Here is a 69,054-nt window from a genome sequence, read left to right on the forward strand (position 1 = left end):
CGAGCTCAGCACCCACTTCTACCCCTAGGTCATAGGTCATATACTGCTGGGCCAGAGAGCCCAGATCTGGGAGGTGCCACTAAACGGCATCACTCAGTCCACCAGGTTCCAACGGAGAACCCACAGATGACCCACCTGGACACAAAGGTCCTGATACTGGTCCTCTTTGTGGATCAGCTGCATCAACAGCAGAGCAATCTTCTCCTCTTTGGCTGCCAGCTGATGACAACGCTCCAAACGAATCGCTTCAACAGAGAGAAAATCCTGCAGAGCAATGAGCCGTGTTCATTAGCCAATTAGAATCCTCCTTTTATCACATCTCCTGTTGGAGGTGTTTATTCAATAATGAGCCAGGATTTATAAAAGGAATCAAGTTTACTGAAGGAGAGTCCCGGATGATCTACGGCAGTGGTCCTTATAGTGGGGGGGCTTACACCCTCCTCACGGGGGGGCCGTTAGAGCCCTCCATGTATCAGCTAACCATGTGTGATGCTTTCTTTATATGTGATTAATCTATGTGTGTGTTTATTACCACAAAGTATGTAGAGATACAGAAACTAAGAGTATTTGTATTGTGAGCGAGCATGCATGACTAAAATATAACATGAATTAAGAACAAAGAAGAGAGTCTCAAACCTTTGATTGAGCATGAAAGAAGGACATTGGGCATTACCTCTATCAATTGATTGTGTTCTGAATTCTGACGAGACATCTCCGCCAGGCTCCTCTTCAGATACGCATTCTCCTTCTTCAGGCCGCTGACTATCCCCCCGACCCTGGAGCTGACCTTTCTCCTCAACAGCAGCTTGTAGGCCGAGGACGCCATCGCCGGCAGTCGTTGGACTCTATTGAGAAACTGACACAAAATTGTATTTTTTGGTTATAAAACATATTTGATTTTCTTTTTTTTTTATTCTGAAGACGTCAATGTTCGTTCTATTTTCAGCTGATGTCATCGGCAACTCGTTTCTGGGCCTTCTTCTTAATGAACAGGACCCGCTCTGCTTCTAGTTTAATTTCATTTATCAAAAGACAGGATTAGCTTTAGAAATGAACCTAAGCCGAAAAAAAAATACTAATAATAATTTTAAGACAGTAAGACTGAATACAATTACTCTGTGTCAGGCGGCTGCCAATTGAAAACTCGAATGTAGTCGCGCTAATAAATCCAAAACCAGCTATTGCTAATGGATTAGCTAATGCTAATGGAATCGGCTGGGATCTCACTGTAAGCTAGCTAGCACCGATACATCCAACAGAAACCTTGTTTTATAGTTAGAAGATGCTTCTAACAAAAACACAACATATCAATGAGCGTTTATCAATAAGGTTAAGCTACAAATCAAGATCCCGACCAAGGTTCGATCTAATATCGGCTCGAGGTTAAAGTGCACAAAGATCTCGTGTAGGATTTTAACCTCTAAATAATAATTATTACCGGGATATTTACCTTAAATGCACCAGAGTAATCATTAGTACCGGGATATTTACCTTAAATGCACCAGAGTAATCATTAGTACCGGGATATTTACCTTAAATGCACCAGAGTAATCATTAGTACCGGGATATTTACCTTAAATACACCAGAGTAATCATTAGTACCGGGGTATTTACCTTAAATGCACCAGAGTAATCATTAGTACTGGGGTATTTACCTTAAATACACCAGAGTAATCATTAGTACCGGGGTATTTACCTTAAATGCACCAGAGTAATCATTAGTACCGGGGTATTTACCTTAAATGCACCAGAGTAATCATTAGTACCGGGATATTTACCTTAAATGCACCAGAGTAATCATTAGTACCGGGATATTTACCTTAAATGCACCAGAGTAATCATTAGTACCGGGATATTTACCTTAAATGCACCAGAGTAATCGTTAGTACCGGGATATTTACCTTAAATACACCAGAGTAATCATTAGTACCGGGATATTTACCTTAAATACACCAGAGTAATCGTTAGTACCGGGATATTTACCTTAAATGCACCAGAGTAATCATTAGTACCGGGATATTTACCTTAAATACACCAGAGTAATCATTAGTACCGGGGTATTTACCTTAAATACACCAGAGTAATCATTAGTACCGGGATATTTACCTTAAATGCACCAGAGTAATCGTTAGTACCGGGGTATTTACCTTAAATACACCAGAGTAATCATTAGTACTGGGGTATTTACCTTAAATACACCAGAGTAATCATTAGTACCGGGGTATTTACCTTAAATGCACCAGAGTAATCATTAGTACCGGGGTATTTACCTTAAATGCACCAGAGTAATCATTAGTACTGGGGTATTTACCTTAAATACACCAGAGTAATCATTAGTACCGGGGTATTTACCTTAAATGCACCAGAGTAATCATTAGTACCGGGGTATTTACCTTAAATGCACCAGAGTAATCATTAGTACCGGGATATTTACCTTAAATGCACCAGAGTAATCATTAGTACCGGGATATTTACCTTAAATGCACCAGAGTAATCATTAGTACCGGGATATTTACCTTAAATGCACCAGAGTAATCGTTAGTACCGGGATATTTACCTTAAATACACCAGAGTAATCATTAGTACCGGGATATTTACCTTAAATACACCAGAGTAATCATTAGTACCGGGATATTTACCTTAAATACACCAGAGTAATCATTAGTACCGGGATATTTACCTTAAATGCACCAGAGTAATCGTTAGTACCGGGATATTTACCTTAAATACACCAGAGTAATCATTAGTACCGGGATATTTACCTTAAATACACCAGAGTAATCGTTAGTACCGGGATATTTACCTTAAATGCACCAGAGTAATCATTAGTACCGGGATATTTACCTTAAATACACCAGAGTAATCATTAGTACCGGGGTATTTACCTTAAATACACCAGAGTAATCATTAGTACCGGGATATTTACCTTAAATGCACCAGAGTAATCGTTAGTACCGGGGTATTTACCTTAAATACACCAGAGTAATCATTAGTACCGGGATATTTACCTTAAATGCACCAGAGTAATCGTTAGTACCGGGATATTTACCTTAAATACACCAGAGTAATCATTAGTACCGGGATATTTACCTTAAATACACCAGAGTAATCGTTAGTACCGGGATATTTACCTTAAATGCACCAGAGTAATCGTTAGTACCGGGATATTTACCTTAAATACACCAGAGTAATCATTAGTACCGGGATATTTACCTTAAATACACCAGAGTAATCGTTAGTACCGGGATATTTACCTTAAATGCACCAGAGTAATCATTAGTACCGGGATATTTACCTTAAATACACCAGAGTAATCATTAGTACCGGGATATTTACCTTAAATACACCAGAGTAATCGTTAGTACCGGGATATTTACCTTAAATGCACCAGAGTAATCATTAGTACCGGGATATTTACCTTAAATGCACCAGAGTAATCATTAGTACCGGGATATTTACCTTAAATACACCAGAGTAATCATTAGTACCGGGATATTTACCTTAAATACACCAGAGTAATCGTTAGTACCGGGGTATTTACCTTAAATACACCAGAGTAATCGTTAGTACCGGGATATTTACCTTAAATACACCAGAGTAATCGTTAGTACCGGGGTATTTACCTTAAATACACCAGAGTAATCATTAGTACCGGGATATTTACCTTAAATACACCAGAGTAATCGTTAGTACCGGGGTATTTACCTTAAATACACCAGAGTAATCGTTAGTACCGGGGTATTTACCTGCGCTCTCCGCTATCTCATCAGCTTGGTCGCAACGAAAGCTCCAAATGGAGAACTCTACCTGGAAAAAGAAAAGCGAAGAAGAAATGTCCCTGCGCATGCGCATAAAGGCCCCTAATTTTCAGGCGGGCCGTTTCGAAGTGTGCGCCATCATGGATTTGGCGTCTGCGCTGCGTTTTCTGAAGTTAGATGAGATTCCACAAGGTAAGTACGTAAACGGTATTTTCTATTTAATTGATTGTCAGAGATTAAATTATTTTGCTGTTTCCCCGGTTTCCCCGGTTTTCCAGGTTTTGTCTTGTAACGTAATCTTGAAAATGATCCCAGTCTGGGATCTGATCGGATCTGATCGGATCTGATCGGATCTGATCGTACGACGTCTCCGGATTTCCGTTTTAGTCGGGCGAGAATAAAGATGAGATATCTGTAATGTGACGTTACAAACGTAACGCAGCGTGACCTAAAAATAACCTAAAAATGCACCTTTCAGGGGGGCAGGAACGGAGATAGTCATCACGACTCTCTCCGGATCAACCCCCCCCCCGTCGCACATATTAAGTGTCTTTTTAATTTATGTAATTTATGTAATTTATTGTCATTCGTTGTCATTTTGCATCAGTGGTGTAATTTACTTTAGATTTATTGTTAGTTTGCATCGGCGGTGTAAAATCATTTTATTTTTCTAATGTTACTTTGCATCAATTGAGTTATTGAATATTAGTTTTATTTTTATTTGTATTGTTAAATGTCGATGATTTATGTACGAAGGACTTTCAACGGAAGCAAGAAATGCTTTTTAGAAATGCTCCTCTGAGACAGGATGTTTGACTGTACTTGTACTGTAATACATGCTACTGTGTGACTGTACTTGTACTGTAATACATGCTACTGTGTGACTGTACTTGTACTGTAATACATGCTACTGTGTGACTGTACTTGTACTGTAATACATGCTCCTGTGTGACTGTACTTGTACTGTAATACATGCTACTGTGTGACTGTACTTGTACTGTAGTACATGCTACTGTGTGACTGTACTTGTACTGTAATACATGCTCCTGTGTGACTGTACTTGTACTGTAATACATGCTACTGTGTGACTGTACTTGTACTGTAATACATGCTCCTGTGTGACTGTACTTGTACTGTAATACATGCTACTGTGTGACTGTACTTGTACTGTAATACATGCTCCTGTGTGACTGTACTTGTACTGTAATACATGCTACTGTGTGACTGTACTTGTACTGTAATACATGCTCCTGTGTGACTGTACTTGTACTGTAATACATGCTACTGTGTGACTGTACTTGTACTGTAGTACATGCTCCTGTTTACTGTACTTGTACTGTAATACATGCTCCTGTTTACTGTACTTGTACTGTAATACATGCTACTGTGTGACTGTACTTGTACTGTAATACATGCTACTGTGTGACTGTACTTGTACTGTAATACATGCTACTGTGTGACTGTACTTGTACTGTAATACATGCTACTGTGTGACTGTACTTGTACTGTAATACATGCTACTGTGTGACTGTACTTGTACTGTAATACATGCTCCTGTGTGACTGTACTTGTACTGTAATACATGCTACTGTGTGACTGTACTTGTACTGTAGTACATGCTACTGTGTGACTGTACTTGTACTGTAATACATGCTCCTGTGTGACTGTACTTGTACTGTAATACATGCTACTGTGTGACTGTACTTGTACTGTAATACATGCTCCTGTGTGACTGTACTTGTACTGTAATACATGCTACTGTGTGACTGTACTTGTACTGTAGTACATGCTACTGTAACATGACCATTTTACTGATGGCTTTTCTCATGGAGGAATTAGTGGCAACTAAATGAAGATATTTTTACACGGAGGCAGTTTCAGATATTTAGCAGATTATCAGGCACCTGAAATGGAGTACTCCGAGTTCTCTGAACGGTACCGAGTTCTCTGAACGGGACCGGGTTCTCTGAACGGTACCGAGTTCTCTGAGCGGTACCGGGTTCTCTGAACGGTACCGAGTTCTCTGAGCGGTACCGGGTTCTCTGAGCGGTACCGAGTTCTCTGAACGGTACCGGGTTCTCTGAGCGGTACCGGGTTCTCTGAACGGTACCGAGTTCTCTGAACGGGACCGGGTTCTCTGAAGGGGACCGAGTTCTCTGAGCGGTACCGAGTTCTCTGAACGGTACCGGGTTCTCTGAACGGGACCGGGTTCTCTGAACGGTACCGGGTTCTCTGAGCGGTACCGGGTTCTCTGAACGGTACCGAGTTCTCTGAACGGTACCGAGTTCTCTGAACGGTACCGGGTTCTCTGAACGGGAGTTCTCTGAACGGTACCGGGTTCTCTGAACGGGACCGGGTTCTCTGAACGGTACCGAGTTCTCTGAGCGGTACCGGGTTCTCTGAACGGTACCGAGTTCTCTGAGCGGTACCGGGTTCTCTGAGCGGTACCGAGTTCTCTGAACGGTACCGGGTTCTCTGAGCGGTACCGGGTTCTCTGAACGGTACCGAGTTCTCTGAACGGGACCGGGTTCTCTGAAGGGGACCGAGTTCTCTGAGCGGTACCGAGTTCTCTGAACGGTACCGGGTTCTCTGAACGGGACCGGGTTCTCTGAACGGTACCGGGTTCTCTGAGCGGTACCGGGTTCTCTGAACGGTACCGAGTTCTCTGAACGGTACCGAGTTCTCTGAACGGTACCGGGTTCTCTGAGCGGTACCGGGTTCTCTGAACGGTACCGGGTTCTCTGAGCGGTACCGGGTTCTCTGAACGGTACCGAGTTCTCTGAACGGTACCGGGTTCTCTGAACGGTACCGGGTTCTCTGAACGGGACCGGGTTCTCTGAACGGTACCGGGTTCTCTGAACGGTACCGAGTTCTCTGAGCGGTACCGGGTTCTCTGAACGGTACCGGGTTCTCTGAACAGAACCGTCCTTTGTGGCGTCGCTTCGGCTAACGCTCTGACTCCTTGTGACTTTCAGCTTGGGTTGATGCCGTCTGGGATTTGGAGTTCACGGAGAGGAAACCGCTGGAAGGGACCTTTGAGAATAGACGTTCCCCCGGAAACGAGGCCTTCAGAGCTCTGCACCGGTGCGTGTACGAACACGCTGCAGGCAGCGATGCAGCTTCACAGGTAAAGCGTGCCGTCCTCTGGGTTGAGGTCGTTTATTTCTGATATTATATTACTCCTTCTGGTAGCATCTACATTGATGTTGTGCTTTCCAGGCTTCCTTTGTCCGGTTGGAACGTCCTGGCTCCTTTAGCGGTGGATGATTTATCTAGAACCTGTGTTTCCTTTAGCGGTGGATGATTTATCTAGAACCTGTGTTCTTTGTCCGGTTGGAACGTCCTGGCTCCTTTAGCGGTGGATGATTTATCTAGAACCTGTGTTTCCTTTAGCGGTGGATGATTTATCTAGAACCTGTGTTCTTTGTCCGGTTGGAACGTCCTGGCTCCTTTAGCGGTGGATGATTTATCTAGAACCTGTGTTTCCTTTAGCGGTGGATGATTTATCTAGAACCTGTGTTTCCTCTAGCGGTGGATGATTTATCTAGAACCTGTGTTTCCTCTAGCGGTGGATGATTTATCTAGAACCTGTGTTTCCTTTAGCGGTGGATGATTTATCTAGAACCTGTGTTTCCTTTAGCGGTGGATGATTTATCTAGAACCTGTGTTTCCTTTAGCGGTGGATGATTTATCTAGAACCTGTGTTTCCTCTAGCGGTGGATGATTTATCTAGAACCTGTGTTTCCTTTAGCGGTGGATGATTTATCTAGAACCTGTGTTTCCTTTAGCGGTGGATGATTTATCTAGAACCTGTGTTCTGATGATGCTCTCGTGTTGAACTGCAGAGTATCTGGGCGGCTCTGGGGGAGAACAACGTGTCCCTCAAGTCCTTGGTGGCCGTGCTGTCCTACTTCGTCTTGGGGGCAAAAGCTAAAGGAGCCGACGTCCGACAGAGAATAGCCGGTTTGAATGCTGCCTCGGTGTACCTGCTGCTTCTGGCTGTCCCAGGTGAGAGGAGATGAGAAGAATACACCTGAGCGAGTCCTCACATAGTCTGTCAACCCGGCGTCGTTAAACGGAATGCTGACATCAAGTATCATGCGGTGTTTCACGGTGTGTGTCCTTTAGCTCCGACAAACTACCCTTCCTGAAAAGAACGCTTTAATTTTATAGAGAAAAAGGTATTGTGGGTTTTATCTACAGAATACACAATAAGTTAAGTTACAGATATCATGCTCGTGTCTTTATTATCGTCGGTATCACGGCGTGATGTGCGAGTCCTTTTCTGAAATCTGCTCTGAACCGTGTGCAGTTCTTTTACTCAGATTACTCTCTGCGTGTTTTTGTTGTCTCCAGGGAGCATAGCCAACCGGGTTTTTCATGAGGTTCTATTGGACACATGTGCAGACCTGACGTCTCACTGCTGGCCTCAGGAATCTGGAAAGAAGCGCAAGAAGGACGGTCTGAAGAGTTCTCAGGCTGACGGGAAGCGCTCCAAACAGCGGAAAGACTCTCCAGAGGTAGTCGTGGGTCATCGAAAGCTCGCCGTCAAGAGCTCGCCGTCAAGAGCTCGCCGTCAAGAGCTCGCCGTCAAAAGCTCGCCGTCAAAGGCTCGCCGTCAAGAGCTCGCCGTCAAGAGCTCGCCGTCAAAGGCTCGCCGTCAAGAGCTCGCCGTCAAGAGCTCGCCGTCAAGAGCTCGCCGTCAAGAGCTCGCCGTCAAGAGCTCGCCGTCAAAAGCTCGCCGTCAAAAGCTCGCCGTCAAAAGCTCGCCGTCAGAAGCTCGCCGTCAAAAGCTCGCCGTCAAAAGCTCGCCGTCAAAAGCTCGCCGTCAAGGGCTCGCCGTCAAAAGCTCGCCGTCAAAAGCTCGCCGTCAAAAGCTCGCCGTCAAGAGCTCGCCGTCAAAAGCTCGCCGTCAAAAGCCCGCCGTCAAGAGCTCGCCGTCAAGAGCTCGCCGTCAAAAGCTCGCCGTCAAAAGCTCGCCGTCAAGAGCTCGCCGTCAAGAGCTCGCCGTCGAAAGCTCGCCGTCAAGAGCTCGCCGTCAAGAGCTCGCCGTCAAAAGCTCGCCGTCAAGAGCTCGCCGTCAAGAGCTCGCCGTCGAAAGCTCGCCGTCAAGAGCTCGCCGTCAAGAGCTCGCCGTCGAAAGCTCGCCGTCAAGAGCTCGCCGTCAAGAGCTCGCCGTCAAAAGCTCGCCGTCAAAAGCTCGCCGTCGAAAGCTCGCCGTCGAAAGCTCGCCGTCGAAAGCTCGCCGTCAGGACATTACGCCGCTGACGGCGAGCTTCTATCGCCACCGTCTGTTTGCGTTTAGCGTACTTGAAGTTTTGTGTTCTAGTCCAGATTCTATTCGTCCTCTGGTCTGTGCCCGTCCTGTCCTTGTTTTGAGAGTAGATTTAGCCTCTAGCCGTCGGTAAACGTGATCCTGTCTCGCACCGATGGATGGAGAGATGAGTAGAGCGCGCCCCCACTTGAACTGCCACCTTATTGTGGTTGGGGGGGTTTGAGTGCCCGGATGATCCCAGGGGCATCTGCCTAGGATGCTGGGCAAGCCCCTCCAGGAGGAGACCTCGGGGAAGGCCGAGGACATGCTGGAGACATTACGTCTCTCAGCTGGCCTGGTGAGAGCTGGAGGAGGTGTGTGGAGAGGCAAAGTCAGGAAAGCCCTGCTCGGACCGTTGCCCCCGCGACCCGGCCCCGGGTAAGGGTGGATAGAAGCACAATGCAGAGGGTGTCTTGAAAATGATTGTCTGTTGCTTTCGTCCTCAGATGGAACTAGATGAGGAGGAGGAGGAGGTCCATTTCTCAGACCAGGACGTGATGAAGATTAGAGATGCTGTGGTTCTTTTGGTTCAAAGCCTCCTGAGGCTCCTACAGACGCTGTCGCTAAAAGACAGGCCGCAGACCGCCCGCGACTGCGCCCAGGTCAGGACGATCCCGTCGTGCCGACCACTTCCTGTGCGGGTCGTTGACCTCCTGACCTTTTGTTTCTCTGCAGATCTTCAGTAAGCTGCTGTACTTTGAGCCGGTGTTTGGCGAGCCGGCCTTCGCTGCTGCGCAGTGAGTTGTGTCTCAAAGAACACGGTGAGGATGCGGAGGGGTTGCCCTGACGACGGCTTTGTTTCCGTAGAGACATCACCAAACTGGGGAGTGTTCCTGAGATGGCGTTCCATGGTCTGAAGCTTCTCTGCTCGCCAAAACACGGAGACCAGAAAGAAGTAAGCGCAGGGCCCGGATGCAGCGCTCCTGGTTTACGCTCCCGAGTCGGCCTCAGATGAGACGAATGAGAACATCTGGCTGAGTTCACGTTGAATCCGCCTTTAGCCGTTCGTGTTTCCTTCCCGTCCGCGTCCCACGCCGTAAACGCAGATGTTTCTAATCTGAACCGATGTCTTGTCCAGTCCCTGAGTCGAGTTCTATACCGACTTCTCTATGTGATCCTGATGATGAATAAAGACAACGGGGGGAGGCCAACGCTCCTCGAACCCGGCCAGGCCGTGCTCTCCATCCGTGAGCAGGCCGTCCATTTTGTTTGGTAAGCACCGTTTTCCGTTGGTTCTCAGGTACCCTTGTTTTGGCCTCTTATCGCTGTCCGTGTTTCTCCGACACGCATTCAGTCACCTCATGGATGAGCTGGAGGAGCTGGCTCTGCCCTCCCTGCATGTCCTCCTGCAGCACATCTGCTTCCAGGTGAGTCGTCCAGAAGACGCTCTGATAATCTCTGATGTGGGTGTGTTTTAAGGGAGATGTGTTTCTCTTTTAGTGTGTTTTGGTGTGTTGTGACGTACGGTTTCTGCTTTGGGTGTTCAGATGGTGGAGAGGAGCGACTTTAGGAGCCGTGGGGCCCGGGCTGTAGGTACGCTAACGTCTCGAATGGGAGCTACAGACTACAGCTGCTTCATCAAGTGGCTGTGGAACTTGTCTAGGAGCTCAAAGGTAACTAATTGATCACCTCTTTATTGACCTTGTCTGTTTTATTTGGAAAACGACTGAAAGGTATTCACGGTGTTGAATCTCAAATATGTGTTACCGGTGAAGCGGCACGTCGTTTTGGGACCGTTACCCAGACGTGCGTGGTGTTGTAGCTCCTGATGTGACGAGTCCCGGCGCGGTGGGATGCTGATGGTTGTCGTGGTGACTCGTGCAGATGGTGCACCGGCTGTTCTCCGTAGACGTCGTGATGGTTCTGCTGGAGCAGCCGGAGAGGCGGCTGGAGGAGTGTCTGGATCCTGAGTCGGCGTGCTTCCTGCCACAAAGGTTCCTAACCCAAAACCTGCTGTTTGCTCGATGGATGGACAACTCTCCCACTGTCCAAGGCCACGCCCTGGCCTGCCTGGCCCAGTGTCTGGAGCTGCCTTCCCTCAACGTCACGCGGGCCGTCCACAGCCTCTTTTCTGCCAGTGAGGGAACAAAAAGCACACAACGTACCTGTCTGACCGGAACCTGTGCCGCCGCTCGCTGCTTTCGTTCGTGTGAACGTACGCGTGGAAATGTTGGGCTACGAATGGGACCAGTTTCTTTAGTATGAAGATCAGTGGCGCAGTGGTTAGCGCTGTTGACTCGCAGGTTTGAATCTGACTTGCGTCCTTTCTGGAGGTTTACGTGTTCTCCTCGCGTCTGCGTGGGTTCTCTCCGGGTTCCACGGCTTCCTCACCGCCAAAAGCGTGCAGATTGGTTACGTTACCTGTCCGTAGGTGCGAGTGTGTGCGTGAATGATTGTCTGTCTGTGTGTGTGTGGCCTTGCGATGAACTGGCGGCTTGTCCAGGGTGTGCTGCTGGGACCGGCTCCAGCACGACTTGGTCATGGGCCGAGCGGTTCGGAGAATGAATATTAGATTTTAAGACATTTTGCCAAACAGCCCCACTTTCCTTTGTTCTAGTAAACTGTCTGTTCTCTTTGTTTAGCCGGAACCCAGACGGGGTTGGAGGGTGAGACCACTGAAGGTACCGTGTGGCGCTTTCGTGTCTTCGCTGCCTGTTCCTTCCACGCTGGAGGCCGCTGGTGGCGCGGTGTAGCGTGCTAACGTTACTCGTGCTTTGTGTGTCAGGAACTCTCAGCTCCCGGACGCTGCCGTTCAGGACTGTGGCGATCAGCACCAATGACGGCTCTTGCTGTGCCTGTGAGTCACCCTGACCGCTGCTATGCATTTTGCAAGGTGTGCCGTCGGTATTTGTGTTTGGGTCAAGTTGAAGAGATCTATATGCGTGTATTTTCAATGCAGTTAGAGACAACCTGGCCCTCCTTCTGCGCCGCGTAGGAGACCCAAAAATAAATGTGAGGAGATCAGCTCTGCAGGTAAGGTGTCCGACGGCTGCGTGTGACTAGTGGAAGCTCGGTTTACCAGCGGCTCGGTTTACCAACGGCTCGGTTTACCGACGGCTCGGTTTACCAGCGGCTCGGTTTACCAGCGGCTCGGTTTACCAGCGGCTCGGTTTACCGACGGCTCGGTTTACCAGCGGCTCGGTTTACCAGCGGCTCGGTTTACCAGCGGCTCGGTTTACCGACGGCTCGGTTTACCAACGGCTCGGTTCCCGCCCAAACAAATGCAGCTTGAATCTGCAACCAAACGGATTTTCAGAGTTCGAACCAAAGGCGCGCTAACGAAGGCGGAGTCTACCCGAGTAGGTTCAGTCGGAGTTGACCTGCCGTAGGAGAGACTGTGCCAAAGAAAAGGCAGCAGTAATACTACTACTACTAAATATGCAAATGGCGTCCGTGTCTCGGACCTTGCTGCAGTACGGTGTGCAGATCAACCGTTTGGACTCTTCCTAAAGTCACATGTTTCTGCACTATTTGGTGCTTTTGGGTCGTTACTGAGGGTGAGTGGATCAAGTTCTGGTGAAACTTTGCTGTTACCATGGTAACATGATGCAGCTGCGCTCGTGCCCGCTATGAATTATGATAATTTAGTTTACCTTATTTATTATGGGAAATATACTTTCAGTTTTTGAATTGTGTTGGAGAACCGAGGTTCCGCCGTATTGGTGAATATGGCTCGGTAGCAGATATTATTCACCGTGGCACGGGTGACCTTTGACCCTGCCGTTGTTGTGCAGGCCCTGCTGGGGCTCCTGAAGCATGACGTGCTTCCCGTGACCTGGGAGAACCTGACTGCGCTGTGTGAGCGCTGCAGAGACGCGGCCGTGTCGGTGAAGAAAAAGGCTCTGCAGTGTTTGGGAGAGCTGCTCGCTGTGAGTCTCCGCCAGCGGCTGAACGCTGAAACGGTCCCGTTTAAGGGGTACTTAGAGCGCCCTCCTGTGGCTTTTCCAGGCTAAACCAGAGTGCACTGTGGTGCAGAAGGCCTGGCTGCAGGGTGTGGTGCCCGCGGCCGCAGACTCGGAGAGCTCGGTGCAGGACAAGGCCCTGGAGGCTCTGGACCGGGTGCTGCTTAGTCATATCAAACCGTATTCTGCCAGCCACCCCCTCGATGCCAGTCAGAGGCTGACCTGGGACCTGCTGGGCCTCATCTGCCACGAGTGCCAGAACCTCAGGTTGGAGTGAAAAGAAGTCGTTTCGTCTTGGCTGCTGTTTGGAGCATCCCTGCTGTTAACGGCACGTTTTTACTGTGAATCCCCCCCCCCCCCCCAGCAAATATTTCAGCAGGGCCTTCACCATCTGGTCCAAGCAGAACAAGTTTTCGTCTGAGTTTGTGACCGGCCTCGTGTCCCACATCGATGCGGATCACGCCGCTGGAGCCTGGCTGCTGCTCTCCAAAGTTGCCGCTTCAGCGTCTAAACTGTCTTGCAAAAAGATCCTGGATGCCTGGGACCACATGATCAGGTGAGACGGGCCACAGGTCCGTGTGTTTACACGAGCCGGTGTTACCCAGCCGCTTTGTACGAGATAACTTTACTTATTCTTAGCTCAAAGGACGTGAGCGTGCCGACCTGCTGTCATATCCTGCACGTGGTGGGAGACATCGCTGTCGGTTTGGATGAAGACACGAAGGACAGGATAGTCAGTAAGTGGGCGTGGTGTGTGCTAAGGCTCCAGAGTGGTGGGAGGAGCCATCGTCTAGCCACTCCTTTCTCTGTCTGTCTCAAGGTGAGCTGCTGTCTTGGTTGAAAACGTTCACTTTGTCTCTGGAGGTGATTTCTGCCGCTGTGGGGATTCTTTATCAGCTTGGCAGCAATGAAGACATGAAACAGACCCAGGTTGGACCTTCATGGACTCGGGCACTGGACACTAGACAGAACCGGTTCTAATCTGACGTGTTTCCTGGGTAGTGTTGGATTGGTGCAGAGAAATGCAGGATGCTTGAGACGGTTAGATCCTTGTGTAGATGACTGTTTGTGTGGCTGAGTGAGCCTCGTCGTGCTGATGTGAATAGTTACGCGCTTTTGGATGAAGACTCTTGTTCCAGCCAGCATGTGGTCGTCTTGTTTCCTTCAGGCTTTTCTCAATCGGCACGGTGGCGAGTTGGTGTCGGTCAGTGAGGCTTATTTAGCCGGAATCCTCCTGAGTGAAGGCGGAGCCCAGAACCTAGACGAGGACCTGATGGTGAGAACGAGGCCTTCTTGGCTTTTGCTTCGTGTCGCACCGTCGTCTTTACCGTGGAAAATTAAAGCCTGTTTTCTTTTTTTCTTTTGTTTGCCGTTGCAGAAAGTATCAAACGGAATTAAGAGAATCAGCATGATGTTCTCTCTTCCAGGTGAAACACCTTCACACTCTGGGCGTGGCCTCACTCCAGTGTCCTGCTCGGGTCAGCCGGAGGACGGTGCTCCTGGTGGAATCTGTCTTCACGTCACATTCTGACAAACGTTCAGGTAGGGAGGAGCGTTTACCGTGTTCTTGAATCTTAAATTACGTTTCTTACGTTTCTCGTTCCTGAAACCTGGCCTGGCGTTTGGGAAAGGGGGAAGTGAACGTAGCGTCGTTACCGGCTGTAAAACGGCTTCTGTCCTGATTAATCTTAATGTTTTTCTCCGTTGTGACTCTGCTACTCCCAGAGGAAGTGAAACTGCACTGACCTCTTCTCCATGTTGATCATTGACAGAGAACCAGGAGGGGCTGCCGGCTTCACTTCCCCTCTCCCAGTTCAGAACAATCTCTCTGTCCACCAAAGTCAGAGCTCACGGTGTCATCACTTTAGGTCAGCTGCCCTTTTATGGGCGTGTTTTCCTGGCTCATGCGTGGATGCCGTTTGTTATATGGAGTCTCTTCTACGCTTTGCTCAGGTAAACTGTGTCTGCAACATGAGGATCTGGTTCAGAAGTATCTGCCGGTGTTTGCCAGGGAGCTGGAGGTGGGGTCGGAGGTCGCCGTGCGTAACAACCTGGTGGTCGTCATGTGTGATCTGTGTGTCCGGTACACCAACATGGTGGATCGCTACATCCCCAACGTAGCTGCCTGTTTGCTCGACGACGAAGCCATCATCAGGGAGCAGACCCTCATCATGCTGACCAACCTGGTCCAGGTGGGAACTGTTCTTAAATCTCTACTCTCAGGTAACATTTCTCTTTGAGGACGCCGGATTATTCTCGGGTTTCTTCTGTATCTATATTTACTTGTCTTTTTTTCCAGGAAGAATTTGTGAGATGGAGGGGCTCCCTCTTCTTTTGTTTTGTTGTCGTGCTGGTCGACCCGGTTCCTGCCATTGTCAGGTGAATCACACAAAGGTTCAAATATAGCAGTGAGGACGATCAATCGATCGATCCCGTCTGCGACACGACGCCGACGCCGTGCTGTGGGTCTCGTTTCTGGTCCCATCATGGCTGCTCGTGTTGCAGCACATTCGAGTTGACGCGTTACCTGGTAATTCGTTGTATCCATGACGTAATCTGGTTTCCTCTAGTGTAGACGACCACACAAGGTGAGTCACACCTGGTATTTGATTTAAGAGCACTCGGAGCGCAGACCTCCTCCAAGCAGCTCATTCCCCCCCCTAACTGGATTTACACCGTCCACATGGCGATCTGGGTCATCAAAAGGTTATAAATTGGTCTTGGTATCTTTATTCACCAATCATAAAATATTATTTCTAAAGGTTAAAAAAAAAAATGTAATATGTTCTCCTGACCTCATTCTGGATCCGATCCAGATGACGTTCGGTGGTGAGATAGAGACCCCCCCCCCCACATGACTATCAAATTCCATAAACATCGGTCAATAATCAACCGAGATATTGAACAAATGTTGGAGCTCCATTGACTGATGTTAACGAAAATGTGAAACCGATCCAGAATCCAGGATCTCTTGTGGATCAAGATGTAATCATCTGTTCCTGGTAGCGTTCCAAACACCTCCTTCTGACCCCCGCCTCGCCTGAGGCTATGGACGTGATCAGAGGAGCTCTTCCTCAGTCTGAAGATGACCCTAATGTCGGCACTGACCTCCGTTTCTGGTTTCAGTTTGTGTGAGTACTGCCTCCTCCACCTGCTGCTGAAGAAGAACCCAGAAATGTTCAGCCAACACTTCATCGAGTGCATCTTCTACTTCAACTCCTACAGCAAACACAAATCGTACAACAGATTCCCTCGCAGCGAGAGGTCGGTCTGTGTTCCGGCCGCGCCGCATGCGGAGGGTTAATTACCAAATTCACCCTCTCCTTTTCCATCGCTTTAATCCATGCAGAGAAAAGGTTCGGTTTTCCCTGAAAGGATCTCTGCATCGTGACAAGCGGTTTCACATTTACCGCTTTCTGCTGAAGCATTTTACCGACACCCAGCGCTTCAACGTCACCAACAGGATCAATCAGACCGTTCTGGGTGAGCGAGTTTGTTTGTTTGGGGGGTCACGACCCGGAACCGGAGCGCATCGGAACGGTCCCCTTTCCCGTGTCGTTCCCAGTCGGAAGGGAATCCAGAGAGCGAGGTACGCCTCTGCAGCTTTCCTGAGGAAAGAAGGTTAAGCAAACAGTCGGGGGAGAGGGGGGGGGGAGAGGGGGGGGGAGGGGGGGGGGAGGGAGAGACTCCGTGGCTAGAAATAAAATGGAGCTCTTTACAGCAGCTCTGTCGTCATGGCGACGCAGCTAAGACAAAGAAATCATGCTGACTTGTCGCTTTGTTCTGCCCCAGCATGCTTTGCAGATGAGGAGCTCCCCCTGGATGCTGACGGAGCTGAACTTTTGTCGGAGACTTTCAAAGTCTTGAGTCTGAAGGAGATGAAGCTGAAGGCCATTTCTGCTGCGGGGGAGGAACCCGAGGAAGAGGAGAACATGGCCACCATGGCGAAGGCTGTCCTGCAGGCTGCGCACAAGAAGGTGGTGTCACAGGTGAGGGACGTCGGGGCGCAGGCAGAATCAGCCTGGATCGGCGGGTTGGGGACCGGGGGACCGGTTCAAGTAGACGAGAGATCCGGATTGTGAGGCCCCTTCACCCCCCGCTTCGGCCCCCAGGTCCAAAAGAAGGCCTTCATCGAGAACACGGTCCCCCTCATCATCGGCCTGAAGGCCCTGCTGGAGCAGAGGCGCTCTCCTGTCCTCAGAGACCTCATGGCCTACCTTCATGTGAGTGGGGGGGGGGGGGGGGGGCTACTCGGTGCTGGGGAGCACCGCTCATATCGACGTTCCCATCAGGTGACGATGCAGGACTACCGCAGCGAGGTGAAGGAGTTCTTCTCCGGAGACGAGCAGCTGGCTGCCGAGCTGGAGTTCGCTCTGAAGAAGGCTCAGACGGGGACGGAGGAGCAGGTGGACGGCGACGCCCTGACCGGGGGCACCGGGACCCCCCCTGCACGGGTGAGAATAAAGCGCGTCTGTGGATTGATGAGTCGTTCCATTATAGGCTGGTGTTAAACGGCACAGATGTTAGTCGCTAACTCGAATAAGAACATTTGGTTCCTCTTTAATTTCCTTAAATCGGTATCGGGATCATTTTAATGCTGAACTTGGGTTCGGGTTGGTCCGTGTCCAGGGTGAGAAGGCTCGGCTGTGATCCGGGTCCGGTCACCGGTGTCTCGGACTCCCCTACGGTCAGTGAAGGCATCACGGTGTCTGTTCTCCCTCCAGCGTTCGGTCCGGTTCTCCGGGCCGCCGCCCCCGATCGGCTCCGTCACGCCCAGCCTGCCGCCTCCGAACCCCCCGTCTGCCGGACCGTCCAGCGCCGGGAGGTGGGTTGTTTCAGGTGTCCATGTTGGCTGGTCCGGTCTTCGTGGCTACGCAGGATTGTGTTTGTCCGTCCTACTTTTAAAGACGTCTTTTCTGGACATCAATGACATGGCTGTCTCTCATCAGCCGCGTGCGGCGGTCCATCCTGGAGGACCGGCTGCAGTCCAAGTCGGTCACGCCGGAAAAAACAGGCATGTCACCGAGGGGGGGTGTGGGGGGGGTCATGTGATCGCCGCCGTTCGTTTGTCCGTCCGTCCGTCCGTCGCCGAGATAACTCTAAAAGTTCTGGACGGATTTCTTGCTGAAACTTTCGGGAGATGTTGGGAATGTTACCAGGAACAGATTAAAGTTTGAGAATGATCCACAAGAGATCCTGGATTATGGATCAAGTTGACATTTAATTAAGCTGATTATTGATTTATGCTTATGGCGTTTGATACACTTTGACTCGTCATGGTCGGTTCATAAAGATACCAAGAACCATCTTGATCCTTCTGGTGCTGATCCAGATCACCATGTGGACCCAGTTAGTCTGCAGCAGAAAATGAAGTCAAGTCTTTCTGACAATCAGGGCGCCACTGCCAACTACTGGAGTGGATGTGCAATTACACTTTACTCTCGTAAGGCAAAAAAACATTTTCTCCGGTCACAGGCGCCCCCCCTGCCATCGCACCGCACCCCCCTAGGGGGAGACCCGCTGCTCTAGACTGTGACGTACTACTTTGTTTCATGTTTCCAGTGCTGCCTAAAGGCGCCGTGGAGGACCGAGCCATCAGCACACCAGCAGGTAGAAGCCACTGGACACAGCCGCACGCCCGGGAGATCAAAGGCCAGACTAACACAAAGACCCCTGGGCCCGGGAGATCAAAGGCTAGACTAACACAAAGACCCCTGGGCCCGGGAGATCAAAGGCTAGACTAATACGAAGACCCCTGGGCCCGGGAGATCAAAGGCTAGACTAATACGAAGACCCCTGGGCCCGGGAGATCAAAGGCTAGACTAACACGAAGACCCCTGGGCCCGGGAGATCAAAGGCTAGAGTAATACGAAGACCCTGGGCCCGGGAGATCAAAGGCTAGAGTAATACGAAGACCCCACTTACGTGTTCTTTGGTAACATTTTACTTCTCACACGAACGATGCGGATTGGGTCATTTTAGTGACGCTGTCTCAATGCAAAGACCTTCTGTCTCCCACACGATGTCCCTCTGAACTTCTGTCTGTCTCCCACACGATGTCCCTCTGAACTTCTGTCTGTCTCCCACACCATGTCCCTCTGAACTTCTGTCTGTCTCCCACACGGTGTCCCTCTGAACTTCTGTCTGTCTCCCACACGGTGTCCCTCTGAACTTCTGTCTGTCTCCCACACCATGTCCCTCTGAACTTCTGTCTGTCTCCCACACGGTGTCCCTCTGAACTTCTGTCTGTCTCCCACACGGTGTCCCTCTGAACTTCTGTCTGTCTCCCACACCATGTCCCTCTGAACTTCTGTCTGTCTCCCACACGGTGTCCCTCTGAACTTCTGTCTGTCTCCCACACGGTGTCCCTCTGAACTTCTGTCTGTCTCCCACACGGTGTCCCTCTGAACTTCTGTCTGTCTCCCACACCATGTCCCTCTGAACTTCTGTCTGTCTCCCACACGGTGTCCCTCTGAACTTCTGTCTGTCTCCCACACGGTGTCCCTCTGAACTTCTGTCTGTCTCCCACACCATGTCCCTCTGAACTTCTGTCTGTCTCCCACACGGTGTCCCTCTGAACTTCTGTCTGTCTCCCACACGGTGTCCCTCTGAACTTCTGTCTGTCTCCCACACCATGTCCCTCTGAACTTCTGTCTGTCTCCCACACGGTGTCCCTCTGAACTTCTGTCTGTCTCCCACACGATGTCCCTCTGAACTTCTGTCTGTCTCCCACACGGTGTCCCTCTGAACTTCTGTCTGTCTCCCACACGATGTCCCTCTGTTCTCAAGCCTGTAATCCAGGACCCAGAGCCAACTTCACGTTTGATGAAGGACTCAGCGCCATCTTCAGTGACAGAGGAACAAGTAGGTGTCCACAAACGGTCACTGATGATGTGTTCAGGCAGCGGTTCGTGTTAGAAACCCTGTGCAGTTCCTCAAACGACCATCGGGCGGTGGGGTAGGCTGGTTCTAAGTTGCATGTCCTGTTACCTGTCCTCGCAGGTCCTGCTGAGAACGCCGGTGTCCCTCGGCAGTAAGTGTTCTGACTTTCCACACACATGCGGTGTCCCTCAGAGGAACTTGCAGTTTGTCCCCTGAGGGGTCGCCACGGCGACCCAACCTTCTCCACTTCACCCTGTCCTTTGCATCGTCCTCACACCAGCCTCTCATGTCCTCCCTCACTACGTCCATGGATGACTCTCAGCTTTATCCCCCCGTCGTCTCCCTTCTTCTTGAGAATGGAACCAGAACTCTTCTCCTCCGTTCCTCTTCATCTTCTTCCTCTCTAGGATTGTATTAAACTACCCGTTAAAACTCTCCAGCTTCCTCTCCTAGACACTTCCATACCTGCACAGGTATGTCTCTGGTCCAACTGCCTTCCCATTCTTCATCCTCTTCATCACCTTTCTAACTTCACTCGTGCTAATCTTTGGTCCACAACAGGTTCCTCTCCTCCCTTTGTTCTCTCTCATCTTCCTCATTCATTACTGCCTCAAAATACTTCTTCCGTCTTCCTTTCACTACTGGCCTCTGTCGGCACCTTCATCTCTACTCTTCATCACTGTAACATGCTGAACATCCTTCCTGTCTCTGTCCAGCCTGGACAGATCCTATCTAACCCGCATACAGGTCATCATGACCTCTGTTTGACCTTTACCTCTGTACTCCTGTCCTCCCAATGTCCCACTTCTTCTTAGCTAACCTCTTCTCCTCTATACACGTCTGCACTTTCTGGTTCCACCACCAGGTCTCCTGATCTCCTGTCCTCCCAGAAGACACACCCAGTCCCTCTCCTACCTGTCCCTGATCACCTGAGCTGTTGTATTCCAGTCTTCTGGAAGTCCCTCTTGTCCACCCAGAGCCTGTCTCACCTCTTCGTTCTTCAGCCTCTGCTCTGCCTTCGTCCTCTTCCTCTTCCTCACCACCAGCCTATGCTAGCTGGCTACGCCCTCCTCTCGTAGGACGCCCGTTTGATGGAGGGGGGGAAATGAAGCTCAGCTTCTCTGTTTCAGGACTCCCGGTCCGAGACGATGGAGCGTTCAGTCTCCTCTCCGCTAGGCGTGAAGGGTCGGCGCCGGTTTATTGAGTTTGCTAATAAAGACGAGAGCTAACCTTGCCGCGTTCTCCTGTAGTTTTCTTTCTCCGTTACTGCATCAAACTCCGCTCTGCTTCATTTAATGTCTGTTACTGTTGCCATGGCTACTGGAACCCTTCAGCGTGTAGAAACGAGGTGCCTGAACCTGAAGACGCGGTCTCGCCCTGTCATGAAGCTGAAGGTTGGACGTCTGAAGGGGAAATGGTCTCGAGCAGGCCTCAAATTCCGTCCCGTCATCGGGGGTTGAATATTTGAGAGATTCAGCAAAAGCAGTTTGTTTGATGGAAGAACTTTATAGCGGCTGCATCGAGCAATGGTTCTCCTCTGGTTGGTTCACACGGCGTGTGTGTGTGCGTGTGTGTGTGTGCGTAGTATAGTAACTCTACCTGGAGTTTCTAAATGTGATGTAGAATGTATTTAATCCAGAATAAGTCGCTCAGCCTATAAACAGGAAGAGCGGTTTGGAGCTAGCTACAGTTCCATTTAGCACTTTGCTTTAGCGACTCTTGTCCGGCTGGTGTTGCGTGCTGGCGACGCACGCGGGGAGGCGTGGTCGTCAGTGGGCATCGTTTTACACACGCGACGTCTGACTTGCGTGTTCGAACGAGAAACCCGCATCTGGCGTCTGCGTTCCTCTCCGTGAACGGCGGCAGCCTACCGTCACCGGCAGAGCTCGGCGGTTCTCCCCGGGGAAGGTAAATATAAGTTTGCTTCTTTGTCGATTCTCATGTTCAAAAACAAATGTTCGGGCTTTCTGCGCGTTTCTCCAGAACGGAGGAATGAGACATGATCTGAGACCAAAGTGATTTATTAATTCAGTTATTAATGCATTCTGACAAGAGCAGTAAGAAAGTTTCAATGGAAAGTACTTTACACAAAAGCCCTTTAAATAACCGCTCCGTGCTCCGGAGAACTTCGGTACTTTCACACCAGCAGACAGTCGGTGCTCAGAAACCGGAGCCCTTTACGCCCGATTGAAGACGCACCAACATCAAACACCAGCAGCGTCGGTCACGGCGAGCGACGTCCGACCGAAGCTTCCTCATCGCCTTCACGGGTTCTACATTCTGGCAGGTCAGACGCCGCCGTGGGAACAGGAATGTCTCCGCACGAGGAGCCCGTAGCTAGGATGGGGAGGGCAGAACCAAACCGAAGTGGAGCACCATCAGACCGTCCTGGAGCAGAAGAAAGTCGACGGGTGCTTCAAACACTCGTCCCGCTTTGGACTCCGTTTGCTGCCGCCGTGCGTCGCTCACCTGTCGGCCGTCTTCCCCTACGAAGCTCTGTATGTCTTTGAGTGACTGGTAGTGATCCAGAAGGTGGTCTCCACAGACCACGTCCACCTGCAGGACACAGACGTCACCCGAGCGGGCTAAGAACACCCCCGTGCGGAGCCGGGGAGGCGGACGCTCCATGGGTTTATCACTCGTCAGGAGTCGACCAGTAGTTCCTAAATGAGCTCCAGACTCACCTGGCAGGAGGGGCTCAGCTCCATCTTCCTCCTGATGAAGAGCTCTACATGTCGGACGGTGGCGTGACCGGACACACGGATGTACGGCCTCTCCAAAGGCTGAGCAGGGAAAGGAATCCGGGTTAGGGACAGAAGCAGCCGCTTCCCCCGTCAGACAGTCACAGTGGAGGCGAGTCACGCCCCCCCCCCCCCCGTCGGACCCACATCTCTGCCGTGCACGTTTACGTGCCGGCACTCAGAACCTCACAGCCGGCGCCGTCCGCTCACCCAACAGACCGTTACGCCTTTAAAGCCCGCCGTGACGTCGAAACCAAGTTCTATTTCTATATTAAAGGCACATTTCAAAGCTCTTCGGGGAACAGAGCTTTCAGGCACAACTCCCCTTAATGAAAACATTACCTTGTAGTCGCTGACGCCCTCTTCAGCCCTGGAACAGACAGACAGAAAGCATTCTGGGAAACAGGCATTTACAATAAATTGATTTACTGCAAAGGCCAAATCTCCGGGACGCCGTGCGGCTGGCGAGCCGGAGCTTCCCGGCGTGTTTGACGCACCGACGAACGCACAATCAGCTGCGCGGCGCACCCTGGTGGCAGAAAGGCCCGAGGTCCTACCCAACAAACTGCAGCAGCAGCGACACGTCCAGCTCCGGGGGGACGGTGAACGCGGTCGGGCCGACGCTGTCCTTCTTCTGCCGCCTCACAACGGGAGCCGAAGGGGAAAGCAGCACTGCCCAGCAGGAAGGAGAGAGGAGGCATGAAGGGTCCTCGAAAGGTCCTCGAAAGGTCCTCAGACAAACGGGACGAGTAGGAAAGAATCCCTGATCCTTAGACACCGTCACCCTCCAGCAACGGTCTCTGCAGGGCTTACTACCAATCACACGGAATCAATACAGATCAAAGACCAGAGTTTTGAGCCTTTGTCCGTTATTCTGTCACAAATGGAACATGTTCTTAAAGTTGAGCTAAAAAAGTGTGGATCCCAATGATTCCGTGTCGCACTTCCTCCTTGGTTCTCCTGCCGGCTGAGAGGTTTTACCTGGAATCGGCACCTGAAGCCCCCTCGCTTTGTAGAAGTTAGTCATTTGCCCTCTTTCTACTGTGACACAAAAACAAAGAATCAAACTAAAGATGAATCATGGGATCAGCAGCCCTGAGAGAACGCGCCCGAGTGGACTCACGCTCCTCAAGGCGGGGGATCATCTTGTAAACTATATCCTGCAGCTGTCGATCAGGCCTGCGTGAAAACAAAGACACTTTGATTTCAGCCTCAACGTCCGGCCGGTTTCAGGCCGCATGCCCGACATTAACGCCCAACCGTTTCCTCAAAGAAGTTCTCGATGTAAATGAAAGGTAAGTCATCTAGATCAGCGGTGCCCAACCACCGGGCGCGGCAGGAAAAGGGTCGGGGACCGCTGATCTATAAGAAAGAACCGGCTGGAAATCACCGGTTCCTCGGTGCGGCTGAATGTTGCCCTTCTCTAGTTACTCTGCTTCGGCCTTCTGAAGCAGACAGTGACCCCCCCATTGTGGGCTCAAGGCGGGACACACCTACCTGATGTTGTACAGCGGCTGCGTCTGGTGGACCACGATGCTGCATGTGGGACACCTGTTGCCGTCGAAAAAGTGCTTCACGATGCAGCTTTTACAAACTTGGAAGAGACACCACAATGTCAGACAAACGGCGCGTTGCGAGGTCCGCGCTCAGATCCCGGGGACGCCGGTCCTCTCACATGTGTGCAGGCACTCCGTGACGGTGGTGGCATCGATGAGGAAGCCGCAGCAAAGGCCACACCGGATGTACGGGTGAAAGTGATGGAGCGGCAGCTTGGACTGCGGGACGGTGAACGCAGCACGGAGTCAGCGGGTCAGAGAAACAGCAGCGCTAGCTTGCTAGCGAGCTTGCTAGCTTACCTCCTCCTCCGAGTCGCAGTCTGAAAAGGTCGCCGACCCGTCATGGCTCCTGCGTCCCGGCGGAGGAAGTGACATTCCCAACAAACGCCTCTTATCCTTATTAAGAGAACGAAATTACAGATCATACATTTGCATTAGAATCACGCTTCACGCCGGCGCTAAGCGCCGGGTGTGCTAGCTAGCCTCGGCTAGCAGGCTAGCGCCAAGCGCCGGGTGTGCTAGCTAGCCTCGGCTGGCAGGCTAGCGCTAAGCGCCGGGTGTGCTAGCTAGCCTCGGCTAGCAGGCTAGCGCCAAGCGCCGGGTGTGCTAGCTAGCCTCGGCTAGCAGGCTAGCGCTAGCATGGCGTCTCCGTACAGAAGGCCGCAGCTCATTTGACTGAACGGCAGGTAAAATCCCTCTGATCGTGCTCCAAATCCAAAGATCGAAACGTCACTTTCCACTCACCTCACCGGCGCGCGCCTACAGGTACTCGCGCCCCGCGCGCGACAATAACACAACGACTTCCGCCGGGCCCTGGTCCTTCAGAATAAATGTTATTTATCTCTATTCCTACCGAAACAGATACGCAACCAGAAACCAGAGGACAGCAGGCCACAGCTCAGGTGGAGGTAAATGACGCAGCGCAGCCCAATCCGAGAGGCTTCTTCAGTTCACGACTGAAATTAAACTCTTCATCTTTATTTCCGCAACACTATGACGTAGATTTCGGGAGGCGTTTGAAGGTGTGTGAGCGGCACCAATAGTTCCCAGCAGAGGGCGCTCAAGGTGAGAATAATTGTGTCATTGATAATGACTTTGTGGTCAACCTGATGGTTGTTTCCTTGGAGAGGACGGACGCTCTCTCTGCTCCTGTCCCCGTCTGCCTGCTGATGTTCTTCTAGGACCCGCTTCCTGCTGATGTTCTTCTTGGACCCGCTTCCTCCTGATGTTCTTCTCAGAGCCGCTTCCTGCTGATGTTCTTCTAGGACCCGCTTCCTCCTGATGTTCTTCTAGGACCCGCTTCCTGCTGATGTTCTTCTAGGACCCGCTTCCTGCTGATGTTCTTCTAGGACCCGCTTCCTGCTGATGTTCTTCTTGGACCCGCTTCCTGCTGATGTTCTTCTCAGACCCGCTTCCTGCTGATGTTCTTCTAGGACCCGCTTCCTGCTGATGTTCTTCTTGGACCCGCTTCCTGCTGATGTTCTTCTCAGACCCGCTTCCTGCTGATGTTCTTCTAGGACCCGCTTCCTCCTGATGTTCTTCTTGGACCCGCTTCCTGCTGATGTTCTTCTCAGACCCGCTTCCTGCTGATGTTCTTCTCAGACCCGCTTCCTCCTGATGTTCTTCTTGGACCCGCTTCCTGCTGATGTTCTTCTCAGACCCGCTTCCTGCTGATGTTCTTCTAGGACCCGCTTCCTGCTGATGTTCTTCTTGGACCCGCTTCCTCCTGATGTTCTTCTCAGACCCGCTTCCTGCTGATGTTCTTCTAGGACCCGCTTCCTGCTGATGTTCTTCTAGGACCCGCTTCCTCCTGATGTTCTTCTCAGACCCGCTTCCTCCTGATGTTCTTCTTGGACCCGCTTCCTGCTGATGTTCTTCTCAGACCCGCTTCCTGCTGATGTTCTTCTAGGACCCGCTTCCTGCTGATGTTCTTCTTGGACCCGCTTCCTGCTGATGTTCTTCTCAGACCCGCTTCCTGCTGATGTTCTTCTAGGACCCGCTTCCTGCTGATGTTCTTCCACGCAGCTGGCCTTATCTGTCTCTTAAACCACAACATCTTCCCAAGGACAGGTCGCAGTGTCTTTTAGATTTAGATTTGTACAATATTGATTATTTCTTCCTAATCACTTTCTCTAATACGCATAGTGTGAGATGATGTTAATATCACTGATGAGTTTTTCAGCCTCTTTTGTTCTCAACTTCAGGAATTCTTTATATAATACATTTTTCTTTTTGCATGCATTTCTAATCGCTTAGTTATTGATGCGTTATCAGCATGAGGGATGAAGGGGGAGGAGTCTGAAGCGTTGCTCCTGAATGAGCACGTAAATCCTCACGGGGACATTAAACATCTTCACTTATTGCACTCTAAGGTGGGAAAACGGGAGGCAAAAAAAAAGATTGTTATTCTTGTAAATTCATTGGTCAAAGTAAGGAGGGCAGGGTGATAGAAAGAAGTGAACCCAGACAATTCAAGAAGAAAGTAAAAGGACCTGATCATTAATTTAACCTGCAATCAATTTCATACAATATTCAGGAAGAAAGCATTGAAACGTTTACATGGTTTGTGTAATTTGACACACAAGGACAACAGTCAGAAAGCATTTGTGTGCGATTTGAAGAACCACTGAGTTTGGGTGCACAAAGAGGAGCGGCTAGTAGTAGAAGGGCACGTCGTTCATGCAGAAGTTCGGCTGCAGGCTCTCGAAGGTGCAGTCCGACGTGTCCATGGCGCAGCGGCCGCAGTGGCAGCTCAGAGCCACCGGGTAGGACACGGTCGGGTCCACTCCAGACGGACAGCCCGGAAGCTCAAAGCTCTTGTAGTAAAAGTCTCGGTACGTGCACACGTGCTGATAGACATGGCTGAACGGCAGCTTGATGACAGGATCCTGTGAGGGGGGGGTGATTAGTAAGTATATCTTAAATCCTTGATCCCTTTGCATACACTTCCCACAATACCCTAGTGACGCAGTGGCCGCTACAGATGGTTGCTTCCACTGGGTGACACGTCGGGCAGCCCTCCTTCTCGAGGGACACCGTCTGGTTGAGCAGCTGGCAGTGTGGCCGCGGGGGGGCCGCTGGGGGCACAAGTCAAGTCACATTCTATCATTCTAGCTGTTAATATCGGGAGGACAGGTGGGGGACATGAAGTCCAAACACACTTCATGTCCCAGCTATTCACATCCATGTCTCTATTTTTACATCGAACATTTCTCTGCATTTCATTAAAGTTGGAAAATGTGCCCTTTCCTGTGGCATTAAGTTAAAAAGTATTTAGTTCACTGATTGTTTACCTAAAGAGACAAAGTCAGACAGTTCTGTTTGTGAGATCTGCCCAGAGGACAGAGGACAGAGTGCAGGACAGGAGGACATTGATTAAACACTCTGACAGGAAGCAGATGGCAGAAGAAGACTATTGTATATTGGATACTCTATATATATATATGTATATATATACTGTACCTGCAGAGACCAGAGGCCAAATGGAGGCTCCCAGGAACACGCCCAACATCAGGAGGAACATCACTCTGACCAGAACAGCCATCGTCCTGCAAATAATCAATGGATTATCAATCGCTCTATTAGACAATCATATGTGCAAACAAGCAGCTGCTAGTTATTTAGGGAGGCGGAGAATCAAATCCTTAGTGCGCCCTAGAATCCTCCACAGCCCCTCTAAACAGTGCCCTTATGTTCTGCAACATTTAAGTCACATTTAGAAATAAAAATGATTAGCATCCAGACATTGAATACACCTGCAGGAGCCAGCTCACCTCACTAGTGTCCGCAGGTCATCTGCAGAGGACAGGTGTGCTTCAGTCTTTATACAGCACAGGAAAGCCTGGTATCCAGGATGACAGCCGCACGTATCGGATGTCAGACCCGCTCAGCACAGCTTGGACTCTTTTGGTCCAGGTGGATTATGATCCCTCCATATCCATGTTACATCCTGTTACGCTGAGACGAAGGCAGATCGTTTTTATTCAAAGCAGTTTATACTTCACATTGTTCCACATTTCCCTGGTAATGACAATAAATCTGAAGTGACAATGATGATTACTCCACTTGATCAGTTACGCTAGAACCCCCTGACTACGCTCATTTGGCCCTGAATTCAATATGATCACAAAGCAGGAAGACACCTGCCAGGAGGTAATCTGCTGCAGGGCGGGCTGGAAAGGACCCGCAGGTCGGCGGCTGAGACGACGTTAGCGTTCCTGTTTGGATCAGGTACACTCAATGTAACCGTGCTTCCATCATCATGTGTGCATCACATTGAAAAATGAGTAAATTCCATAGCATGAAGTGTCCCCCAGATTTAGTCCACATCATTCGCCTTTTTCTGATTGTCATACAGACTGTTGCGTTTTGGTTCTCTCCCATGTTTGCGCAGGAATAAAAAGGCTTTTCGTCTGTAATCGCTTTATTACTGCTCTACGGGAACATTGCGTACATCCATAGAAAAAGACGTCATATTCACGTCCGTAGATTCACTCTACTTATTTGAACCGACAGTCGTAAAACAGGAAAGAGGAAGTAAACGTAAAGTAGAACACATTTGCATACATGTCGTTTATAATAAACAATAAACAGAACTGAAATGAGAATGAGATCACATATTCCAACAGACACTCTTAAGAAATTTGAACACTGGAGGAATTGCAGTCTCTTTCTAGAAATCTGTACAAAATATAAATTCTAAATATGAAGCTGTGCCGACAGTCCGAAAGCACAAATATCATAAATATCCAAAACAATTAACAATAACTTAAATATACAAATAAACATTTGCTGAAGAAAGATAAATCATTGAGAAGAAATCGATCTTTACTGTCCCCGGATGCACCCCGGAACGGAACACAAGCCGTCTTGTACGAGTCGGACGTCAATAGCAGACGGACACAGTAGATGTCTAATGCGCATGCGCCAATGCGGAGATGCTGTTCCGTCGCGGGGCTCAGGTTTTAGACGAGGACACAAAATACACCTTACAATGGCAGGAGGAGGAGACGGCACCGAGCAGCAGGTAAACGTGTGACGTCATTCCGCTACGATACAGCACCGAGCAGCAGGTAAACGTGTGACGTCATTCCGCTACGATGCAGCACCGAGCAGCAGGTAAACGTGTGACGTCATTCCGCTACGATGCAGCACCGAGCAGCAGGTAAACGTGTGACGTCATTCCGCTACGATGCAGCACCGAGCAGCAGGTAAACGAAGGTTAGCCGGAGCGGGCCCGCCTTTACCGAGCACGGACGCGTTATTGTAGCCGGGTGCAGGTAACGCTCGGGTGCGGGTAACGCGCTCGGGCGCGGGTAACGCGCTCGGGTGCAGGTAACGCGCTCGGGCGCGGGTAACGCGCTCGGGTAAAGTAGTTTTAGGTAGCCTTCTCGTTACGCCTAAATGCGGCGCGGCGTGACGGAGCCCGAAGGAGCCCGAAGGAGCCCGAAGGAGCCCGAAGGAGCCCGAAGGAGCCTGATTGGCCGCTGTCTCTCCGCTCAGAGCTTCCGGCTGCTCGGCCTCCGGATGCTGCACGCCGGAAGCTCCGCCTGCTTCAGAGAGTCCGTCCTCTCCGGGGCCGGAGGCGCCGCCGCGGCCGGCCTGCTGCACTTCCTGCTGACCAGTGAGTGAAATCAATGATACGGACTAATCTGCATAATTTAGCTGCAAACACGTGATAACGTTATTACATTATTAGTAATGCTCTAATAATGATAATGAGCGCTTTCCTATCGGAAGCTCAGAGTGCGTCGTTCAGTCACGCGTAGTTAGTGGTGGTGAAGCTACTACGGCTGCCCCCGGGGCAGATACGGCTGCCCCCGGGGCAGATACGGCTGCCCCCGGGGCTGATACGGCTGCCCCGGGGGCAGATACGGCTGCCCCGGGGCGTCGGCCCCCCCGACCACCACCGGCGTGCTCGTCTGACGCCGCGCTGCCATTTTGTCCTCAGGTCGGGTGAAGACGTCTCTCCATGTTGGATGTGCAGCGTTTCTGGTGACGACGGGCGGCGCCTGGTAGGTCTTCATGTTCAGAGTGAATGAGTGAATGAGTGAATGAGTGGATGAGTGAATGAACCCCCCCCCCGTCTCCCCCTTCAGGCTCTGGTGCAAAGTGAACGATTCGAAGATGCGGTTTCAGCAGAGGAGGATCCAGGAAGGCATCAGGAACAAGATTATTTATGAAGGGACCATCGTCGACCCCACGAATAGAGGTGGATCAGAACCCCCCCCCCCCCCCCCCCCCCCCCGAAGCCTGGGGGCACACGACAGATAAAGAAACATGACTCCTGCACCGGAAGTGTTTAACTTTAATTGTCTTTGTTGTTTCACCCCAGAACTTATAAAGAGGATTCAGCAGTAACGGGTCGCTGTCATCTCTGAGGGGGGGCTTTATGGGGGGGGCTTTATAGGGAACCGTGTTCTAACGGGGGCTGTGGGCCCGTCGCTGTCATCTCTGAGGGGGGGCTTTATAGGGAACTCGTTGAAACTAAAGGAAGACCTAAATTGGACATTTGATGATTCAAGAGAACAACAGGTGGGATGCAGGTAAACGAGCTCTACTGTGCAGCTCATTGGCATCTCGTGCAGTGGGGGGGGGGGGGGGGCTAAGGTCACGGGTTGGAAAAACGAAAACACTCCACTTGTTTAAAAGACTTCCCCCGCAGTCAGCCACTGATAAAAGTGGGCGTTACAGGTGAACCCAGCGGCTCCGGACGGGCAGGTAGACGTGTGACGACAGGTGAGTGACAGGTGAGTGACAGGTGAACATGTTTGCGCCGTGTCAAAAGACAAGGCCTTTATTTCAGCATGCCCCCCCCCCCCCCCCCAGGGAGACCCGTGCCGACACACAGACGAGCCAGGTGTGAGGGGTCACGTCGTTTAATAGCGCGCTTGGCTTTGATTGACAGACACCGGTGCGTCGCTCAGGCGTCTCCCAGCATGCCGTGCGGCCCGTCTGACGCACCGGCTGGCTATTTTTAAGTCATCGCAGAGGGGACGGGTTCAGCCCGACTCCAAGAGGTTCCAGAACTTCCTGCATTCACGGACGCCATCCTCAGATCAATGAGGACCCGGTTCCATTCTCTTGATTATGACGGCGGGGGAGGGGCTGGGGGGGTGTTTCTCTCCGCCGCTCCTCCGTTAATCCTGGAGCAGTCCACGATGACGGGAAGAAACCCGAAACCCTTTGAAGAATAAAAGGAAGCTTTGATGAAATGTCCGGCGAGCTTCACGCCACGCACTCGACGCAGAGAGGGGGGGGGGGGGGGGGTATCGACGAGGCCGATCGAGCCCATCGATCCCGTTAGCAGGTGGATTCGAGCATCGGCTCACACGCGTCCTTGTGTTCGCTCTGCTCTTTGGAGTCCTTGTCCGTCACGTCTGACGTGGCGTCGGCTTCGACTCGACTCGAGTACCGAGCTTTGATGTCAAAGACGTCCCACTTCTCGGGGATCAGGCCTCGGCCGAAGAGGAGCGACGCCACGGCGGAGAACAGCAGGATGGACGCCAGGGCGGACAGCATGCAGATGGTTCGGATCGGCGAGCGCTGGACGTGGACGCCGTTTTCAAAGGTGCATCCTGGGAGTTTGATGAACGGGGGTATGCCCAGGAGCGGCTCGCCACACAGCACGCGCAGCAGGACGCCGGTGGCGCAGCCCAGAACGGCGCCGTAGCCGTTGGAGACCTTGAAGAAGAGGACGCAGACGAGCTGCGGCAGCATGAGGGTGTAGGTGAGGTCGGAGCGCAGCAGCCAGATCATCAGGACGCTGCTGTCCAGGAAGGTGAGCGACGTGCCGGCCAGCCCCACCGCCACCACCGACAGGCGGATGACCCACTGGATCTCCCGCTCCGATGCCTGGGGGGGGGGCAGGGACATGAAGACAAAAGCATCCGCGCACAGCCTCTCACTGAGCCCCCCCCTCCTCACCTGTGTCCTCAGGATGTTCCTGTAGATGTTGGAGGTGAAGATGGAGGCCGCGGACAGCAGGGCGGAGTCAGTGGACGACATCACGGCGGCCGCCACTGCCCCGATACCGACGATGGAGATGTAGGTGGGGGTGAGGTGCTGCAGGACGATGGGGAGGACGAGTCCCGTCTCCCCCCGTTCAGATGGGGACGGAGAACCGTAAGAAGTCATGTTCCAGTCTGAGGAATGCAAAGGTGGGTCGGGTTATTCAGGGAGACGAAAAGGGCTGAATATCAGAACCGTCAGAACCCTCTGGTTCTGTCATCCATCCACCAGGCAGAACCCTCAGAACCCTCTGGTTCTATCATCCATCCACCAGGCAGAACCCTCAGAACCCTCTGGTTCTGTCATCCATCCACCAGGCAGAACCCTCAGAACCCTCTGGTTCTGTCATCCATCCACCAGGCAGAACCCTCAGAACCCTCTGGTTCTGTCATCCATCCACCAGGCAGAACCCTCAGAACCCTCTGGTTCTGTCATCCATCCACCAGGCAGAACCCTCAGAACCCTCTCGTTCTGTCATCCATCCACCAGGCAGAACCCTCAGAACCCTCTGGTTCTGTCATCCATCCACCAGGCAGAGGAGGCGGGTCATCGTGGTCGTTCGCCCGTCCCTTTCTTCCGTTTTGAGGCGTGGCTCTGCTTCCTGGATCTTGTTTCCTCTTCCTGAAACACGGCGATTAGCAGGTATGTGCTGTCTGAGCGCCTGGACCAGGCATGGGCAAACCACGGCCCGGGGGCCATATACGGCCCGTTGGGCTTTTTAATCCGGCCCGCCGAACTTGTCCAAATTATATCATTAAACTACCTTTTATTATAATTAAACCTGTAAAAGGCCAAATCCTTTCATGTAGTGGCTTTCACATGTCATTTATATTACTTCACACAAACACTCCATCCATCGGTTCCTGGCCCCGCCCCTCTGTCAAATTTTAGAGTTTGCCCCCCCCTGGCCTGGACTGATGTTTAGCTGGGTGCATCGGCAGGAATCCCATTTTAGGCTTTCTTCTGACCCCTGCTTGGATAAACGAAATGCTAACAGTGCTGATTCCTGTCCCTGCTCCTGAACCGTACTTGTTGATGCGGCTGCCGCGCCCAGGAGGATGGGCGGGATTCCTAACGTCGGAACGATCACGGCCGCCGCGAAGCAACTGATCTTCGCTGTGGCCGAGGAAGAGGCTGACAGTGTCCTCTGGTGGAAGTTCTGAAGACCCAAGTTCCCCAAACCCTTGGAGAGAAAGAGGACAAGCAGAAGACCTATGTCATAGTTATGCAACGGTACAATCACAGGCCTGCGTGAGGACGGGGGGGCGTCGACGACCCCCGCCGGTCTGGCCGCAACGTGAAGGTAAGCATACCGGTTATTAGAAGGGGCCAACCAAACTCTGTCGATTTGTAAATGTGTCTATAATCATGGAAAACAACATTGAAATGTGGCCCTGGTGTCCCCAGTGGACACAGTGGGGACTGCAGGCCCAGGAAGTGACCGTCCCAGAGTCCAACCATGGATGTCCCGACTGCTGACGAGGCTACGCAGCTCAGGAAGGAAGAAACGCACTGAAACGGGGACGAAGGTTGGACTCGTTCAAAGGACTGGTCCAACTGAACCGCCGGGACGAACCAACCGGCTCTCAGCGAAGACGAGGAACGCAGCAGGGGCGGAGTCGAGTCCCTCAGCGCTGCCCGTAGGGGCACCAAGAAACGCGTCTGGGTGAAAAATACGCAAAATAACGCTGAAGGGCGGGGCCATGTTTAGTTCAACACGGAAAGGGCGGAGCCATGTTTAGTTTAACACGGAAAGGGCGGAGCCATGTTTACTTTACAATGGAAGTGGCTATGACTTCTTCTTCTACTATTTCCAGTATAATTTGGTAAAATCAAAATAATTTATTCCGATCGAAAGTGTGATGCAGGAACACGCAAGTCCTGATCGGATCAATATTTATAGGGTCCATGAGCAAAGTGCATCCGAACTCTGATCGGATTCAGGATATTAGAGCACGGCTGTTAAGGGTTAATTCGGGATCCTAAACACAGACGCACCTGAGCGCACAGCAGAGGAAGGAAAGGAGGCGGAACCGGACCCGATGAGAACCGAGGTGGGTCCATTTCTAGAAGCTCAGCGGCCCGCAGAGAAAGAGTGAGAGGACAGGCAGCAGCGGGTCACGGGACGGGAACAGAGGATGATGATGAGGAAGACAAAGCATTCCGAGAGAGATAAGAAGAGAACGAGCAAGGTCACGGAGTCCAGGGGCGAACGAGACATCTCAGACGGTGAAGATAAGGAGAGAAAGATCGCTTCACCAAAGCAAAGGACACCCCCAGAGGACACGACAGGAACTGCAGAGGGTCAGCAAGTTACCTGACCCCGGGAGAAAAGGCATGATGGGAGATTTTAGGAGGTCAACTCAGAGCCCGACGGGCCCAAAGCGCTGCCGAGGCTATCCATCACCACGGCAACCCAATCGATCACATGATCAGGTTCAGCTACAGCAAGCCTGCGTGTGTTTGTACTGCGTGTGATTGTACTGCGTGTGATTGTACTGCGTGTGTTTGTACTGTGTGTGATTGTACTGTGTGTGATTGTACTGTGTGTGTTTGTACTGTGTGTGATTGTACTGTGTGTGTTTGTACTGTGTGTGATTGTACTGCGTGTGTTTGTACTGTGTGTGATTGTACTGTGTGTTTGTACTGCGTGTGTTTGTACTGCGTGTGTTTGTACTGTGTGTGTGTTTGTACTGCGTGTGTTTGTACTGCGTGTTTGTACTGTGTGTGTTTGTACTGCGTGTGATTGTACTGCGTGTGTTTGTACTGCGTGTGTTTGTACTGCGTGTGTTTGTACTGTGTGTGTGTTTGTACTGCGTGTTTGTACTGCGTGTGTTTGTACTGTGTGTGTTTGTACTGCGTGTGTTTGTACTGTGTGTGTGTTTGTACTGCGTGTTTGTACTGCGTGTGTTTGTACTGTGTGTTTGTACTGCGTGTTTGTACTGTGTGTGTTTGTACTGGGTGTGTTTGTACTGCGTGTGATTGTACTGCGTGTTTGTACTGTGTGTTTGTACTGGGTGTGTTTGTACTGCGTGTGTTTGTACTGCGTGTTTGTGCTGCATGTGTTTGTACTGCGTGTGTTTGTACTGCGTGTGTTTGTACTGCGTGTGTTTGTACTGCGTGTTTGTACTGTGTGTGTTTTTACTACGTGTGTTTGTACTGCGTGTGTTTGTACTGCGTGTGTTTGTACTGCGTGTTTGTACTGTGTGTGTTTGTACTGGGTGTGTTTGTACTGCGTGTTTGTACTGTGTGTGTTTGTACTGCGTGTGTTTGTACTGCGTGTGTTTGTACTGTGTGTGTTTGTACTGCGTGTTTGTACTGGGTGTGTTTTTACTACGTGTGTTTGTACTGCGTGTGTTTGTACTGCGTGTGTTTGTACTGCGTGTGTGTTTGTACTATTTGTATTTGCTTGTGTTTTAACTGTGTAACCTTTTAATGAGGCACAGAGCTGCTCACAAATTACTACCTTAAAACACCCACCGCTGTGAAGCCCACAGGAATGCTGGGATATGAAGTTTTCTAGTCTCCTCGACCCCAGATTCCTGATCAACCTTCGCTGTGAGGGGCTCATTAGCCAGATTATAGTGCAAAGGTCACGCTTGGGTCGCCTCCCATCCGCTCCAGAACGTTTACGAGCTATAGTTTAATAAAAACGGAGCCAGAGCACATCTTTGAGGGCATCTTAATTCATTCATTTTCAGAACCGCTGTGTCCGTTACCGGGTCGCGGGTCGTGCTGGAGCCTATCCCAGCAGTCAACGGGCGAGAGGCGGGGCTACACCCTGGACAAGCACAAGTTAAATGTTCTTACCAGAATGAGAAAGTTATCGATCCACAGCCAGGCTCGGTCTGCCTCCACGGTACCGACCCACGCAGACTTCAGGGTCTGGTTGAAGGCCGTCTGAGTGATGTCCATCACGGCGGGACTCATCAGGGCGAAGGGGACGCACAACCACTGCAGCAAGGCAACGACAGGACAGCGGGGTCACCGGGAGGACGGTTCTCTCGTAGGTCTCTGCTGAGACGTTACTGGACTGTTCAGGACCCCATCCAGCGTGTCCCAGGCGAGAGGCCGAACCCCGGCCGCCCCCCCTTTCTGCGCCCTGCTCACGTGGTGCCGAGGCAGGTCGTAGGCCGGTACTTTGACGGCGTTGTCCCCGTGTGGGGGTGCTTCATGAGGACTGTCCGACCTTGGGTTAGCCACGCGGGTCCGACTTTAGCAGCTGATTCATTCGTGCTAATCGGCGTTCATGGAGTGCAGTTAGCGTCTTCCGCCTGTAGGAGTGAACCCCCGGCCCGACACCGTGGACTCGCTTGCCCGGATACCTGCTTGTGACGACTGGCTCTTCTGGGACGTTCTGGTCTGACCGTAAGTTCCCTGATACCCTCCGTATCGTTCCGTGGGTCTGCTGTTTACTCTTCTCTTGTATACTTCGTTCGGCGGGGAGCTCGGGCTGTGGACAGCTTGCTGTATTTCTGTATTTCAATTTATTCTTGTACTTCTTGTATTTCTTCTTCACACCTCTTGCTCAGCTCTGTTTTGCCTGATCTTTGCCTCTAGCCTTAGTATTTTGCTATCCATATAGCTTGTGTATATATATATATATATATATATGTGTGTGTACACATTGCCTTTACTAATTAATAACGTCACACTGCAGATATCAGTACTATTAATTCATTATTAATATTACAATATTCATCTTTTGCTAGATCCTGTCCTCACACAACAGAGGTCAAAGGGCACACCCGTGCCTCCGAGTGATTTGCTGAGTGATGCGTTTAGAGAAGAAGCACATGGATGCATCAAGCCATTTCAGAAGCAGCACCTTGAAACATTCAACTTGATATGTCTTCTGCTCTCCGGGAGAAATCTACTGAGGATCGCAGACGTCCAGACATCCAAGGCCGCAGACCTGCTGGGTGACTGGCTAAAGCGCCTGCTCCTTTTTCCTGACTTTCTACTAGATTAAAGATGATAGCCCACCAAACTGATGAAGATGAGGATGAGCTGTATGATGTCTGTGTAGGCCACGGAGTAGAGCCCCCCCATCAGCGTGTAGGTGATGGCCACGGCAGCAGAGATCCAGATGCTCACAGTGTAGGACAGCTCCAGGATCACACTCATGGTCACGCCTGTACACACATTAGCAGAGCTCTCAACAGGGCGGCTTTATAATGCAAACTCTATTACTGCCCCCCCCAGCTCTAAAGGTCTCGGGCTGACTCCATCACAGAAGCACTTATCGGTTACGAAGCATCCGGAGCTCTCTGACTCGGCTTCCAAAGGATAAAAGGCAGAAACGTGAAGCAGCGTTCAGCTTCCTGGAGTCTGATCAAACCGGCAGCGCCTTCAGCGCGGTTTCAAAGAGGCCGAAAAAAAACACACGGATTAAACAAACACGAATTCACTCTAGATATAAAAGACTTATATCGCTACTCTGAAAATCAGCCTCAGAACACGACTTACTTCTGTTTCCCGTGACTTTTGAACCTGCTGCTCTGTTACAGTAAATGACTTTGAGCCCCCGTGACTTTTGAACCTGCTGCTCTGTTACAGGAAATGACTTTGAGCCCCCCGTGACTTTTGAACCTGCTGATCTGTTACAGTAAATGACTTTGAGCCCCCGGTGACTTTTGAACCTGCTGCTCTGTTACAGGAAATGACTTTGAGCCCCCGTGACTTTTGAACCTGCTGCTCTGTTACAGGAAATGACTTTGAGCCCCCGTGACTTTTGAACCTGCTGCTCTGTTACAGGAAATGACTTTGAGCCCCCGTGACTTTTGAACCTGCTGCTCTGTTACAGGAAATGACTTTGAGCCCCCGTGACTTTTGAACCTGCTGCTCTGTTACAGTAAATGACTTTGAGCCCCCGTGACTTTTGAACCTGCTGCTCTGTTACAGGAAATGACTTTGAGCCCCGTGACTTTTGAAGTAATGACTTTGAGCCCCCGTGACTTTTGAACCTGCTGCTCTGTTACAGTAAATGACTTTGAGCCCCCGTGACTTTTGAACCTGCTGCTCTGTTACAGTAAATGACTTTGAGCCCCCGTGACTTTTGAACCTGCTGCTCTGTTACAGTAAATGACTTTGAGCCCCCGTGACTTTTGAACCTGCTGATCTGTTACAGTAAATGACTTTGAGCCCCCGTGACTTTTGAACCTGCTGCTCTGTTACAGTAAATGACTTTGAGCCCCCGTGACTTTTGAACCTGCTGATCTGTTACAGTAAATGACTTTGAGCCCCCGTGACTTTTGAACCTGCTGCTCTGTTACAGGAAATGACTCTGAGCCCCCGTGACTTTTGAACCTGCTGCTCTGTTACAGGAAATGACTTTGAGCCGACTTTGAGCCCCCGTGACTTTTGAACCTGCTGATCTGTTACAGGAAATGACTTTGAGCCCCCGTGACTTTGAACCTGCTGATCTGTTACAGTAAATGACTTTGAGCCCCCGTGACTTTTGAACCTGCTGATCTGTTACAGTAAATGACTTTGAGCCCCCGTGACTTTTGAACCTGCTGATCTGTTACAGTAAATGACTTTGAGCCCCCGTGACTTTTGAACCTGCTGCTCTGTTACAGTAAATGACTTTGAGCCCCCGTGACTTTTGAACCTGCTGCTCTGTTACAGTAAATGACTTTGAGCCCCGTGACTTTTGAACCTGCTGCTCTGTTACAGTAAATGACTTTGAGCCCCCGTGACTTTTGAACCTGCTGCTCTGTTACAGTAAATGACTTTGAGCCCCGTGACTTTTGAACCTGCTGCTCTGTTACAGTAAATGACTTTGAGCCCCCGTGACTGTGCGCTGGTTCCTACCTCCTCATCAGAACAGCTTCTCTGATAGCCGGGTGGAGATGTAACTGATATTCATCACGCCCACGCACAAACATTCTTACCTAATCCTATGAGCGTTCCGGTCACCCACATGACCTCTGATACGAGGGAGGCCAAGACAGAGCGGCTGTCGGCCCTTTTCCATATTTAATCTGGAAAGGGTCCATCATGGTCACGTATTTATTGTTTCTCATCGGCTCAGCGAAGAAAAGGCCACCTATTGACGAGGGAAGCAGAAAGGGTTTAATCACAATCAGGATCTATTCATTCGTCATCGTCAGTGAAGGATTCACAAACTAGGAATTTCTCTCCAATCAGGAAATATAAATACTACAAGTTGAAACGGCACCAAGTTACAAACATACGGATACAGAACCCACCAAAGACAGCAGCGTCCGGAGGATACACAGACGTGTACTAGCAGCAGTAAAACTAGTATAATCACGCAGTGCAAGTTATCGCTTATAAAATGTTCATGAGTCCGATACAGAATTATTGATTGTTCATGAGTCTTATAGTCGAGGGGAAGAAGCTCTTCTTGTGGCGGGAGGTTCTGGTCCGGATGGACCGTAGCCTCCTGCCCGAGGGGAGAGGGTCAAAGAGTCCGTGTCCAGGGTGAGAAGGGTCGGCTGTGATCCAACCTGCACCCCTCCGGGTCCTAGAGACCTACAGGTCGGCTGTGATCCGACCTGCACCCCTTCCGGGTCCTAGAGACCTACAGGTCGGCTGTGATCCGACCTGCACCCCTCCGGGTCCTACAGGTCGGCTGTGATCCGACCTGCACCCCTCCGGGTCCTGGAGACCTACAGGAAGGAGGAGACTCCGTATGGAAACCCTGAAGGCCCGGCACACGAGCCGGACCCGGAGACGGGAGTTACTCGCCAGTTGCTGTGGAACAGAAGCGTCACTATATTTATCTCGATGTATGACCATCGGGCTAGCGGAGGATAGCGTTTCTTTTCCCATGTGGCATGTGGAAGACGAATGCTGCCCCCCCCCCCCCCCCCCCCCGCTAAACTCACTCATATCCATCGGTATGTCGGTAACGGAATGGACTTCAATGAAAATCAGAAGGAGCCGAGGCCAGAATGGATGCATGAGGTTTCCGTGCAAATCCCAATAAATGTGATCTACAGGGATGCACCGATTGATCGAAACCGATTGATCGAAACCGATTGATCGAAACCGATTGATCGAAACCGATTGACTGAAACCGATTGATTGAAACCGATTGATCGAAACCGATCTTATCTACCTCCACGAAGGCCTTAAAGTCAGCCGCTGTCCCCTTCTGCGCTGCCATTAAATCACTGGCAGCCCCGCCTGCTTGCCCGAGCCCATGGCTCCGCCCCCTGCTGCATTGGAAGCGCCCGTTTAGCTCGGCGGGTGAAAGAGCAGGAATGACCTGTGCCGTGTTCATTCTCGTTAAACATGCTGCGCTAGTTGTTGCACAAGTTTATTTTATTCCCCCCCCCCCCCCCCCCCCCCCCCCCCTGAGTAGGAGGCTCTAACTGTTTTCTACAGCGTTCTTTAAGATGAGGAATAATGAATGGTAGTTTCATCGGCCGCTGCTTGATTTCGGGTGAGACGCCGTCGCCTGACGGGATTGCTCCTCCTTCGTCTTATTATTACAGTGATAAGTAGTAATTATAGTACAGTTATAGCGATAAGTACTAATTATAGTACAGGTTGAAAGGAAACTGGTTTTCTCTTCAAAACGGAGTCGGTTAAAAAAAGTGAAAATATTATTACGATCAAATATTTTATTCTCACAGACTCCAAAAGCATCTGCTGCGCCCCCTGGCGGGGAACTGTTGTATAGACGGTGTGTGAAAGCAAAGATGCTTTGATGTCGGACGGTTCCGGTCGGCCCGTTTCATCTCACCGATGATGAAGCACATGGTCGCTGTGATGGGCATCACGGCCCAGATGAGCCCCATGGACGGGTTGTAGACCGCCTCCGCCGTCCCCACGATGAATCCGCCTCCAACCCAGGTGGCTGCATCACGCACGCACACGCACACGCACACGCACACACACACGCACAGCACGTCATGGTCGCCGGTGGCAACCTTCGCGAGTAAAACAAGGACATGCGTTTGTGGATAAAGCCGCTCCACGGCGTCAGGGAGCGTGATATTACGCACGAGTCCCTGCGTGGCCTGTCGCCCCCCCCCCCTGCGTTTATTCCCCTTCATTCTTCACCGGCAGTTACAGTTACAGTTACAGTTACAGTTACAGTTACGGACAGCCGGAACTATTTCTGAGATGCTCGTTTGAACGTTTTCATTCAACAAACATGGAGCTGAGTCGGGCAGACGTCGATTTCCCGCAGCGTCATTGAGACGAGACGAGCTGCGTAAACGGAGCGCCACGCAGGAACAATGACCGACCAGGACGCGTCCGCCTGGCCCCGTCCCCCCCCAGCCCCGTCCCCCCAGCCCCGTCTGGCCCCGTCCCCCCAGCCCCGTCTGGCCCCGTCCCCCTCAGCCCCGGCCCCCCAGCCCCCCCCCGGCCCCGTCCCCGCAGCGCGTTACTCGCCTGTCATCGTGAAGATGCCCACCGCCAGGTTGATGCCCCGGTTGCCCAGAAGCGCCATTTCCGTTTTATCGCCGTCGCCCTTCTTGGCCTCCCTCTTTGATTTGACGGAAGCCCAGATGCCGATTCCGAGGACGAGCAGGTAGAAGAAGATCATGACGGTGACTCCGGGGATGTTGAGAGCCATGATGGCGCTGCAGCAGGGAGCGGAGCGTCTGCCTGCCGGGATGAGAGAGCGCAGCGCCCCCGCCCCGCCCCCCCCGCCCCGCTGCGGCGTGGCTCGGTGGGGGCGAGTCACACCTCCGCGAGCACAGCGCGACCACGCGTGGATTTACTTCAATTGACACAGTTATACGATTTATTTTTAAATTAAACCCCCATAGAAAGGTAGTTTTAATGTGCATCCTGATCTGGATCCTGATCTGGATCCAGAAGTGGATTCTTCCTGAGGGAATAAGGGAAGTTGACTGATGTCCTGAAGTACATCTAATTAAAAACTACGGTCCTGTTATTGACGGCCTAATTTAACTTTAATGATGAACGTCTCTGGAAATTATTCATTCATTAACATGAAAGCTGCAACACACAAAACTCAAGCACCCCAAATGCAGCCTAAAACATCAAAGGAACAAATCAGCATGAATTCAAGCCAGTAAAAGTCCCCATGTGATCACGTAAACAGGAAGCTCCTACAATCACGTTGGACATTCATTCTTCATTCGTCGTGTATTTATTTATTCAGCAGGGAGATCAGGTTTCATCTGCATTTGGGTTTAGTCATAAAATGTACTATTCCCAACGATTCATTCCGGATCTCCAGATGTGGAATATTACTTGGAACCAGATCACAGTCGCAGGTTGTGAAAGACGTTATGGTGATGCCATCCTGTCATTGTTACCCAACAAATGTAACGAAGGACTTTCAACGGAAACAAGCCCGCAAGGGCTTTTTTGAAATGCTCCTCTTAGACAGGATGTTTGACGTTATTTGTACTGTAATACATGCTACTGTGTGACTGTACTTGTACTCTAACATTCTATCTAATAAATATATTCATCATCATCATCACCACGATGACCCAGACGGTCATTCAATCACACTTTAATCCAGATTTAACATCAAAATCTAACCCGGTGGACATCCGGAATCACTCTGGCGTAAACGTGTCATCCCTGCCCGAGGTAACATTAGGTGCGTTTACATGGACACATTTAACCCGGTTAAAATCCTGATCGGAATAAAAATGCTTCACGGACACACCTTAACCGGAATAGTCTAACCCATTCCAGCCTGATCCGGTCACAATTCTATCCCGATGGAGAGGGGTGGTTTATACCGATTTGTGACCCGGTCAGGGCGCATGAAAACACTTATTCCGATGTTTCGGTACAAGTCGTCCTTACTGCGCATGTCTGTGACGTCAGCTACACGCGCTGCTGCTATTGCCGGAAGCTAGCTGAAGCAGAGCGAGCGGAAAGCACGGCGGGCGGAAGACAGAACTGGTCAATATCTGAGACAAACATGTTGCCGGAGACATTAAAGGAGGAAACTAACAGCGCAAACGGGGAAAACGAGCGAAATAACGCTGACGTTTCAGGCAGGAAAGCGCGGAGCGATGATTTGTTTACAGCGGGAGTTGCTACGCTACGCTTCTTCTGCTACCATTTCCGGTGCTTTGGGTCAAACTGCGCATGTCAGAATATTCTGTTCCGATCAAAAGTGTGATGCATGAACACGCGAATCCTAATCGGATCGGATCTTTAGGGTCCATGAACACGGCGCATCGGATCACAAGTTTACTCTGAACTCTGATCGGAATGAAGACGTGTTGTCCGTGTAAACGCTCCTACTGAGCTCCTCTTCGTTGGAGGTGCCGCCATTGTTCCTAAACCTCGGCTGTGGTCTGCTTTTGTATGCGAGTAGATTCTTTAGCGTCAGGGCTAGGCCCACGGTCTCGTCTGTGTCTGTGTTGATATATTAGGATAAAACTCGCCGCAGCACTGGAACGAAACGCTAATCCAGTCCCTCGGACTCGAGGAAGGGGCCCGGTCCGTACGCATGCAGGCCGGGCCTGCTGGTACAAAGACATTGTTGTCTGAAATAAGAAATATGAGCAGAAAATAACGAAGAGTGCTTGACATAGAAGTCATCCAAACCTCTTCACGCTGTTTCTCCCATGATGCAAAGCGACACGCCTGGGATTTTCTCACAGAAACAATGGCTTTGTCCACAGCCTCGCCGAGCACCCTGCTGGTTGGGGGTCAACCGAGGCTGAACCTGAGCACGTTGTCGGAGGTGGTTCATTGTGTCTGAAAGGTGGCCGCGCAGCTCAAGCCAACGGAGCGGCGCCGGCGGCGTGAGACGCTTAGTCCGTTTGTACGGTCATTAAGCGGCGGCTTGTAACTATCGGTGAGAACGCTCAATGACGCCAACACCTCCAGCTCTCAGACGGGGAGTCGCCACTCTCCCTCTGCTATCGCATTCCTCAGATATCAAAGTGCAAAGAAAAGAATTCCAACGCTCCGGGGCCCGCCTCGGCCACCTTTATTTGTTATGGAAGTCACAAAGAGTTCCCCGACAGTTAAAAAGACCCTTTCTAAGATTTATAAAGTACTCTCAAGCACAGATACGATATTTCTTCCCATCTCAAAATGGGAGACGGATCTGTCACTAACCTTAGATCATGACTTTTGGACACAAATCTGTGAAAATGCATTTAAAATGACAAAACACAGAAATCTTCAACTCATCCAGTATAAGATCCTTCATAGAACACACATTACTCAGGATATGATGAAGAAAATGGGCTTCTCTGAATCTGACATCTGTTCTCAATGCTCCCAAAATACTGCTGACACTTATTTCCATGCCCTATGGTTGTGCTCACCCGTCCAGGATTTCTGGGTCGCAGTATCACATAGACTGTCGTCCATCTTGGATTGTACGTTCCCTTTATCTCCGATCACGTGTCTACTCGGTGACTCGGCAGAAATCGTTATTTCTAAGAAACATACGCACCCCACACTCGCAGCCCTCGCCATCGCCAAGGAAACGATCCTCGTTAACTGGAAGAATAAACAGTCTTTAAACATCAACCATTGGTTGAACCTCCTTATAGAACACATATCAATGGAGAAAATCTCTGCTTCCAAAAAAATAAATAAAAAATATTTGAAATATTTTACAGAAAGTTGGTCTCCTTTTATTAAATCATTAAATATAAATATTGCAACCTGATTCTGCCTGCTAGCGAAAGCCACCACAACGATGTAAATGGTGATGCTGCTTACATTTTTTTTCTTGCATGACTCATCTTGTTTCTGTTTTCATTTAGAAACCCGGTTTCTGTCTCCAGGACCGAGTGGACCTCAGAAATACATCGCCGCCCAGCCGTTCTAACTTTCTATGTTCCAGCTCCAGTCTCCAGCTCAATGTTCTTCACACAAGGATGGTTGATCTCCGGGGCTGTTGCATGCTGGGCTAACTCTTCAGGGGCTGTCCCCGTGGCTTGATATGCGCGGCCCGGCTCCTCTGGTCTCTGCTGGGTGGCGCATGCTTCTCGGGCGGCCCCCGGTGTTCCGCTAGGCTGCCATGCGGGGGTGCTGGCCTATGCGTTCGGGATGGCACTGAGCTGGCGCAGTCTGTCACTCCTCTGCTGGTAGTAGCGGCCCGGGTCCGGCTGGTGACCTGGCGTGGCCATGGCCCCCTCACCTCCCCTCCCTCCTCCCTGACCTCTCTCCTCCACCCTCCCCGTCCCCCGATCGCCCTCTTCTCCTTGGTCTCGTCTCCTGTCCTGCCTCTCCCTCGCCCCTCTCCCTTCTCCTTCGCCTCCCCTTCTCTCCCCTCGTGGTCTCCCCATTTCCCCTCTCTCCCCGCATCTCCTCTTCCGGCATCCTGCCTCCCGCCGGGGCCTCGCGGCTCCCTCCTTCCTGGGGGTCGATCCAGGCCCTGTGCATGGTTGGGCCCTCTAACACCTGTGGGTGGGATGGGTGAGGCTGGGGACTATGGTAGGGCTCCCTCCTCCCCCCGCCTGGTTGGCTGGGGCCTCATGTGCTGCGCCTCTTAAACTCACCACCTTAGCACAACACATTTGTAAATATACACATAGGGTACATGCACCTGGGGGGCCTGGTGCTGGGGGGCGTTCACCGAGCGTCCTTCTGCAACCCCCCCCCCCCCCAAGCGGGCTGGGCTTGGGGTGGGACGGTGGTCCGGCCTCTTGCTCCCTCCTCTCCATCCCAGGGAATAATACTCTCCCCCCAAATGGCTGTATAGGGTCGGATAGGGCTGAAGCCCCTGCACTGTCTACTCCCGTTCCCCAGACGCTGGTTCGCTGGGTTGGGGGGTTGCCCAAGCTCGGCGGTGGGTTGGGTGGTGGGGGGGGGGGGGGGGGGGCTGGGGGACTGGGGGGGGTGTGTGTGGGATGGGTGAATAAAAATTGCATAGAACTCTAACAGTGACTGACGTTATGTACGTCACTGTGGAGCACGAATGCAGACAAGGTAAAAAAAGAAAAAAAAAAGAGAAGAAAAAGATATCAAAGTGCTTCGGATTGTAACCCGGTATCCAAGAGGCACTCTGGGAAAGATGGTAGATCAGTCAATCCAAACAAATACCTGCTGAGCTTCTCATTAATATTACAAAATGAGAATGCCACAAGCCCCCCCCCGGCAAAGGTTCTCAGGGGTGGTAACCACTGGGAATGAAAGAAAGGACAGGGGTTGCACCAAGTACCCTGGACCTTGAGGTCACTGCCACAAGCAAGTTTCAAACTACCAGCCTGTCCTGGTGGACTAAGTAACACAGGAAATGATGCAACGATGCAGTATTTAGTATTTAGTATTAATATTTAGTAACCGGCTCAGGGTGAGAGGGGATTGTTTAACAGAGACACAGAATCTACGAGCTTGAAGGGATTCCAATCCTGTCGAGAATGATCCTATTTTCCTCCCAGTATTATCATAATACAGTATCGGGAATGTAGCCAAAGGGCTGGGGGGGGGGGGGGGGGCATTCCCTTATTCAGTCTGCAGAGCTGCAGAAAGTACATGAGAGGGAGTGAGAGACCTCTAAAAGCATAGGTCTCATTTGGTGTTCCATGCTAAGCCTAAAAGTAGTCTAATGTTTATTTGAGTTATTTAATTTAGTCTAAATTCCGTTTGACTTTGCAGTTTCTTGGTTATATGTATTTATATATTTCAGGATCTGCAGAATATTTGAGCTTTTCTTAAGCATAATATTGTACATTTAAATACATATAAAAGGAAGAGAGGGTTGTCTTCCGGGGACGCTGGTGGTGTGATGGAGGAGTGTCCCCATTAAAGGACACGGACACAGATGTCCAACTTAAGGTGGTTTTATTTTGCTGTGGTCTGTAATAACACAGTAACAGACATTATAATTATCAACACAACTCAACGGTTGGAACAAAGGACTGTATTTAGCCACGGTAAAAGGGCATTCTACCGTGTGGAAAGTGAAACTGTTTCCAGCTCCGGCGCTGCGCACGGAAATATGGTGCATTCAAAGGCGTCGGAGAACTATGGTGCGTTCACGAACGTGGGATATGTGACGATTTACGTCGGAAATGAACAATTGTCGGCTGAAACGCGTCCATGAGCAACGCCAAACTAATAATATGGGCTTTCTAACAACACACGAGGCTGATATATTGCAATAGGAGTTAAAAATGACGTGTTTATCTCTCATAGTTTCTCTTGCTGTGCGTTCACAGCATGTTCAGGATCAACAGCTTCATAAGTCCAAAGAGAAAGTCCAAAAACGACGACGCTGATTGTTCCAGCCGGTGGTTTGTGCATCAGGATGAGTCAGGATTCTTTTCTGCCTTATTTCTAATCATAACATCACATATTTTCATTTCTTTACCAGCCCCTCATCACTCGGTGTTTCTGTCTCCCAGCAGCGGGACAGGTGGAGCAGGTGAAGCCCAGCCCCTTTCGTCTGGTAGGACAGAAGGACAATCAGAAGAAGGTCAGAAATGATTTAGCCTAATTACCGCATTGCAGCAATAGACTTTAGGAAACTGACCTGAGAACTGGGGGGAGGAGCTCCGTTGTAAATCAGCGTGAAGGAAGCCCCTGGTGGCGTAATCCAAGAATAGCAACAACAGCAGGCGCTGCGAAGATCAGGTTCAGCATGAGCAACCGATATGAGAAACTGATACCTGGTTTCAGATGGAAACAGAAACAGACGGGAACCGGTTTCAGATGGAAACAGAAACAGACGGGAACCAGTTTCAGATGGAAACAGAAACAGACGGGAACCAGTTTCAGATGGAAACAGAAACAGATTGGGACCGGTTTCAGATGGAAACAGAGACAGACGGGAACCGGTTTCAGATGGAAACAGAGACAGACGGGAACCGGTTTCAGATGGAAACAGAAACAGAAACAGATTGGAACCGGTTTCAGATGGAAACAGAGACAGACGGGAACCGGTTTCAGATGGAAACAGAAACAGACGGGAACCAGTTTCAGATGGAAACAGAAACAGATTGGGACCGGTTTCAGATGGAAACAGAAACAGACGGGAACCGGTTTCAGATGGAAACAGAAACAGAAACAGATTGGAACCGGTTTCAGATGGAAACAGAAACAGAAACAGATTGGGACCGGTTTCAGATGGAAACAGAAACAGATTGGGACCGGTTTCAGATGGAAACAGAAACAGACGGGAACCGGTTTCAGATGGAAACAGAAACAGATGATGATGAATATATTTATTAGATAGAATGTTAGAGTACAAGTACAGTCAAACAGTAGCATGTATTACAGTACAAGTACAGTCACACAGTAGCATGTATTACAGTACAAGTACAGTCAAACAGTAGCATGTATTACAGTACAAGTACAGTCACACAGTAGCATGTATTACAGTACAAGTACAGTCAAACAGTAGCATGTATTACAGTACGAGTACAGTCAAACAGTAGCATGTATTACAGTACAAGTACAGTCAAACAGTAGCATGTATTACAGTACATGTATAGTCACACAGTAGCATGTATTACAGTACAAGTACAGTCAAACAGTAGCATGTATTACAGTACAAGTACAGTCACACAGTAGCATGTATTACAGTACAAGTACAGTCAAACAGTAGCATGTATTACAGTACAAGTACAGTCACACAGTAGCATGTATTACAGTACAAGTACAGTCAAACAGTAGCATGTATTACAGTACGAGTACAGTCAAACAGTAGCATGTATTACAGTACAAGTACAGTCAAACAGTAGCATGTATTACAGTACAAGTATAGTCACACAGTAGCATGTATTACAGTACAAGTACAGTCAAACAGTAGCATGTATTACAGTACAAGTACAGTCAAACAGTAGCATGTATTACAGTACAAGTACAGTCACACAGTAGCATGTATTACAGTACAAGTACAGTCACACAGTAGCATGTATTACAGTACAAGTACAGTCACACAGTAGCATGTATTACAGTACAAGTACAGTAAACAGTAGCATGTATTACAGTACAAGTACAGTCACACAGTAGCATGTATTACAGTACAAGTACAGTCAAACAGTAGCATGTATTACAGTACAAGTACAGTCACACAGTAGCATGTATTACAGTACAAGTACAGTCTAACAGTAGCATGTATTACAGTACAAGTACAGTCACACAGTAGCATGTATTACAGTACAAGTACAGTCACACAGTAGCATGTATTACAGTACAAGTACAGTCTAACAGTAGCATGTATTACAGTACAAGTACAGTCACACAGTAGCATGTATTACAGTACAAGTACAGTCAAACAGTAGCATGTATTACAGTACAAGTACAGTCACACAGTAGCATGTATTACAGTACAAGTACAGTCTAACAGTAGCATGTATTACAGTACAAGTACAGTCACACAGTAGCATGTATTACAGTACAAGTACAGTCTAACAGTAGCATGTATTACAGTACAAGTACAGTCTAACAGTAGCATGTATTACAATACAAGTACAGTCACACAGTAGCATGTATTACAGTACAAGTACAGTCACACAGTAGCATGTATTACAGTACAAGTACAGTAAACAGTAGCATGTATTACAGTACAAGTACAGTCAAACAGTAGCATGTATTACAGTACAAGTACAGTAAACAGTAGCATGTATTACAGTACAAGTACAGTAACACAGTAGCATGTACTACAGTACAAGTACAGTCAAACATCCTGTCTAAGAGGAGCATTTCTAAAAAGCATTTCTTGCTTCCGTTGAAAGTCCTTCGTACATAAATCATCCACAATTAACAATACAAATTTAACAATACAAATAAAAATAAAACCAATATTCAATAACTCAATTGATGCAAAGTAACATTAGAAAAATAAAATGATTTTACACCGCCGATGCAAACTAACAATAAATCTAAAATAAATTACACCACTGATGCAAAATGACAATGAATGATAATAGATTACATAAATTACATAAATTACAATAAATTACAGACACTTAATATGTGCAACCGATTGGGACCGGTTTCAGATGGAAACAGAAACAGAATGTGATCATTTGTAAAACATTGAACCATCATATATAATTAATACGGGCGAGAGGCAGGTACACCCTGGACAAGCCGCCAGTTGGACCTCCGGAGGACCCGGAGAGAGCCCAGGTAGACACGAGGAGAACACGCAAACTCCTCCTGTTTGCTCAACATATTACGAACCATTCGATTAATGACTAGCGTAATGATTAGCATCATTAGCGAGACAGAGACAAGGACAGGTAGGAGGAGTCAAAAACAAAGAGGAAGGACGTCCCACCTGGGAGCGTTTCACTGCTCTGATACAACAAAGGTCTACAAAGGCATGGGGGGGGGGGCTCACAGCTTTATTTGAAGTTGGACATGATATTGAACAATGAATGTGATACACACAGAAATCAATATCTTTTCTTTCTGGAAATTTCAGAGAAATAAAAAATAATTTCAATGTGATTAATATCATAAATATACATTTCTGTTGCACACAAGTGAACCGCCCCCCCACACAGGAAATAACACCCCCCACCAACATTTCCACTTAATTTACGTTACATTTGCCGCAGCTGCAGCCGCAGCCATCGGTATCTGATCAATCGTAGATCAATGAGTGTTGTGATGTACGAACTTATTTGGCGGCAGGATGTGTTGCTGTATCATGTGGACTTGTTGCCCCACCCTGTGGATCCCTGCATGGACAGCACTGGGCGTGGTCCCAGACGCCATTCAGGTGTGGGAGCAGACGCACCTGCCGTTAATCACAGAGAGCGAGATAAAGGAGAGCGACGCAACAATCAGGGGAAGGACGGCAGAGGGACGGCAGAGGGACGGCAGAGAGACGGGAGTGGGACGGGAGTGGGACGGCAGAGAGACGGCAGTGGGACGGCAGTGGGACGGCAGAGAGACGGCAGTGGGACGGCAGTGGGACGGCAGAGAGACGGCAGTGGGACGGGAGTGGCCGGTGGAGACTGTGGAGAACCTGAAGAGGACGGAACATTGACCCGCTGACCTGCAGAGCCTTGATGACGGAAGAAGGGACTCAGACAGAAGCGGCGTTCAGGAGAAGGACGAGGCTGGAGACGGGGACGGACCTTCAGGTTTGGGCTGAGCGGAGTAACCGTGAGACGAGCTTTGTGGGTGGCCCGTATGAACACATCAAAGAAAGTCCTGACTTTCCCGTTCTCCTTGATCCAGTTCAGAGGTCACGCTCAGCGACCAATGGAAGGTCGTTTCTGAGCTGCAAACATTTCACTGTCGACCTGTTTTCTACCACCAGCAGAGATCAGGAGCGGCTGGACATGTCCTCTGTCTCACACTCTTTGGCTCCAGACGCCGGAAGACTCCTCGGGCCGAGACGAGACACGTCCTCTGAAACGAAAACCTTTTAAACATCTGAGTCAAACAAAGCAGGAATGCAAATCCTGTATTCTCAGAGTGAAGTCACATTTCACAAAAACATCATGTCGACGGTTGTTTAACGTCAGAGTCCGGCTCGACTGCAGCTTTCTGTCTTCTTCAGGACGCTTCTGTTCCAAAGAGTTCAGGCTCGACCTGCTCCATATGCAAAACGCCACGAGATTACGGGTCACATCTGTTTAATCTGGATTCAGACAGCAGCATGTCTCCAGTTCTTAATACCAACAGGTTGGCTTTTACAATCATTTATTGACCGACCTCGGCTTCTCAATGTCGTCGATCGTCTCCGGCAGCTTCGCATTCAGTGTCTCTGGAAGCAGCAGACACAGCAGGCCAGAGAGGAAGACTCCAAAGCAGAAGATGATGTGAGGAAGAGCAGGCCACACGTCCCCCAGCAGCAGGATGAGTGGCGCCACTGACACTCCCACACGGCAAAGGAAGGAGGTGTAGCCCATGCCTCTTTGTCTGGGGGGGGGGGGGGCAGAAGGTTCATCAGAAGAATAAGTCCAGATTCTAGAACTTTTTAAAGGATTCTTTAACGTTGCGAGATCGGGCACTTTTTGACATTTTTCTTAATTTCTTCAAAACGCATGGCGGTATGGATCTGAAAAGAATCACACATAAGTACTCCTTAAAGGTCTGTGACCAGGACTAATCTCGGCCGGATCCGGATCACAATCGGGATCTGAGAGCTAATCTTCGTTCTAAAATCTGCATTTTTCAGGAGTCCATCCTGACCTCAATTCTGGAGCTAGAGGCTTCAGATCTGGTGTGAACACTCATAGTTCGTTCTGGTTTCATATATGTTACAGGTGTAGTTGTGTCTTTTCCCGTTCCGGAGCAGCAAGCTAGAGCAGGTTTGGCCCCTCTGATCCGGAAGCCCTGTTTACTGTCTCACTAGATCCAATAGTCTTTTGGAGGCGGGGTCTGCAGTCTCTGCTTGTCTTTCTAGTTACAGATGTAATTTAATGTTTTCACACTGCAGTCAATGATTTTAGTTTCCAGATTTTTCTTTTTGCATGCTTTTTCTAATTCCTTTATTATCCTGTTTTAACCACATGTATGGTTTAGACATTTATCAGACGTGCTATTTGACACTCGCTGACCTGAGGATGGTGGGATAAAGCTCTGCCGTGTAGAGGTAAACAGCCGTGAAGGAGAATCCTGCAAGGCCTTTTCCAAAAATGGCAACAGCGGCACGAACGTACCACAGACCTGCAAACATCAAGTACAGCACATGGACCAAGAAGACAGTCAGTCAAGTCCCCCGTCCGGCATCCGGGTGCACCGGCTCTGCCGCCGTCTGGCCCTTGATTACATTGGTTGAATTCCGTTGTACCTGTTGGAACAAACATGTTTGCAGCGATGCAGATTCCTGTCAGTAACAGTGATCCAGCCTGGCACCTCCTCCGTCCAACGGCGCCCAGGAACCAGTAGGTCATCATCCTGAAAGGAACTTCGATGGCAGCGAACACGAAGTGTGTGACATACAGGTTCAGACCAAAGTCCAGGATGTTGAAGCTGAGTCCATAATATGTGAAACCAACTCCGAACCTGCAGACCCCAATGAACACCTGATTATTACACTCGTTTGCTCAAATTTAAATGATCTCTAAACATTTATGTCTATTCTCAGAGAGGAGATTACAAACATTTGTAATTTTAATTTCAACATTGGGAAAATAATTTCTTCCAGTTTGAATCAACAGCTGCAAAGTATTCTTTTTCAAGGACACCCACCACAGAATCCCAGTCAGAACTGTTAACTTCCTCATCTTGGGGGTCTTGATGAGATCCAGGTAAGTGTAGCCTTTGCTCTGCTCTTCCATGATTTTCATGTCGGAGAGTGTCTGTACAGAGTTGGAGAAGCCAAAGCGTAGCAAAGACGTGTGAGGACGCAAAGGACTGGAGTGTCTTACAACAAAGTGTCTCCAAGCCAATGCAGAGACGGAGGAACCGAAAGGTCAATGACATGAAGCGAGTCGCATGGACAACTTCTCCTGCAGGCTTCCTTCGTTTAAGGTGCCGCCAAATACGACTTCATTCTTCAGTTACGCTGTTTTAGTCTCACCACCTACGTTAAATATAGGATCATAATGATTGCATTTAATTCTGATTGTTCCACATCCAACACCCCCAAAGAAGGATGGCCCACCCCGAACATCATCTCAGACACAAACCACAATCCAACCTTAAAAATAGAAATAAATCAAAAGGATATACTGTACATTATATTGATTAGAAACAATTATTTATATACAATAATTATTTCACATTTTACATAAAAAAAACGTTGCCAGTATTTATTAACTTCGGTTGATCATCAATTTCATTCCATAATTTCACCCCTAAAACAGAAACACAGCTTTGCTTGCGAGTGTTCTTATTTCACGAGTTCTAAATCAAAGCATGCCTCTTAAATGATCATGTCCAGTTCTTCCTGAGTTAGTTTTTCATAAAGGCCAAAAAGAAAGAAAGAAACTGTACCGTTGATATTCTATTACTGTTTGAATTCTTGGTTTATGCAAGAAAAACATTCTTCCTTCATAAGGATGGGACAGAAAGGTGGGCAGCCAGAGTAACAGCCGTCATCATTTAGTTTGAGTTCCTGTTTCATTCCGGACTTGGGTTAGGGGTTGCTTCTCTTTTTTACCCCGGGATATTTCCTTCTTTGTTTTTGTGTCTTGTGGATTAAACTTTTCACAAATAATTTCACTGTCATTGTTTTGGAATCTTTGCTTTGTGACAATTTTTCTTTGACAGCTCACCTTCCCTTTCCGCATCTTCATCCGTTGTCTGTATTCTGTCTGTCATCTCCTACTTTCTTGTACAAGCCCAAGACTCCAGTCACTCAAACTTCCCGAAACAACTTTCTACTTACGTCGAGTATCAAGTCAGATGACAGTTTTGGTCTTTTGTTGAACTTTGCGCATCTGTCGAGGTAAAACTGGGCTCTCTCCACTTCACCGTTGACTAAAAGCCAGCGGGCAGATTCAGGAATCCACCTGCAGTAATGATCAAAATCTAACTCTCATGCAAATGTAGGCCTCTGTTAAAATGTACCACTCAATGAAGGGTGAATTGTCTGTCTTTCACTTACCAAAAGGTCAGAAGTGTAAGTCCTAGTGGGGCCGTAACGGCCATCACCAGCGTCCGCCAGTCTCGTGTGAGGAAGGCGACTGCAGGCAGCAGCATGAGGCCTGCACACCAGGACAGGCCGCCGATCACTGAAATAAGTGCCCGATGGCCAATGTCAACCCACTCGATACCTGTAAGGTGAGGACAGGACCAAAATGGTCTAATAGTTACAGTCTGCATTTTCTATTTAATACATCATTTCTGTAGAGATTGAACACATGTTTGGTTCCACTAGACGAGGACAGCAATAAAACAACACTTGATTTAAGATATGGAAAACTGTTATCTTACTGAGAACCATTGTGTTGTTAGGGACTCCGGCCAACCCAACTCCAGTCAGAAATCTAAGCACCACAAATAGAATGAAGGAGTTTGCAAGGGCACTGGAGAAGCCGAACACTACTGCCATGACAGAGGCGACGAAAAGAGTGTTTTTCCTGCCATACCTGGAAATAAAAAGTACATTTAGGGCAGTAAAATAAACAGGGGGGGAGCGTCCAATCCAAATATCATCCATCCATCCACTTAGATAGATGGTACGAATCTTGGCACTAGGTTTTGGGATTCCACCCAAAGAGGTACCGTATTTTCACAACCATTAGACGCACGTAAAAGTCTTAAATTATCTTCAAAATGTGCCGAACGCCCTATGGTCCGCGCGCCCTATGTTTTGTTGTAAGGCGGACTCAGCTAGGCGCCTCGCGGAGTGATACGTACCGATGCTGCGCTTCACCATAGTATTATGGCGTGCTAACGAAGCGGAGGAGGCTGCCGGTCCCGCAGCAGAACACGGGAATAGAGCAGCGGCGATAGAATCCAGCATTAATGAATCAATGGAGGAAGAGGAGGAAGCAAGAAGAAGACCTGCAGCAACTCGGCTCCTGCGATCGGCGACGCCGATCTCACCGATACGGTCTAAACCGGAGTGAAGCTAGCTAACGCGCTAACGGGCTAACTAGCAAACTATCTTATCATCATCATCCCCGGTGGATTAACCAAAGAACTCCAACCGCGCAACGTTAAACTGCGAGCTGCGTGGGAGCGCTTGTATGTTTGAAATACCAAAAAATCAGCTGTTAATGAGACTGCGCCGAATCACCAGGTGCGTCATAAGGTCGTGAAAATACGGTAAGTCTGGGGTGGAGAGCCAGACTCTCTGGCCCACTTGGTGGGGATGGCCCTTCACTCGACCATCTTCTCTCCCTTCATTTGTTTGCCTGCAGGCATTTTTGTGTGCGTGTGTGATCAAGGCCCTAATGTGTCTAAAATTGTGTCTATTGAGTGAAAAGGAAATAATAAAGAGATATTTCTTTCTATCTTTCTTTATTGCAGTCGTTTTCAGCAGCTAAGTAAGGGTAGCTGCCCACAGGACGGAAGCTCTGGTTTGTGCCCAGGGTCTCCGGCAGCGCCAGATGAAGGCCAGTTGGAGACCAACTCGCCCGGGAACCCATGCAACCAGAACATGTGAGAAAGGACAAGCTTGGCGGGCGCGGGATGGTGGCAAGCCAGGAATGAAGTCCTGGGAAGTGTGGAACCAGTGATGGTGGATCACTGTCAGGGCCTGGAGCAGGCTGCTGGAGGCTTGGTGGGAAGGTTTGTGTTGGCCACACATTGGGAAGGCCCCTATGTGTCGTCCTTCAAATCCAGCTCTCAGAAAGTTAAGTCCAAAATGATCTTACTTACAGGTACTTACAAGAGTTAAGGCACACAGAACCAATATGAAACAGACTGAGTCCAGGTAGAAGCAGTTATCTGGGCTCAAAAGCTGTAAAGCAAATGCAGAAACGCTGGAATGTCAATCATCTGGCAGTGATTGACTGACAGGGTGCGGTTTAAGAGTGGGGGAGATCATTGGGCAACCAGAAACAGCTGCGGTGACAGGTGAGTGGATCAAGAGGGAGTGACTGGCAAACAGGTGAGGAGATGGAAAGGTAGGTGGAAAATACTGTGGAACATGCAGACTGACATAAAAAAACAATATCCTTCTTTCAGTGATATTTGGTTTCAAATATTCCGCTTGCATGTCAGCGATCACATTATTTGTTTTTTGTCAAAATCTCCTGATGTCTTATTCATAAGGAATAACACTTTTTATTCATACTTATCAGAGAGGTATCCAAGAATTATGGACCCAACCATCACGCCCATGAAGAAGATAGTGGTTGAGGTGTTTGCCAGGCTTTTTCTGTCACAGACAAGATCCCACTGAAAAGCAGATAACAAACAAATATTGAATATTATCGGCATATCCATCTATCCATCCATCTTCCACTCCCTGTCCCCAGACACCTCCAGTTCTTGTGGGGGGGATCGCGAGGCATTCCCAGGCTATTCTCTCCAGCATCTCCTAGCTCTTCCCCGAGGCCTCCACTTGGAGGGACTTACCCGGAACATCTCCCGAGGGAAGCGTCCAGGAGGCATCCAAAATAGATGCCTCAGCGGAGGAGCAGCAGCTCTACTCCGAGTTCCTCCCTTGTGGCTGAGCTACTCACCCTGTCTCTCAGGGTGTGCCCAGCCACCCTGTGGAGGAAACTCATTTTGACCGCTTGCATCTGGGATCTTGTCCTTTTGCTCAAATTGACCGGTAAATCAAAAGTTGCGCCTTTCGGCTCAGCTCCTTCCGGGCTCCATGAAGCCAACAGGACAGCATCGTCCACAAAAAGCAGAGATTAATTCCTTTGGTCCCTAAACCAGACCCCCTCCGGCCCCTGGCTGCGCCTAGAAATCCTGTCCATAAAGATTATGAAAAGGGTCGGTGATAAAGTCCAACATGCACCTGGAACAGGTTTCACTTACTGCCTGAAATGCGAACCAAGCTCTGACTTTGATCATACAGGGACCGGACAGCCCTCAGCAAAGGGCCCCGACATCTGTACTCCCGAAGCACCCCCCCACAAGATGCTACAAGGGATTCGGTCAAATGCCTTCTCCAAATTGACAAAACACATGTGGACTGGTTGGGCAAACTCCCACGAACCCTTGACCATCCAATGACTTCCCCCGGGAGGCTGAGGAGCGTGATCCCCCTGTAGTTGGAGAACACCCTCCGGTCCCCCTTCTTGAGAAGGGGAACCACCACCCCATTCCGCCAGTCCAGTGTCGCTGGCCCTGACTGCCATGCGATATTGCAGAAATGTGTCAACCAAGACAGCCCCTGCAGCCCCTGCACATCCAGAGACTTAAGATTCTCAGGGTGAATCTCTCCAGCCCCGTTGCCCTGCCACCGAGGAGCTTGATGATGATGAATATATTTATTGGGTTATTATTAAATAGAATGTTAGAACAGTACAAGTACAGTCAAACAGTAGCATGTATTACAGTACAAGTACAGTCACACAGTAGCATGTATTACAGTACAAGTACAGTCAAACATCCTGCCTAAGAGGAGCATTTCTAAAAAGCCCTTGCGGTCTTGTTTCCGTTGAAAGTGCTCATGGAGGTGGGAGTTGAAGGCCGCACTGACAGGGGGCTCTGCTAGACATTCCCAGCAGACCCATAAAGATCCCATCTTATACTCTTTTTCCAGAAGTTAATGCAGTTCCCAGACACTTATATGAAATATCTATTACAGTGAGACCTGGAGGGGCGTGAATGGGAGGAATGGCCCCCCTGATCAGAACGAGAGTGCTGTTCTGTTATTGGACTTCTGTGCTCGTCACATATTGTCCATAACGAACACCGTGTTCAAACAAAAGGGTGTCCATATGTGCACTTGACACCAGGACACCCTAGGCCACAGTTCGATGATCGATTTTATAGGGAGGAGACCACGGGGAAGACCCAGGACACGCTGGAGAGACTATGTCTCTCGGCTGGCCTGGGAACGCCTCAGGATCCCCCTGGAAGAGCTGGAAGAATTGGCCGGGGGGAGGGAAGTCTGGGCTTCCCTGATTAGGCTGCTGCCCCCGCGACCCGGCCCCGGATAAGCGGCTGAAAATTGATGGATGGATAGTCTTTGGTCAAAATAGCAAATAAATGCTGCAGGACAGTATCCGTCATTTCGGTCTCAAACAGCTCTGCCAGAAAAATCTCTCAAAACGAAAACAAAACGAAGTTACAAAACTAAGCTTCACACGCTCCACCAAAGTGACGTAGCATAACCGAGGATTTCTGCCAGCAGCGTTTGTGTACTTGATTACAGACCTACGTAAACTACGCAGGATTGACTGGATGGTATTTAGCTGTTTTTGGGTTGATAAGGACCCAAACTCACCAAAATAATGTAAACAGAACCTTCGTGCTGCAAGGAGACAGCACTACCCACTGCACCATCGTGCCGCCCAGTTTCTGTCTAACAAACCATATTTGTGGCTCTAGAAAGTCAAATTATAATTTTGCTTCCCTTGTTTTGGAAAAATGAACAGCCATTATTTGTTCAGGCTGAAATTCAACTTTTCTATCATACTGAAGATACTTTGATTTTGATAAGGGGATTCAGCTCTCATACCTCCGTTGCTATGGTGGAGGTGAAGGTGGAGTTGTCGTAAATCCATCCATTCTGACACGGCATTGTTTGGAGGTCAGTGATGTTGGAGCCGTTGGCTAGAAGCCCAAACTGAGGTTCTGCAAACATCTCACAAGGCTTTCGGGTGCCGTCTCCTCGGACAGGAGTGCTCACGATGAGCTCCTGTTCCACAGTCACATTTCTGAAGAGTCCATTGTGCAAATTGCTGATATCACAGCGGTGCGGAGGCAACGCAGCAATGAAGTTGTTCAATAATAAATGGCAGGACAGAAATATTCGAGGGATGGCCAGAAGGGTGACAACGAAGATTTGGAAAAGACCAAATCCGTTGATTTCCATCAGCATATTCTCAAATTTCTTTGGCGCCATTTTTGTGGCTCCTGCAAAAAACAGACTTAGAATTGGTGTTATTTGATAGAAATGACACATAAAATCAGTTTGTACCACACAAGTCACTGGCTGCCGGTTGTTTTCAGAGCATTTTGAGGGATGCCCAGAGAACATCGTGTTCTATGATGTAGGAAATTTCCATATTAAATGGAATTCCACAACGTAATTACACGCCGACACCACTAGGAACGCACAACATTTAATTTGGTATAGGTTTGACCGATTTCCATGAGCGTCTCATTTGGTGACGTCACACACAACACAGATAAACATGGGCTCAGATTGGCTGGGGCAAAGTCCCGCCTTCAGGGGACGGGCTGACTTGGGGATGAAGCAGGAAGCGTCTTCATTCCAACGAAGCGCGGGCACGAGAGCTGTGTTGGAACCCAGCGCTGATATCTGAACTAACTTGTACTGATCTGTTAATTATATAAATGTCTTAATCGTAACCCACATTCTCCTCATTGAATACGCACCCACGAGGAGAACAAGAACCGGAAGAGGGTTTGGTAAAACCCTACAATGACAAGCCAAACAGCGAATTACTGAGTCTCTTCTTACATCAGGAAAAAGTTCTTGACAAAATAAACGGAGAAAACAAGCATTTTGTGAAAAGCTGTGTCAAGCACAACGGCGACTTTGAAGCTAATATGTTTTGCTTTAGTGACGCCTCAATGATGATGGTAAAATAACAAGTTAATGACTTCTACATTACTACATGTATTTTGTATTTTTTTGCGGCAGGTCTCTGGGGTAGGGGGGTTGCGGTGATGGATCAGGAAGAGCAGAAAGGGAACAACTGAACTTTAAGTTTCAACCTTAAAGCTAATTAGCCAAATGTGATTAGTTGCTTCGACGCATTCTCACACAAAGAGTACAAAGTACACATTTCTCCCCATTGGTCTAATTTAGTTTTGTAAATATGTGCTTATTCTTAATTTGATGCCAGCAACATCTTTGAAGCAGGTCGGAACAGAATCAGCAGACCCAAGACACCAGCTACGACAGCACATGAGGATATTTTAAATCTCTAGTCATCTTGAAGGTCACAAGATGAAAGGTGCTGGGACAGAAACCATGAATAGTTAACCACAAGACTAAGAATAAGTCAATAAATGTAGCGTCTGCAGCAGTTGGTCTCGTAGACAAGAGACCGTAGCAGCTGCTGCAGCCAAACCGCATGTACAGCATCCAACGTTTCTTTTTGGAATGAACATGAATAAAGTAAAGTAAAGTAAAGTAAAGCATCTCTATTGAGCTCAATGAAGAAAGGTGTAAGATCTTCATCTGAGCAGATCTCTGGTGCTGGGTTGAAATCCTGTTCCCATGGTCCATTTTACTGATAAAATGAGAATGAAAGACCAAAGCATAAACTTTACTCACAGTGGGAGACGTCTTCAGCCCGTCGTCTCGGAGCTATTACACAGCATTGCTGTAGCTGTTCTATGATGATTTAACAAATGACGCAATGTTCTGCTGCACAACCTGTTTTCTAAATGTGGTTCATGGAAAATAATTCTGTATCAGAATTGCATATTTTTGCATAAAGAGGGTGAAGTAGCACTGAATGCTATTGATTGATTGAGGGATATGATTCCTCAAAGTAATAAATGAATTGGAGGATAGAGAAGAAAGCAATCCTCCAACAGCAAGCAAAAGAACAGCTTGTAGTATTTAAATAACTACCACCATAAAAACACTGATGAATAATAGAAATAGTCCTCATAAAAAAGGTGATGACAAATAACAATGATATCCGTGGATGCAACAAAGGTGAAAAACTCCCAAGATCAGAATATCCTGTCTGAAGTAGAATCTTAGTCATTCCACATTTTAGAATGCCTCTAAAGTTCTACTAAAACCAGTCAAACGTATTCTACGATTCTGAATCCAACAGAGGTGAAATAAGGCAGGTGAGCGGCTTGGGCGCCCGAGGCCAGAATAAACAGGCTATTTTTGACAGATCATCACTTCATCTACTGGTATTTTAAAGAATTGGCTGAAATAAATTGTCTTTACACTTGGACCCAGAACAGAACACAAGTCTCAAGTCATCAGTTCATCTCTGGGGGGGGGGGGGGGCAATAGTGAACTGCTGGAACTAACGCTTGATGATGATGACCTCATTATGTGGGCGTGACTGTTTACACTGTTGCTGTCGCCGAGCATCACCAAACAGGTTTCTTTTCATTGTTCACGTGTAAGTATTTAGTATTTAGTATTTACTAAGCTGTAATGATAATTTACATGTAGTAGCCTCAAAATGTTTACTTGTCTGACTCAATGTTTGATGGCTAAGTTACAAGAAGCTGCGTGGTCAGTTGATGAGTGGGGAGACATTTGACCCCCGTATCGTACTGATCTTGGTGGGTGGCTCACCTGTATCAGCTCTGGATGACGGTGAACATACTCTCTAGTCTAGAGGACTCTTCTAGAGAGTATTTTCATTCCGACACCTCAGCATGCACAAAGTAACTGGATGCATTTTGGATGTGAGTTGTATATATTGGTGTTTACTTAATTAGTACACAGAGTTTAGTAAGGGATGATCTGTTAAATACATTTCTTCACTTCTTATTACCTGCTCACTAGGTGTACACAAGGCAACGTCCACTCACACAGCAACCAAGGTCAGTTTACCTGTGTTACATGCCATTTTCTACAGTCATCTTAAACTTAAGGAGGCAAATAAATACAAATAAAATCTGATATTTACTCATCCCAAACATTTTGACCTGAGATTAACCAACAGCCTGTTGACGGTTGGTTCACATTCAAGGCAGAGACAAACAGCGGCGGAGTAACGACCTACGGTGGGCTTTGTGAAAATGAGGGAAACTTAAACTGTGGGTCTGTTACCGTGGTAACCTAAACTGTGGGTCGAGATGGTGTCTGTCTCACGAACATTTGTCTGTTTTTCTTCTCCTACAATTATAATTACTGTAAGTAGAACACAGGTTTGACTATGTTCTACCTTTAGCTGTCAAGGATATGTCTAATGTGGTGACATAGTTTGTCCTCTTTCTTATTAGAATTGTTTTTATTACATAAATGTTTGTCCTCTTGTTTATTTCTTATGATCATATTTTCCATTCTCATTGCTAGGCACAGCAGCACTCTTACATTTAACCGTTGTATTTGCCTCCCCAGCTCGTCTGCATTATATGTTTCCAGTTGAGATTTTTCACTGCGATTGGATTGACAGGAATTGGCCACTAGGTGGGGCTCTTTGGAGGCTGGAGGGATTCGATCTCTCAGATGGATTGGTTTACTTCAGAAGAGCTGGAGGCGGTGGCTGGGTTAAGCATCAGCGAGGATGTAGGGACAGGTCTCCAAGACAGTGGTGAGGACAGCATGATGGACAGCTTCGAGACGGTGGTGAGGACAGCCATGATGGACGGCTTAGAGACAGTGGTGAGGACAGCCATGATGGACGGCTTAGAGACAGTGGTGAGGACAGCCATGATGGACGGCTTAGAGACAGTGGTGAGGACAGCCATGATGGACGGCTTAGAGACAGTGGTGAGGACAGCCATGATGGACAGCTTAGAGACAGTGGTGAGGACAGCCATGATGGACGGCTTAGAGACAGTGGTGAGGACAGACATGATGGACGGCTTAGAGACAGTGTCTCTGAGGAAAAGACAGGGGGCGGAGCTAGAAGTGGAGGAGATGAAGATGCTGAGGTTCTCCTTGGGAGGGACCAGGTTGGACAGGATTAGGAATGAGACACTAAGAGGGACAGTGAAGGTTGGACGTTCTGGAGACAAGGTCAGAGAGACCAGACTTTGATGGTTTGGACATGTCCAGAGGAGAGACGGGGACTATATCGGTAGAAGGATGCTGAGGATGGGACTGCCAGGGAACAGGACTAGAGGACGACCCCTCAGGGTACAAGAAGAAAGTACAGTACCGGTAGTAGTAGTAGTAGTAGTATTCGTGAACATAGCAACAGGGTAATGTATTTTTTCCCTCACATTAATAGAAAGTTGTTTGTTAATATCTGAAAATAAGAGCTCATTTATTCATCTTCTTGACCACGTTGTCCGTCACCGGGTCGCAGGTCGTGCTGGAGCCAATCCCAGGAGTCAATGGGCGAGAGGCGGGACACACCCTGGACAAGCCGCCAGTTCATCGCAGGGCCACACAGAGACACACAATCATTTACACACACTCACACCTACGGACAATTTAGTGTCTCCAATCCACCTAATTTGCATGTTTTTGGTGGTGGGAGGAAGCCGGAGAACCCGGAGAGAACCCGGAGAGAACCCACGCGGACATGAGGACTTGTGACTTTCTTGCTGTGAGGCAACAGCGCTAACCACTGGGCCACCATGCTGCCAAAGTAAGAGCTAAGTAAATCAAATAAAAATTCAAATGAAAGCTGTAAACCAAAGGGAATTTTCTGTCACAATTTTCAAGTTTGATTTTTATTTAACAATAACCCAAAGAAAGAGTGGATTTTTTTTTTACAGATTGCAGGGAACATTGTCTCTTTGATTGGAAAACCGTTTTATTCTACGGTTTAAAATGAGCCTATTGTGTTAGTGGATCCAGCAGATGTAATAGATGCTCTCAAAAGGACACAGTCAATGCTGCTTTTACATAATGCAGCAGGTAATCTGAGTATTATTACTTCACCCTTTGAATATAGTATACGTATTCACATTATTTTTCTACATACATAAAAAGTAGCGCAAACCAATTTTCCTCTTGAACCTTGTTATTCCATCGTTTTTCATTTTCTTAAAGCAGGAAAAAAACAGTTTTGTCAGCCAACAGATGAGATATTTTAGGAATGAGATACTGAATATATTAACAATATTAATAAAACACTGAAAAAACAACAACAAAATGCCACGACATGGAAACTAAACAACAGGATGCAGCACTAGAATACAGTTGATCTAACTGCAGACATACCAGGAGAGAAGTACAAAGTACCAGGACACACTACCACTAAAAACACTGTCATCAAAACTAGTACAGTATTGCATTTTATAAATATGTAACATATATGTGTACGAGGCTCTATAACTGGAACTCAAACCTGGTCGCCATGGAAACAGTCAATCAGAATAGATAAATGTGCTGTACGATGCGTGTTTGTTGGGTCTATAGTCAAAGGTCTCTCAATGAATCAGTCAACCTAAAGGAAGGACGCCCCCTGAAGGTTGAGTGGAGCAGTGCAGGGGACAGAGACTCCTTGCTGATCTGATTACCTAAGTGAGAGCACCTGCCTGCAGCCCTTCAGCAGCATCACACTGCAGTCCAGAGTGTGGAGAGAAGAGGAGAACGTCAAACCACAAAGAGGCCGCCGGTATGGAATGACTCGTCACGTTGACTCTGGGTGGGAATGTTGGTGCAATTTAAATTATTTAAATTTACTGCGTCAATGATTAGTGATGCATTCATGAAATGGCAGCAAGTCATGTTGAGCAATAATGATGTGGCCTGCCTGAGTGTGGTTTCCTCTTTTTTTTTACTTGTGATTTGTGTTTAAAGTACAATGCGGCAGGTTACTCATTGCGTTGCATTACTTTGTGTTAAAGTAGTCTAACTATGTAAAGATCTAAGGAAACGTATGGGGTGTTTAACAGCAAATAGGCATTTCAAATCATTTAAGTTAAAGTTACACTGTAAGATCATATCATTTGAATTTAAGTTAAAGTTACGCTGTAAAACGGTATCAAAGCATGAACATTAAGAGGAATTGAGATGTTGCTTCCTTTTTTGGTGACTGTACATTTGTTTCATTTGAAGGTTTACAACCTGATATTCCTCCAAGCGCAAATAAAGTTGGAGAGAAGAGTTGTTCCCGTGCGTGTTTATGATTGACCATGATGCGTGTTAATGCTGCTGCTCTGTGCTGACTATGATGCGTGTTAATGCTGCTGCTCTGTGCTGACTATGATGCGTGTGAATGCTGCTGCTCTGTACTGACTATGATGCGTGTTAATGCTGCTGCTCTGTGCTGACTATGATGCGTGTTAATGCTGCTACTCTGTGCTGACTATGATGCGTGTTAATGCTGCTGCTCTGTATTGACTATGATGCGTGTTAATGCTGCTGCTCTGTATTGACTATGATGCGTGTTAATGCTGCTGCTCTGTACTGACTATGATGCGTGTTAATGCTGCTGCTCTGTATTGACTATGATGCGTGTTAATGCTGCTGCTCTGTACTGACTATGATGCGTGTTAATGCTGCTGCTCTGTGCTGACTATGTGATGCGTGTTAATGCTGCTGCTCTGTGCTGACTATATGATGCGTGTTAATGCTGCTGCTCTGTACTGACTATGATGCGTGTTAATGCTGCTGCTCTGTACTGACTATGATGCGTGTTAATGTGCTGCTCTGTGCTGACTATGATGCGTGTTAATGCTGCTGCTCTGTGCTGACTATATGATGCGTGTTAATGCTGCTGGTCTGTGCTGACTATATGATGCGTGTTAATGCTGCTGCTCTGTGCTGACTATGATGCGTGTTAATGCTGCTGCTCTGTGCTGACTATGATGCGTGTTAATGCTGCTGCTCTGTGCTGACTATGATGCGTGTGAATGCTGCTGCTCTGTGCTGACTATATGATGCGTGTTAATGCTGCTGCTCTGTGCTGACTATGATGCGTGTTAATGCTGCTGCTCTGTATTGACTATGATGCGTGTTAATGCTGCTGCTCTGTATTGACTATGATGCGTGTTAACGCTGCTGCTCTGTATTGACTATGATGCGTGTTAATGCTGCTGCTCTGTATTGACTATGATGCGTGTTAATGCTGCTGCTCTGTATTGACTATGATGCGTGTTAATGCTGCTGCTCTGTATTGACTATGATGCGTGTTAATGCTGCTGCTCTGTACTGACTATGATGCGTGTTAATGCTGCTGCTCTGTACTGACTATGATGCGTGTTAATGCTGCTGCTCTGTATTGACTATGATGCGTGTTAATGCTGCTGCTCTGTGCTGACTATATGATGCGTGTTAATGCTGCTGCTCTGTATTGACAATATGATGCGTGTTAATGCTGCTGCTCTGTATTGACTATATGATGCGTGTTAATGCTGCTGCTCTGTACTGACTATATGATGCGTGTTAATGCTGCTGCTCTGTACTGACTATGATGCGTGTTAATGCTGCTGCTCTGTACTGACTATGATGCGTGTTAATTCTGCTGCTCTGTATTGACTATGATGCGTGTTAATGCTGCTGCTCTGTACTGACTATGATGCGTGTTAATGCTGCTGCTCTGTGCTGACTATGTGATGCGTGTTAATGCTGCTGCTCTGTGCTGACTATATGATGCGTGTTAATGCTGCTGCTCTGTGCTGACTATGATGTGTGTTAATGCTGCTGCTCTGTGCTGACTATGTGATGCGTGTTAGTGCTGCTGCTCTGTACTGACTATGATGCGTGTTAATGCTGCTGCTCTGTACTGACTATGATGCGTGTTAATGTGCTGCTCTGTGCTGACTATGATGCGTGTTAATGCTGCTGCTCTGTGCTGACTATATGATGCGTGTTAATGCTGCTGGTCTGTGCTGACTATATGATGCGTGTTAATGCTGCTGCTCTGTGCTGACTATGATGTGTGTTAATGCTGCTGCTCTGTGCTGACTATGTGATGCGTGTTAATGCTGCTGCTCTGTGCTGACTATGTGATGCGTGTTAGTGCTGCTGCTCTGTACTGACTATGATGCGTGTTAATGCTGCTGCTCTGTACTGACTATGATGCGTGTTAATGTGCTGCTCTGTGCTGACTATGATGCGTGTTAATGCTGCTGCTCTGTGCTGACTATATGATGCGTGTTAATGCTGCTGGTCTGTGCTGACTATATGATGCGTGTTAATGCTGCTGCTCTGTGCTGACTATGATGCGTGTTAATGCTGCTGCTCTGTGCTGACTATGATGCGTGTTAATGCTGCTGCTCTGTGCTGACTATGATGCGTGTTAATGCTGCTGCTCTGTGCTGACTATATGATGCGTGTGAATGCTGCTGCTCTGTGCTGACTATATGATGCGTGTTAATGCTGCTGCCCTGTGCTGACTATGATGCGTGTTAATGCTGCTGCTCTGTATTGACTATGATGCGTGTTAATGCTGCTGCTCTGTATTGACTATGATGCGTGTTAACGCTGCTGCTCTGTATTGACTATGATGCGTGTTAATGCTGCTGCTCTGTATTGACTATGATGCGTGTTAATGCTGCTGCTCTGTATTGACTATGATGCGTGTTAATGCTGCTGCTCTGTACTGACTATGATGCGTGTTAATGCTGCTGCTCTGTATTGACTATGATGCGTGTTAATGCTGCTGCTCTGTGCTGACTATATGATGCGTGTTAATGCTGCTGCTCTGTATTGACAATATGATGCGTGTTAATGCTGCTGCTCTGTATTGACTATATGATGCGTGTTAATGCTGCTGCTCTGTACTGACTATGTGATGCGTGTTAATGCTGCTGCTCTGTACTGACTATGTGATGCGTGTTAATGCTGCTGCTCTGTATTGACTATGTGATGCGTGTTAATGCTGCTGCTCTGTATTGACTATGTGATGCGTGTTATTGCTGCTGCTCTGTACTGACTATGTGATGCGTGTTAATGCTGCTGCTCTGTGCTGACTATGTGATGCGTGTTAATGCTGCTGCTCTGTACTGACTATGATGCGTGTTAATGCTGCTGCTCTGTGCTGACTATATGATGCGTGTTAATGCTGCTGCTCTGTGCTGACTATGATGCGTGTTAATGCTGCTGCTCTGTATTGACTATGATGCGTGTTAATGCTGCTGCTCTGTACTGACTATGATGCGTGTTAATGCTGCTGCTCTGTACTGACTATGTGATGCGTGTTAATGCTGCTGCTCTGTACTGACTATGTGATGCGTGTTAATGCTGCTGCTCTGTGCTGACTATATGATGCGTGTTAATGCTGCTGCTCTGTGCTGACTATGATGCGTGTTAATGCTGCTGCTCTGTATTGACTATGATGCGTGTTAATGCTGCTGCTCTGTACTGACTATGATGCGTGTTAATGCTGCTGCTCTCTACTGACTATGTGATGCGTGTTAATGCTGCTGCTCTGTACTGACTATGATGCGTGTTAATGCTGCTGCTCTGTGCTGACTATATGATGCGTGTTAATGCTGCTGCTCTGTACTGACTATATGATGCGTGTTAATGCTGCTGCTCTGTGCTGACTATATGATGCGTGTTAATGCTGCTGCTCTGTGCTGACTATGATGCGTGTTAATGCTGCTGCTCTGTGCTGACTATGATGCGTGTTAATGCTGCTGCTCTGTGCTGACTATGATGCGTGTTAATGCTGCTGCTCTGTGCTGACTATGATGCGTGTTAATGCTGCTGCTCTGTGCTGACTACGATGCGTGTTAATGCTGCTGCTCTGTGCTGACTATGATGCGTGTTAATGCTGCTACTCTGTGCTGACTATGATGCGTGTTAATGCTGCTGCTCTGTGCTGACTATGATGCGTGTTAATGCTGCTGCTCTGTGCTGACTATATGATGCGTGTTAATGCTGGCTGCTAAATGGTAAATGTTCTGCACTTATAAAGCTCTTTTTCTACCTTT

General features: G+C 48.8%; 7 protein-coding genes across 7 annotated transcripts in view; 2 read left to right on the plus strand and 5 right to left on the minus strand.

Annotated features, from left to right (window-relative positions):
- Positions 1–826, minus strand: part of LOC137895511 (centrosomal protein of 55 kDa-like) — a 4,873-nt gene extending 4,047 nt beyond the window's left edge. Inside the window, exons 1-2 of the mRNA XM_068740986.1 lie at positions 674–826; positions 136–264 (exon numbers count right to left, since the gene is read on the minus strand). Of these exons, the coding sequence (XP_068597087.1) occupies positions 136–264; positions 674–826 (282 nt within the window). The remainder of the gene's footprint in view (positions 1–135; positions 265–673) is intronic.
- A 3,072-nt stretch (positions 827–3,898) lies between these two features.
- On the plus strand, positions 3,899–21,052 carry ncapd3 (non-SMC condensin II complex, subunit D3). The gene is made up of 35 exons (XM_068741035.1): positions 3,899–3,950; positions 6,734–6,885; positions 7,604–7,766; positions 8,115–8,278; positions 9,519–9,674; positions 9,748–9,809; positions 9,880–9,967; positions 10,151–10,284; positions 10,367–10,439; positions 10,560–10,685; positions 10,897–11,149; positions 11,655–11,693; positions 11,798–11,873; positions 11,976–12,045; positions 12,807–12,941; positions 13,021–13,241; positions 13,339–13,530; positions 13,614–13,711; positions 13,795–13,904; positions 14,143–14,250; positions 14,402–14,516; positions 14,747–14,842; positions 14,928–15,166; positions 15,274–15,353; positions 16,101–16,238; positions 16,324–16,457; positions 16,767–16,963; positions 17,087–17,197; positions 17,267–17,428; positions 17,699–17,799; positions 17,924–17,988; positions 18,537–18,584; positions 19,776–19,838; positions 19,977–20,007; positions 20,987–21,052. Exons 1-35 carry the CDS (start codon positions 3,899–3,901, stop codon positions 21,030–21,032), a joined length of 4,098 nt encoding a protein of 1,365 aa, XP_068597136.1. The 3' UTR covers positions 21,033–21,052.
- An 813-nt stretch (positions 21,053–21,865) lies between these two features.
- On the minus strand, positions 21,866–24,927 carry pcgf6 (polycomb group ring finger 6). The gene is made up of 11 exons (XM_068741052.1): positions 24,898–24,927; positions 24,454–24,549; positions 24,273–24,372; positions 24,095–24,191; positions 23,721–23,776; positions 23,579–23,638; positions 23,155–23,269; positions 22,940–22,967; positions 22,541–22,639; positions 22,326–22,412; positions 21,866–22,244 (listed from the first exon to the last, which is right to left on the minus strand). Exons 2-11 carry the CDS (start codon positions 24,526–24,528, stop codon positions 22,194–22,196), a joined length of 768 nt encoding a protein of 255 aa, XP_068597153.1. The 5' UTR covers positions 24,529–24,549; positions 24,898–24,927; the 3' UTR covers positions 21,866–22,193.
- Positions 24,928–26,807: 1,880 nt separating this feature from the next.
- lhb (luteinizing hormone subunit beta) lies at positions 26,808–27,709 on the minus strand. The gene is made up of 3 exons (XM_068741057.1): positions 27,616–27,709; positions 27,112–27,230; positions 26,808–27,041 (listed from the first exon to the last, which is right to left on the minus strand). The coding sequence occupies exons 1-3, from the start codon at positions 27,695–27,697 to the stop codon at positions 26,808–26,810; spliced, it is 435 nt and encodes a 144-aa protein (XP_068597158.1). The 5' UTR covers positions 27,698–27,709.
- A 1,348-nt stretch (positions 27,710–29,057) lies between these two features.
- cox20 (cytochrome c oxidase assembly factor COX20) lies at positions 29,058–30,426 on the plus strand. The gene is made up of 4 exons (XM_068740987.1): positions 29,058–29,179; positions 29,656–29,776; positions 30,104–30,167; positions 30,252–30,426. The coding sequence occupies exons 1-4, from the start codon at positions 29,069–29,071 to the stop codon at positions 30,424–30,426; spliced, it is 471 nt and encodes a 156-aa protein (XP_068597088.1). The 5' UTR covers positions 29,058–29,068.
- Positions 30,427–31,455: 1,029 nt separating this feature from the next.
- On the minus strand, positions 31,456–41,722 carry LOC137895806 (high-affinity choline transporter 1-like). Its single transcript, XM_068741319.1, is given in 9 exon segments — positions 31,456–32,007; positions 32,080–32,297; positions 33,193–33,346; positions 35,974–36,117; positions 37,150–37,298; positions 39,060–39,116; positions 39,119–39,214; positions 40,883–40,996; positions 41,539–41,722. Coding segments are annotated over 9 exon segments (1,668 nt in total).
- Positions 41,723–51,713: 9,991 nt separating this feature from the next.
- LOC137895513 (solute carrier family 22 member 7-like) lies at positions 51,714–59,443 on the minus strand. The gene is made up of 9 exons (XM_068740989.1): positions 59,057–59,443; positions 56,711–56,814; positions 54,901–55,055; positions 54,572–54,740; positions 54,353–54,476; positions 53,212–53,321; positions 52,811–53,025; positions 52,578–52,686; positions 51,714–51,936 (listed from the first exon to the last, which is right to left on the minus strand). Exons 1-9 carry the CDS (start codon positions 59,441–59,443, stop codon positions 51,714–51,716), a joined length of 1,596 nt encoding a protein of 531 aa, XP_068597090.1.
- Positions 59,444–69,054: the final 9,611 nt, after the last annotated feature.

This window comes from Brachionichthys hirsutus, chromosome 7 (assembly GCF_040956055.1).
Source record: "Brachionichthys hirsutus isolate HB-005 chromosome 7, CSIRO-AGI_Bhir_v1, whole genome shotgun sequence".
In the NCBI taxonomy this organism is placed as follows: domain Eukaryota; kingdom Metazoa; phylum Chordata; class Actinopteri; order Lophiiformes; family Brachionichthyidae; genus Brachionichthys; species Brachionichthys hirsutus.

Bases quoted from the DNA above. Each gene is read 5' to 3' on its own strand.
- ncapd3 (XM_068741035.1), top strand. From the start codon at position 3,899: ATGGATTTGGCGTCTGCGCTGCGTTTTCTGAAGTTAGATGAGATTCCA. The intron at 14,517-14,746 runs GTAGGGAGGAGC...GATCATTGACAG, and splicing joins ACATTCTGACAAACGTTCAG to AGAACCAGGAGGGGCTGCCG. The intron at 17,989-18,536 runs GCATGTCACCGA...TCATGTTTCCAG, and splicing joins GGTCACGCCGGAAAAAACAG to TGCTGCCTAAAGGCGCCGTG.
- pcgf6 (XM_068741052.1), bottom strand. From the start codon at position 24,528: ATGTCACTTCCTCCGCCGGGACGCAGGAGCCATGACGGGTCGGCGACC. The intron at 23,777-24,094 runs GTAGGTGTGTCC...GTTTTCACGCAG, and splicing joins CAGCCGCTGTACAACATCAG to GCCTGATCGACAGCTGCAGG. The intron at 22,968-23,154 runs GTAGGACCTCGG...TGTCTGTTCCAG, and splicing joins CTGCTGCTGCAGTTTGTTGG to GGCTGAAGAGGGCGTCAGCG.
- lhb (XM_068741057.1), bottom strand. From the start codon at position 27,697: ATGGCTGTTCTGGTCAGAGTGATGTTCCTCCTGATGTTGGGCGTGTTC. The intron at 27,231-27,615 runs GTACAGTATATA...TTGTGCCCCCAG, and splicing joins TTGGCCTCTGGTCTCTGCAG to CGGCCCCCCCGCGGCCACAC. The intron at 27,042-27,111 runs GTATTGTGGGAA...CCCCCCTCACAG, and splicing joins GCGGCCACTGCGTCACTAGG to GATCCTGTCATCAAGCTGCC.
- cox20 (XM_068740987.1), top strand. From the start codon at position 29,069: ATGCGCATGCGCCAATGCGGAGATGCTGTTCCGTCGCGGGGCTCAGGT. The intron at 29,180-29,655 runs GTAAACGTGTGA...CTCTCCGCTCAG, and splicing joins GAGACGGCACCGAGCAGCAG to AGCTTCCGGCTGCTCGGCCT. The intron at 29,777-30,103 runs GTGAGTGAAATC...TTTTGTCCTCAG, and splicing joins GCTGCACTTCCTGCTGACCA to GTCGGGTGAAGACGTCTCTC.
- LOC137895513 (XM_068740989.1), bottom strand. From the start codon at position 59,443: ATGGCGCCAAAGAAATTTGAGAATATGCTGATGGAAATCAACGGATTT. The intron at 56,815-59,056 runs GTATGAGAGCTG...TCTGCTTTTCAG, and splicing joins CCTCCACCATAGCAACGGAG to TGGGATCTTGTCTGTGACAG. The intron at 54,741-54,900 runs GTAAGATAACAG...CTCACCTTACAG, and splicing joins TAACAACACAATGGTTCTCA to GTATCGAGTGGGTTGACATT.